Here is a 72,089-nt window from a genome sequence, read left to right on the forward strand (position 1 = left end):
TGAAAGATAATGTAAATACGGGACCTTTAGTGTACGCTGGTTGCTAGGTCAATCAGACGGAGGCAAGAATGTCAGCTCAAAGTACTAGGTTTATTGGAAGCAGTTCACACAGTCCAAAGTATGTTAATCAAAATAGCTTGCTTCAGCAAAAGGATAACACAAAGTAGCTTTCTTCAGCGAGGTACAAAATCAAATAACAAAAACAGTCCTTACTTCAGGATACAAAGCAGGTAAGTCCTCAAGGTTTGCTCACCAACACACAAGGTGATTTTTAGGGCTTTCTCCTCCAGACACACACAGGGCAATGTGTACAACAGGTTTTCTCCTACAAGAGACGACCACACCCCCTTCCCTTGGGCAGCCTCAGCTCTTTTACAGCTGATCTCTTGGGTCACCAGCAAACCAGGACTGGAGTATAGCCCTGGTTCTACAACCATGCCTAAATCCTGGAGCCATACTCCAGCCAGTCACCATGTGGAGACCAGCCACCTCAGTGGAAGGTACTTGCCATCTACCACGTTTCCATCTGCCTGTTTACAGTAAGCCTTTTATTCACTATGATTACAAAAGAAAACATAGCTATAGAGACAAACCCATAAGACAGATATCATTCTTTATTGGAATAGTCATCATAGCAAATCATTGAAGTAAGGTACTGTACTGATGAATACAAAGGAACTGTTTGATATATGAAGACTTCTAAGTGACTAACAGGACTTGACTACACTATTTATTCACTATTAAAAGAGGTTACTCCAAAACGTTACTACAAACAGCCTATCATAGTTTTAGTTGCAATTTTAGTTGCATGTCATCTGAGAATAATAACAGATAGAAGCTAAAATTAAAGAAGAAAACCACAAGATGCACTGGCAGATTGGTCACTTAAAGGGTATTCCCATCCTATCTATAAAGCTGGCTTCTGTAAATTGAAGAGTTTTCTTAAATACATTGCTTTAGCAGTGCTGCTTTGTTTTCCTGCTATGTGAAATTATATCTCCCATGTTTTCCATAGGGCCAGATCTGTGTGATAAGACAGGACAGATGACATCACTCACTGTTCAGCTATTCAATGCAATTTAGTGATAAAATCGTGTCTGTTATCTCTCTATGTAAACACACAGATAACACTGAGACCATTCTCTAGAAGCATGTGCATATTATTTCTACATTTTTAGTAATCATAATAAGTATTGTGATACTTCATAGTGTCTTGCTCAGTAAGCTGGGGGAAGGTGGCTTTCACTGTTTGATAAGGAATACAGGAAGGGAGAAAGAGACAGCAGGCAGAGCTGCTAAAACATGTAGATGGAAAAACCCCTTTAAGTAGGAGTGACCAAATATATAAAAAAAAAACAAAAAAAAGTCAATTATATTGTATTATGAAGATCTAAGGGGAGTGCTGATTCCAAATCCTATAATAAGATATAGAAAAGAGAAAATCTTAAAGTGATATCTGTATATGTGAGAAGCATAGATTATATTTTAGCATGAAGATAATGAAGAATTAGTACAGAGCATATACTCTATTTCAGGCACTGCTATTGGTGCAAAAGCTATTTTTATTGTCTTTATACTGTACTATAGAGTACTATGAACCACATGAAGCAAATAAATAAGCTGGCAGTATCTCTCCACCCCTGTGACAGATTCATCTTAAATAAAACCTCCGATGAGCATATTTTACATGCATAAAACCTTCAATTTAGAAAATTGTTATTGTTTTGAGATTTTTTTAAATGAATGTTAGAGGTTTTTTTTAGATGATAAGATTGATTTAGTTTTAATTACTGCTACTGACAAATATACAGGAAATCTCATTTTTTACTATTAAAATTTGCACATCAATATGGCCAATTTGTAAAAGGGAACACACTAAACAATGCATACTAAAGAACTACCAGATGCTCAAAATATTATAATAAAGAACATTGACACAACCATGACAAAAATATAGTAAATCCATCATCTTTATTTTATGGCTTTTGTAATTGTGGCATACTTTAAAGCGTACATCCAGTTATAAACAACGGATATTAGGCTTAAGCCCAGACACAGCAATACTGAGATCTGACGAAGAAGTGCGTTCTTCTAAACGCTGTAATCCCCAAAAGGCGTTATCCAAGAAAGTCTGAAGTAATTTTATTCATTGCCATTACAGTTGTTTGTTTCTGAGGAGCGCAATTTCTGGTTTTGTTCTTTGGAGCTATAAGTTCCACTTCTTAATATCCATTACAAGTGGCTATAGTTAGTTTGATGGTCAGAGTTCCAGTTGAATATGACCCTCATTCTTTGGGCTAATAGAGCCTCGGAATGAATATCCATAATTGGGTCTAGAAGACCTTCATCAGTTTGTCGGTAGGAGATGTGAGTAGCAGGAAGCCAAATGTAGACATGTGGGAAATCCAGAGGTGAAGGTCATTGTCAAAATAAACATTCACTTTTGGAAGCATACTCATTGAGTGCCGGAAATTTCTTTGATTATACTGATATGGCGGTGAGAGGCCATTTCCAGGCACCAGCATAACACCGAGTGACGATTCATTATCTGTAAAATATCCATAATTGGGTTCAGTGAAGGGTTCTCAGGTTCTGAGGAAAACTAGGGACCCACTGAATTATTACAAGAATATGTGGTTCCATCAAGGAACGCATATTTTCCGTCTTTTTTTCCTCTTCACATGTGATAAGATAAAGTAACTTCAGATCTTCCAAAGACCTCCTACTCCACTCTACTCTCATCCACTCCTCACGCAACATTGTCCATTTCTCTCGTGCATCAAGGGGCGGATCCAGGGCCAGCCCGTACCTAACAAAATGCAGGTCGGGTCGGTTGGCAGGGCAATTGCCGAGGGCCAGAGCACTTGCAGGGGCCCCCTGTCGGTCCTCTATCAGTAGCTGCAGCTCCCTGCGCTGGCTGCTCTCTATTAGCTGATGCTGCAGGTACACAGTGTGCTTACCACATATATTTTCCCTATTAGGAAGTATATATGTGAAGCACACTGTGTACCTGCAGCATCAGCTAACAGAGAACAGGGAGCTGCAGCTACTGATAGAGGACGCTCCATCAGCGCTCTCAGGAAGCTCCTCCTCACCCCCCTTCTCTGGCTGTCCTCTGTCAACCAATGAGAGGGTGAGGAGAGCCCGGGAGGCGGAGCTTATCGCTATTCAGAAGATGGACCCTGCCGTCCTGCATACATGAGAGGGAGAAGAAGCAGCTTCAGCAAAGTGAAAGTAAAGAAAGCACACACAGGTACAGGCTGGAGGGGGGAGGGGGGTTACTCTGCCTATTAATGTCAGGCATTTGGAGTTATTCATTTAGTTTTGGTAACTCCATGTGCCTCATATTAATAGCAACTAACCCCATCATGTCCCTCACATTAACCCCCTGTATACTTCACTGTAAGGGTTACTGATGTGTGAGATATATGGGGGTAATAATCATGAAGATACTTCATTATTACCTCCATGTCTCTCACATATCAGTAACTCTTATGTGAGGCACACAAGGGGTTAATGTGAAGGACATGATAGGGTTAATTGCTATTAATATGAGGCACATGGAGTATCTTAAGGGGCGTTCACACAGCAGTGTCCGCTGCTAATGTCATTCAAAATCTTGTACGGACATTAGCAGCGGACACTAGCTGTGTCCTTGACATTCTGCATTCATTTAAAGGGTCTCTATCAGCAAAATCATGCTGTTAGAGCCCCACATATGCGTGAATAGCCTTTAAAAAGGTTATTCAGGCACCATAAATGTTATATTAAACCCTGGTTCCATTTTTAAATAGAAGCATTAAAACATATATGCTAATCGTACCCGAACGTGCACCGGGGGCGGTGATGCACGATGCTACGTCATCTTCGGGCACGCCTGCCTCTTCTGTCTTCTTGTAGTTACGCCCTCTGGTTCCGTGTCTTCTTCTGTCTTCTTGTCTTCAAATCCCACGCCTGCGTAGTAGTGCTTCCCTCCGGAGCACTACTGCGCGCGCTCACTTACCAGTCCCCGTAGAACTACACGAGCATACTGCATGCTTGCGAACTGCCATTAAGTAAAATGGCAAGTGAGCCTGCGCAGTAGCGATCCGGAGGGAAGCGCTACTACGCAGGTGCGAGATTTGAAGACCTCAAGTCGGAAGAAGACCAATAGGAAGCCGCCAGAAGAGACAGGACCAGAGGGCGTCACTCCAAGAAGACAGAAGAGGCAGGTGTGCCCGAAGATGACGCGGCATCGTGCAATACTGCCCCCGGTGCACATTCGGTAAGATTTGCATATATGTTTTTATGCTTTTATTTAAAAACGGGACCGGGGGTTAATATAACATTTACGGTGCCTGAATAGCCTTTTTAAAGGCTATTCACGCATGTGTGGGGCTCTATTAGCATAATTTTGCTGATAGAGCCCCTTTAAATGGACATCGGGTGCATTGTTTTACACTTCCTGCCTGTCCTAAAGATGTCCGACTTTTCAAGCGGACAGAAAAAACCTACATGCCGGGTTTTTGTAAGTAGGGCCCCGCCACAGTCAATTGCTCAGGGCCCCGAAAAGCCTGGATCCGCCACTGCGTGCATCTCCCACTCTCGGGAACTCCTTACAAAGACACATAAGACTGACACAATCAGAGGCTTCAAGAAGGCCCTGAAGACTCACCTATTCAGGAAGGACTACAACCACCAATAAAGTTCATCTTGGTTCAAAAGTTCACTGCCTCCTCCTGAATCAATCCTGCTCTTACAATCAGAGCCCTTCTGAACACCACCACATTGGTCAGGGTAAGAGAGGAGCCCTCACCAACTGGCCCCAAGGGACAACTACCACCACAAACACGTACCCCGCACGTCCACCTCAACAGTGTTCAGCCTGGGAGGTGGGCTGGAGGAGTTGGTCAAGTGTCTTTGGCCTATCTGTCACATCACCACCACAACTACTACTCCCATTCTCTGGTTCTCCCAATGAGTTGCAGCAACCTGAGCTTTCTTAAGACCAGCATACAGAGCTATATTAAGCTATACAGAGCTATATTAAGACCAGCATACAATGTACATCATTACTACAGTATATTGTCCCTATTGTATTAGAAATAAGCAAACACAATAAACCTATAAGGAATGCAGTATAAAATATAACTGGCAGGATGATTGGCATTACATTGACTTACCTGCTTTAAAATTTGAAATGCTAAAGAAAACACAACACAATAACTTATAACTTATAATAATGCAACATACTGTAAGCTATTGTTTGTTTTGACAAGATACTGTAAGCCTTAGTACTATTAACACATCCAACTTGTCAAACAACTGTAAGTGATGGGAATTTCTGCCAGCCAACTGCAGAATCTACACATGGAAACTTAGGACTTAGGCAGATGTCCAGTGGTGTTATCATCCTCATGGCATCTGGGTGGATTAAAACTTTGGGCAGTCAGGGGGCAGCATGGTCGCTGAATGGTAAGCACTGCAGCCTTGGAGTCCTGGGTTCGAATCCTGCCAAGGACAACATCTGCAAGGAGTTTGTATGTTCTCCGTTTTTGCGTGGATTTCCTCCCACATACATGGTGAGCCCTATATGGGCTTCACAATCTACATAATGAAAACAACTTTGGGCAGTCATGGGCTCCTCAGGAACATTGAATTCAAGGTGGCTACCCAAAAAGGCCATATTATAATCTGCTACTGTTGCAATTACATTGTTTTCCTAACTCCAGGATTGTAGCTATTCTATCATTATATACAGCTATTATATTGAATGATCTTATATCCACAAACTTTTTCAATGTCTACAATCCACAGGAGGACTTCCCAGAAAACTTTATATGCCTGTAACAAGGAAGACAATTAACCAAGTGTAATAAACTCTACGGAATACATTGCAATGAGTTGGTGTTCGTTGTTTCTCTCTTAATAGCAAGAAATTATTTCAGCTAAACAACTAAATAAATGAAAAACAAAGGAAAAACGTAAATTAGAATTAAACTCCTCAGCTATCATTACTAGACGATAAAGACTCACTAGAAAATGTTCAGCAATCGCTCGTGATCATGGGGAAAAACGCCTGTAATAGGTTTCATTGAGTAGATGAGTTTTTGTTGCATTAGCAAAGAGAAACTGCTGAATGGATATTTTATTGCATAATGAAAATTGCAAGTAATGAAATAATTGGGTTACTTAATTTTTTTTTTCCAAACAAATGAGTTGGTGGTGAAGAGAAAACACACAAGGGATCATTGGTTCAGAAAAAAAAAAAACTGATGTCGGAAGCAGTGGTGTAAGGGTTTCTCATTAAAAGACTTTTTAATATAAACTTTAATTTCTTCAAATGTCATGCAAGGAAATGCAGAATATTTCTGGTTGCTTTACAATCTTATTTAACCACAGATCCAATCTGTTTAAACATGAATCCAATCTAAAACACATTTAACATGAAATTGAAATGACAATGCATCCTTGTTATTATTATTTTTTCCCCAAGATCAGAGATATATTTACATTTGTGAGATAGCGGATAATACCTTTCCCGTTGCAATCTCTAGTGGTCGCCATTATTCATCCCTCTCATCTCAGCTGCACAATAAAATATAACCTGCTGTTCAGGATTGGTCTTTCGGTATTTGTGTACTTTATGTCATGGTAAACCATATCAATGTAATATCCTATCTAGGGCAAATTGCAGCATTATTAGTAGGTTATATGGCACTTAGTGGCTTTTGACTTATCCATGTCAGCCTCAAATCATACTGAACCTAATAAGTCCCTGTGAACCCAGTCTTGTTGAGATTATAGATTTAACTCCTTAGTTGCATAGGGGTTTCTTCTAAAACAAGCCTTTGGCTATTTATAGTTCAATAATATAACCCTTAGATAGATCGTATATGACTACATGACATACATTTCTTTAGTCTTGAAAATAATGTATTTCCTTCCACACTCCAAATGCATACTGTTAGGGAATGTAGATTGTGAGACTCGGTTCACATCTTCGTTTGGTATTCCATTCGTGGAGTCCACATGGAGAATCCCAAGCGGAATACCGAATGCATTGACAAGCGGTGAGCTTATGAAAGAACACACCAAGCCGATAGACTATAATGGAGTCCGTGTGTTTCCCCCGCGGTATCTGAACGGAACATGCTAAGAGAAAAGTAATTCATCCATTACTTTCCTCTCCACATGACTCGTGCAGACACTGCACGGAAAACACAGGAATCCCATTATAGTCTATGGGGTCCATGTGCTTTCATAAGCTCACTGATTGTCAATGCTTTCGGTATTCCGTTCGGGGGGTCCCCATGTGGACTGCCCAAATGGAATACTGAACGCAGATGTGAATCAGGCCTGAGCCCTATATCAGACAGTGACTGACAATATCTGTAGGCCAGTGTCTCACGTAGCGTAAATGCCGCAGCAAAAATTCTGCTGCAAATACAAAATATATATGATCGCACCAGTATAGGTATAGGGTGCTCACCAATGGGAAAAGGATTTATCCTGTTCAATATAACTCCAAAAAAGCAGGTGGCACACCAAAAACTGTGAAAAAAAGTGAAGGAGTTTTATTACCTCATGCTGCGACGTTTCGGCTCAAAGAGTCTGTTTCAAGCATGAAACAAGCTCTTTGAGCCGAAACGTTGCAGCATGAGGCAATAAACCTCCTTAAAGGGATTCTACCATTAAAAAACTTTTTTTTTCTAGGTAACTCGTCGGAATAGCCTTTAGAAAGGCTATTCGTCTCATACCTTTGGAAGTGATCTCCGCTGCGCTGTTCGTTCGAAATTCCGGTTTGTACCGGTATGCTTATTAGTTCTTTTTCAGCGATGGGGGTGGCCCCCAGCGCAGAAAATGCGATGGGGGCGTCCCCATTGCTGCTCGAAAACCGACTCCAGTGCTGTCTCTATCTTCTTCTGCATCCTCCCCTTCCTTCTTCGGCTTGACGTCGGATGCCTGCGCAGTACACTCTGTTCGGCAAACTTCGCCGAACGTACTGTGCATACCCGTGGCCATAATGCCAACACCGCAATTTCGCGCATGCGCAGTACGTTTGGCGAAGTTCGCCGAATAGAGCATACTGCGCAGGCATCCGACGTCAAGCCGAAGAAGGAAGGGGAGGATGCAGAAGAAGACAGAGGCGGCGCTGGAGTCGGTTTTCGAGCAGCAATGAGGACGCCCCCATCGCTTTTGCTGCGCTGGGGGACGCCCTCATCATTGCGAGAGAACTAATTAGCATACCGGTACAAACTGGTATTTCGAACGAACGGCGCGGCAGAGATCACTTCCAAACGTACGAGACGAATAGCCTTTCTAAAGGCTATTCCGACGTGTTACCTAGAAAAAAAGTTTTTTAATGGTAGAATCCCTTTAACTTTTTTCGCAACTTTTAGTGTGCCGCCTGCTTTTTTGGAGATCTATCTATCTATCTATCTATCTATCTATCTATCTATCTATCTATCTATCTATCTATCTATCATCATCTAATTTAATTCATTGAATTATTTATGGCATAGTATGGGTGAACTACACTCCCCTATTCCTTGAGATACCACAGGTCCAGAGGGACGAGGTAGTTTGTGGTGTAGGTAAAATATGATATGGCTGAAAAACACATTTGCCCTTAATTCATGGAAGACCAAGGGCTAAGAGAGGTGAGTCAATGTAGTGTAGGGACCCACCTAACAGAGGTCACCATGTGGCAGGTGGTCTTATAATCACAGTTTGATCGAAGTGTGAAAACCAAGAACCTTCTCAGAAGCTTCTCAGGCTTGACTGCTTACACTGGGTTCACACCAGCGTTCAGCAGTCCGTTCTAAGGTTTCCATCTTCTGTATGCAGAAAAGGGAAACCTGTCATGCCAAGTCCGGCCGTGAGCGCCGGTGAGCGTTTTATGCTTTCCGCGGTGAAACCATTTTTTTTTTTTTTTAAACTGGACACAGAGTACTGCATGTCTGACTCTGTGTCCGGTTTAAAAAAAACGGTTTTGCCGCAGAGAGCATAAAAAGCTCACCGGCGCTCACGGCCGGACACTTTTCAAACCCATTCAAATGAATGGGTTTGAAAGATGCCTGCAGGTTTCCGTCTCCTGCCCTGTTTAGTGCAGGAAACGGAAACCTGCAGAACGGACTCCTGGGCGCAGGTGCGAGCCCTGAGACTCATGGAACTGCAATTTGATGCATTTGATGGATAAAGGACTAATCATTTCCATGGCATAACCTTTTTAAAACATTTTACAGTCTGCCATATTTTATGTCTTCATTGTTTGATTTGAAGGTGCAGTACTATGGAACATACTATACGACATACTATAACAAAGCTCTATAAAGCAATATTCATAATATACAAGTATGCTATGATAGTCTAATAATAGAGTCCCTTTAATAAGCATATGTAAGGAAAATTGAATGTTGTTCACATATAAAATATGAAGTAATATTTTAAATGACTATAAATATTTAAAAAATCCGCAAACTAATTATTTTTATTTTATTTCTCTGTCTGTATCTTTCCCAGTCTTACAGCAGCACACAGCAGTCAGGAATACCAGTATCCTTTTCACCTGAAAGTAAAAATATCAACTGAACAATTATTATCAAAAGAAAGTGCAGGTAACCATAAATCAGCTAAACCTATTAACCTCCATGGTTACTGGTACTTAAGTATTGCATCACCATGGCTCCCGTGTTCGGAGAGTATCATGTGGGTTTATTCAGATTACCAGGAGTCCTGAGACCATTGTCTTCGTGTCTCATTTTAGAGCGACAATCCTGATTTTTCTCCTGGTAATCTCTAATTAAGATTACTAGTATGTAAGTGTTTAGATCTGTACTCTTCAGGGAGTTGCTACTTCCAAATCTTTCTTATAGCATGTTATCTTGGAAACCGAAGGGAGTCATATTATTTTTGGTGAACTGGCAACATATTAAAATGTTACTATAAATATTTCATGTGCAGCCTGAATAATGTTATTGGAATATAGTAATATTGTTTAAAATTGTAAACAGACACTGATACATTGTTGCTATACTGCAGAGAAGAGGTAAGAGGAAGACGTTATGTTACAAGATGTATGGATAGATACTGTATTAGGACAAAGATCAAGAACGTGTGAGGACAGGGACGGACATATCATTGGACACAGTATGCAGTAGGTAAGGCATTATCACTACAACAGCAGCTTCCTACTGGCTATTAGATTGTGTGTAAAGGTCTAAAATAATGAGCTTTATGGCTACCAGTGGATTGCAAGAGAGACATACAGTGAGAGGAAAACAAGGGGCCCATGACTGTTCTTGCACAGGGGCCCTCAACTAACTGACTGCTCACCTGACAACTAAATGCTTGCGGAAATATAAGGCCAATAAACAAAAATAGCAGATAGATAGTCTGTCTGTAGTGTATCTCTGACTGTCTATTTACATGAAAACAACCTAGGTAGTAGTTAAAGAGGTTATCCGAGGGCTATTAATTTACTGACCTTTCTTGATATTTTGTAGATGGTGGACCTGAAGGCTTTAGTCACATAATGACCCTCAGGTCATGTAATCTGAAGTGGCCTTTATCTTTCAGGGTTGTTCAGCTTTCCATGCTAGTTCACCCCTCCTTCAATGATCTCACAGGTAATTATGTGAGATTGGTGAAGGAGGAGGAGGAGAATTAGACAGATTGCACAACAACCGCGGAGGCTGAAGGCCATTTCAGATCACATGACCCCGGGCTCATTATGTGACCGTAACTCCATGGTCCATCAGCTGCAATAACCTGCAACAAGTAAGTCAATTAACAGCCCATAGGCAACCCCCTTAATAAATGTTGTATTTATTATATTTAACTCTCATCCTGAAAGCAGTTTTCTGGGACTGTGAAACTGATGACATGTCTTAAATATAGGTTGGGGTCAGAGCCTTGGTTCCCCCACTGATCAGCTGTTTGTAGAGACACCTGCACTCAGACGGGCACCACTTATTGTGTAAATGGTTATCCTGCAGCTCAGTCCCATTCAAATGAATGGGACTGAGCTGCAGTAACAAGCAAAGCTGCATTCTATGTATGGGCTGTGCTTGGTAAGAAGTGGAATGGCCATAGTGCTTGCCTGTGTAAAACTTTTCTAATTGAAAAAAGGTGGCAACGGGCACTCAGTTACACCAGTATGGTGGCAATCTGTTGCTCCGTGCTGCTAACACTGATCTCTTTCATGGTCAAAGCACCCCTGTGTCTGGCCTGTTGTGTCCCAAACTCACCTAGACACTGCCCCCTTCAAGTCATCTCAGGATTCCCATTGGTGGTGAAAGGACACACAAGACACCTGGCTTCTCTGTGGTTTCCTCTATATTGCAGTAAATATCTGTAGTACAGCAGGTCTTTAAAGTGGCTATATCATTAGCAAAAGTCATTTTTAGATAAGCATATCATTGCATAGCCTTTAGAAAGGTTATTCCACACCTACCTTTAGTATGTAAATTGCCTCAGCAGATTTTGAATAAGTCAGTTTTTATTCATATGCTAATGAGCTTCGATCGTGCACTGGAAGTGTCTGGGATCACTGTCTGCTCTATGTGTATGGACAGAATGTACGAGCCATCAGCACAACACACAGACACTTCCAGGGCATGGTTTAAGCTCATTAGCATATGAGTAAAAACAGACTTATTCAAAATCTACTGAGGCAATTTACATACAACTGTAGGTGTGGAATAGCCTTTCTAAAGCCTATGCAAGGATGTGTATCTAAAAATGACATTTCCCAATGACAGAGCCCCTTTAACTGGTTTGACAAACACAGCAAAGTGGTAAAGTAACTATGTCGATCTCCAGGCTACCACAATGAAGAACACACTTCCATGGACTCCATGTCTCCTTCTATTAACTATCCACTTGGCTATTAGTGATCATCTGGAGTCTCATGTTGTTTCCCTGATAAACTGTCCTTCTGTTCCTAGAAGCTGTCTCTCTAAATTGACTTCACCACAAAGTGTGGGAGCGGGTCCTTAAAAATTCCACCTTTATGAAGTCACTCCATTATACAATCTCCAGAAATACCTGCATCTCTTAAATTGACACCATACATGTGAAGGCTAAGCGGAGCAAACAGAACATAATACATGGGATGACGTAACAGATACAGGGTACACAATTTAACAATATATAATAATGCACCAATTCACAGTCCCCAATTCCATTAGCCCTTTGCCTATGCTGCTACCATTCATGCAGCTCACACTTAAATTAACCTGTCCTAAGCAAACCACATACTCTGACAGATCATAAAGTGAATCTATACCCGAGTGGAAGTATATAAAGGAAATCACAATACCTTGTAGAGGTAGTTTCCAAATACAGTATGCGTTGGAATCCCATTTTGAATTTACCTTTCTGGTCTTTTATTCTAGATTACTGGTTAAAGCACTTTCCCTTATTTGCATATGAATAAAATGCCCATTTACATGAAAATGGGTCTGCAAAGCAGAATAACATAGATATATTTGGAAACAAGGCATTGAGACTAGGTTTATAACTAATTTACTGTTGACAGACTCTCTTTAACACATGCACTCTGTTCACACACCCCTTATTGTCAATGTTTCTGCTTTGCTCAGGAGAAGATAGTTTTTATATTATTTCACTACCAATACTATTGATCCCATTTATTTTATACAAATATTTGTACTTTGAAAACAAACAACCTAATTGGCAAAATGTATGTTTTTTTTTAACTATCAATAATGAGTAGATCAGCAATAATTTTGCAAATTAGGTAATATTCTCATTTCTCATCACCATAGTATATTTGGGTTCCACCTGAAGGAACAACAGAAATCCAACTATATGGGTTCAAGTTTGGGGTCTCCATATGGGCTTTGTTCCTGAGAACATTGGATGTTCTAGAATCATTATATTTCATGTAGGCATTAATGGTATAATTCATTGATCACATACATCATTATTAGAGATGAGCGAACAGTGTTCTATCGAACACATGTTCGATCGGATATCAGGCTGTTCGAGATGTTCGATTCCATACAGACACCACGTGGCAAACTCCCCAAAAATTTGATTCCCCTCCCACCTTCCCTGGCGCTTTTTTGGCACCAATAACAGCACAGGGGAGGTGGGACAGGAACTACGACAACGGGGGCATTGAAAAAAATCGGAAAAAGTCATTGGCTGCCGAAATCAGGTGACCCCCATTTTAGACGAATAGTGGATTTCAAATCCGGGTCATAGGAGACTGTGAACTTTGTGACTATGAGACAGGGATAGCTGTACAGGCAGGGATAGCTAGGGATAAACCTTTATTTAGGTAGGAATGTTTTTTGGGCCTCTATCGGGTGTGTAATTGTGTTTTTTGTGAGAGAAACTTTTTCCCATAGGAATGCATTGAGCAGCGTTGATTGGCCGAATGAGATACAGAAGACGTGCAGAGACTCAGCAGTGTTGAGCCAGTTCTGCTAAACTACACCGTGTACCGGTCGGCTCTGCTGTGCGAGCTCGGCACACACTCAGCTCTGCATCACCGCTGGCATTGGCCAGCGTTGATTGGCCAGTATACAGAATTAGTATACAGAATCAGCAGAGCTGAGTGTGTGCCGAGCTCGCACAGCAGAACCGACCGGCACACGGTGTAGTTGAGCAGAACTGGCTCGACACTGCTGAGTCTCTGCACAGCAGAGGTGAGTGTGTGCACTCGCTCAGCACGGCTGCATCACCGCATACCCATAGGAATGCATTGGCCAGCGTTGATTGGCCAGTCTTCAGAATTCAGCCAATCAGCGCTGGCTCTGCCGGAGGAGGCGGAGTCTAAGGTCGGACCTGAATGGAGACTGGTGTGGAGCGATCTAGCGATCTTAGACTCCGCCTCCTCCAGAGCCAGCGCTGATTGGCCGAATTCTGAAGACTGGCCAATCAACGCTGGCCAATGCATTCCTATGGGAAAAAGTTAGCTTGCAAAAATCGCAAGCTGACAGGGATTTCCATGTAATAAAGTGACTTGTATGCCCCCAGACATGCTTCCCCTGCTGTCCCAGTGTCATTCCAGGGTGTTGGTATCATTTCCTGGGGTGTCATAGTGGACTTGGTGACACTCCTGAGACGGATTTGGGTTTCCCCCTTAACGAGTATATGTTCCCCATAGACTATAATGGGGTTCAAAACCCGTTCGAACAGTCGACCAGTGAGCGGCTGTTCGAATCGGATTTCGAACTTCGAACATTTGGGTGTTCGCTCATCTCTAATCATTGTTATCATAAGCAGGTATAATGAAGTACCATATTAGAGACTAAATGACAAATGTATCATTCCCAAAATAAAGAGGTTGTGTAGATTTATAAAAGCATGACCTCATTTTTTCAAAATGAGTGTCCTGCTACTTCACATTTTATATATAGTATAAAACCTCAGTCACTTCACTCAGTTGAACTCCATAGAGTACAGGTCAGAACCTGCGGACAGGTACAATATGGTAATGTTGTTGTGGAGCAGCCATGCTTTTCTACGGCCCCTTTAAACAAAAATGACCGATCACTTTGTACCATTAATACAAAGCTTTCTGTAAGCTGCAAGCGTCCATCAGAAAGAGGTCATCTTTTTACTGTGTAAGTCAACAATAGCATGTAATTTGTAAATAAAGGGCCTCCGAAATCTGCCGATCAGTGGTAGACATAATTGAAGATTAGATTTATAGAGGGTTGGCTGTTAGTGATGAGACAATAGCATAGGATCACAGTACTGAATCCACAATTAGCAGTCATGTCTATGGCACAAATTACATATATTTAGTGAAAAGGGAAGCAGTTTCCTGTTCAGGAACCCCTTATTGTTCAGCGTTCTGTATTAAAGCCATTTATATTGCTTCTTGAATAAATGCAGTTAATAAGGAAGGATAACATTCATGGTAGTAACAGGCTACCGGCTGCAAAATATGACAATAACTTACTAACAGTAACTGTCAATGACTGTACTACTGAAATATTTCCCCAGTCAGTAAGTTAAAGAATAGCTCTAGGAAATCTGAAATGTACAGAGATCCTCTCTGTATTAGGTCAGCTCTACCACACATATCTGTAATTGAAAAAGAAAAATGATAGCCCAGGGGATACACAAGATGGTGTCTGTGCAATACTATATTTAATTAGGAAATGGTTTGTAATGCTTCTCTCCAGTTCATATGTTATTATTAGGTTCTGGGAAATACTTTAGTCCAATTACTTATCATACCGCATTATACGTGTTCCATGCAGGGAAGTCACCATTGCTTGGGCTGCTCACTCTAAAGTTAAATATGACTAAGTGTGATGAGATAAAGTTATCAATACATTTACTTAAGTATAGTTTACCTGTTAATGTAGTTTCCTTTAATATCTTTATTTATATATGTGTAGAAGAAAATTGATTGATTAGACTGATTTGTGGAAAATTATAGTTACCGTAAATACAGTGGGGCAAAAAAGTATTTAGTCAGTCACCAATAGTGCAAGTTCCACCACTTAAAAAGATGAGAGGCGTCTGTAATTTACATCATAGGTAGACCTCAACTATGAGAGACAAAATGAGAAAACAAATCCAGAAAATCACATTGTCTGATTTTGTAAGAATTTATTTGCAAATTATGGTGGAAAATAAGTATTTGGTCACCTACAAGCAATCAAGATTTCTGGCTCTCACAGACCTGTAACTTCTTCTTTAAGAGTCTCCTCTTTCCTCCACTCATTACCTGTAGTAATGGCACCTGTTTAAACTTGTTATCACTATAAAAAGACATCTGTGCACACCCTCAAACAGTCAGACTCCAAACTCCACTATGGTGAAGACCAAAGAGCTGTCAAAGGACACCAGAAACAAAATTGTAGCCCTGCACCAGGCTGGGAAGACTGAATCTGCAATAGGCAACCAGCTTAGATTGAAGAAATCAACTTTGGGAGCAATAATTAGAAAATGGAAGACATACAAGACCAGTGATAATCTCCCTCGATCTGGGGCTCCACGCAAAATCTCACCCCGTGGGGTCAAAATGATCACAAGAGCGGTGAGCACAAATCCCAGAACAACGCGGGGGGGACCTAGTGAATGAACTGCAGAGAGCTGGGACCAATGTAACAAAGCCTACCATCAGTAACACACTACGCCGCCAGGGACTCAGATCCTGCAGTGCCAGACGTGTCCCACTGCTTAAGCCAGTACATGTCCGGGCCCGTCTGAAGTTTGCTAGAGAGCATTTGGATGATCCAGAAGAGTATTGGGAGAATGTCCTATGGTCTGATGAAACCAAACTGGAACTGTTTGGTAGAAACACAACTTTTCGTGTTTGGAGGAAAAAGAATACTGAGTTGCATCCATCAAACACCATACCTACTGTAAAGCATGGGGGTGCAAACATCATGCTTTGGGGCTGTTTCTCTGCAAAGGGGCCAGGACGACTGATCCGGGTACATGAAAGAATGAATGGGGCCATGTATCGTGAGATTTTGAGTGCAAACCTCCTTCCATCAGCAAGGGCATTGAAGATGAAACGTGGCTGGGTCTTTCAACATGACAATGATCCAAAGCACACCACCAGGGCAATGAAGGAGTGGCTTTGTAAGAAGCATTTCAAAGTCCTGGAGTGGCCTAGCCAGTCTCCAGATCTCAACCCTATAGAAAACCTTTGGAGGGAGTTGAAAGTCCATGTTGCCAAGCAAAAGCCCCAAAACATCACTGCTCTAGAGGAGATCTGCATGGAGGAATGGGCCAACATACCAACAACAGTGTGTGCCAACCTTGTGAAGACTTACAGAAAGCGTTTGACCTCTGTCATTGCCAACAAAGGATATATAACAAATTATTGAGATATAATTTTGTTACTGACCAAATACTTATTTTCCACCATAATTTGCAAATCAATTCTTACAAAATCAGACAATGTGATTTTCTGGATTTGTTTTCTCATTTTGTCTCTCATAGTTGAGGTCTACCTATGATGTAAATTACAGACGCCTCATCTTTTTAAGTGGTGGAACTTGCACTATTGGTGACTGACTAAATACTTTTTTGCCCCACTGTAAATATATATATTGTAACGGGATTAGCTCAGGGATCGCTGTCTTGAGCACTTTTTGGCACAAAATGAAAGTCCAATCCGGCCAAGTATGGTGCAACTGGCCGCAACCAGTTTTATTAGGAGTTTTCCAGGCAAAACAAAACAAACAATACAAAATAAAATCCTAGTCATCTGTCTTCTACCTTCAACAACAGGTTTCCTAACTAAGAGAGCTGGGCCTTCTGCACAGCTCCCTAAATACAAAATACAGCAGTATTACTCACAAGTGGTTTCCCAGGAACAGAGAGCCCTGTCCCTGTGGGCTGACTGCCCTTTTATACACATACTTCACTATTTAACCCCACATATCCCAAAACCTGGAGTGGCTGAATGGAGTAGAGACACCAATACTGCACCTGCTCCAGCAGCCAGACCTTTACCAGGGTTTTGGTAGGACCCACCAGCCAGGAGCACAGCTTTTCTCAGCTGCACTTAGATTGTGTATGACAGGAACCTGGGAGAAATGTATACTCCTTCTACCACTTTACCCCTGGTCCTGTCACATATCCCCCCCCCCTGTTTTGACTTAATGGGCGGAACACTCCGTGTACTTAAACAGTATGCCCAAGACAGGGCATCTGCATTTCCATGCTGACATCCTGGTCAGGGCTCAACTGTAAAGTTAAAAGTCCTGCAAGGACATAAACCCTCTGGTCATACGTCTCTTTTTCTCTCTGTTTTGAGACATCCACTTAAATGGTGCATGGTCTGTAACCAGTGTGAATGTTCTCCCTATCAGGTAGTACCTGAGGGCTTCTAATGCCCACTTGATAGCCAGACATTCTTTCTCCACAATAGCATACCTTTTCTCATGCTCATTCAGTTTTTTGCTGAGGTAAACTACCAAATGCTCTTCCCCACCCCTGACCTGTGACAACACTGCCCCTATGCCAACATCAGAGGCATCAGTTTACACAATAAATCGTTTTTGAAATTCTGGTGTTATTAACACTGGCTCGGAACACAGATCTTGCTTCAGTCTTTGGAAGGCCAGCTCAGCTTCATCAGCCCATTTGACCATGACTGAATCCTTACCTTTTGTAAGGTCAGATAAGGGAGCAGCAATACTGCAAAGTTTTCAGTTCACTGGCTTAGGCCAGTTCTGAATGGCCTCAATCTTGTTAATTTGAGGCTTAATCACGCCTTGTCCAATTATGTACCCCAAGTACTTTGCCTCTTCTTGCCCAATGGTAAATTTTTTGGGATTTGCTGTCAAACCCGCTTCCCTAATAGAATTCAAGACAGCTTGAACTCTGGATAGCCATTGGAACTTGGCTGGAGCCACATGAAGACCAAAGGGAAGACCATCAGGGGTGCTAAACGCAGTTTTCTCTTTGGCTTCCTCTGTCAAGGGCACCTGCGAGTAACATTGTCAAATCCAATGTAGTGAAATATCAGCCATTACCCAATCTATCAATGAGCTCATCCACTCTAGGCATTGGATAAGCATCAAATTGTGACACTGTATTCAACTTTCTGAAATCATTACAAAATCATATAGTGCCATCTAGTTTGGGTATTAGCACTATAGGACTAGACCATTCACTATGGGACTCCTCAATAACCCAGATATTAAACATCATTTTCACTTCTTCTGAAATAGCTTTGCGCCTCGCCTCAGATACTCTGTATGGCTTTTGATTTACTTTGACACCCGGTTCTGTTATGATGTCATGTTTGATCAAGTGGGTTCGGCCTGGTGTTACGGTTCTGTGTGTACGTATAAAAATAATAATGAACACAACCAGAACCACTAAGCTGCAGAGCACTGCAGCGAGATCCACAAGCTCAGATGGGCAGCCGTATGTCTGATTATGCACCACCAGTTGAACTGCACTAGCAGTGATGTAGTGCAACATAAATGTGAACAGGCGGCAACAGACTCTCTCCAGTTAACTTCACTGGGAGAGCGTGCCTATTTATAGCAGTTGAGCCAATGAAGCTTTGCCAGAAGCCCCTGCTATTTACAGCAGGAGAACCAGGCCTTAGCATGTGCTTCACTCTACTGCAAACACAAGACTGCCAGGGGTTAACTTCACTCTTGGTCAGTCACACAACAAGCTCCTAAACCTGCAAGGAGATACAAAGCAGTTGGACTAGGAGTAGGTTGACTGATTCCAAAGGGCAGAGCCAAGGAATACTAGCTGGATCCCTACTCAGCTCCTACAATTGACTGGAACCTGGCCCTAACCTCCTGTCTCAACGTATTATTAGGCAAAGTGTGAGCACCGGGCGGGCGTTGGCTCACACTATTTAAAGGCTAGTCCCCGCCCAACAGGGGCGGTGGCATGACATCACCGACCATGCTCAGTATGGCCAAAATGGGACTTAGCCTCAGAGTGGACCCAAAGTGTCTGAGCATGCTCAGTAGGGAGAGAATGGCACTTAGCCTCTGAGCGGCTCCAAAATATCTGAGCATGCTCAGTGGGCTGAAAGCTGGACTTAGACTCCAGACATCTTACTGCACAACGCCAAGGGTGATGTTTGGATTGGCTTGGTGGCGCTATGCGCTGGACGGGAAGCCTGTGGGACCCAATCCTAACACCTGGTAGTTCAGAGAATACATCTCAGTTGTACTGCGCAAACTCTTTTACCTCCTGAGTTTATGAACCAGACAAAGCTTCTGGAATGTTAGCCTTGGGTATCTGAGACATCCTCTCCTTTACATGTATTGTTGACCACTAACAACACCTCACGGTCCTTCCAAGGTTTGATTAAATTGACATGATAAATTTGGTAGGGCTTCCATTTACCTGGCTGATGTACCCTATAATTTACCTAAGCAACCTTCTCCACAATTTCATACGGCCCCTGCCATTTAGCTACGAATTTGCTCTCCACTGTCGGAACAAGAACCAAGAACCAAGACTCTGTCACCAGGGTTGAATTTTCTTGCTCTAGCAGACCTGTTGTTAACCCGGGACTGATTCTCCTGAGCTTGCTGTAAGTGCTCCCTTACAATAGGCATCACTTTTTTCAATTCTATCTTGCATCTGGGCAATATGGTCAATCACACTTCTGTAAGGGGTAGCCTCATTCTCCCAGGTCCCTTTTGCAATATCTAGAAGACCATGGGGATGTCGCCTGTATACTAGCTCGAATGGAGAAAACCCTGTAGAGGCCTGAGTTACTTCCCTTACAGAAAAAATCAGATAAGGTAAGAGGTAATCCCAGTCTTTCCAATCCTGTGCCACCACTTTTTTAAGCTTCTCCTTTAAGGTCTTGTTGAACCTTTCGACCAACCCGTCAGTCTGAGGATGATAAACTGGTGTACGCAAATGTGTTATTTTCAGCAGTTTACACAACTCTTTGGTTACCTTGGACTTGAAGGGCATCCCTGATCAGTAAGTATTTCTTTAGGCAACCCAATTCTGGTAAACATGAGGGACAATTCTTTTGCAATGGCTTTTGCAGAAACTTTCCTTAGAGGAATTGATTCCGGGTATCGGGTAGCATAATCCTAATATCGGACCAGAATGGAGACTGCTGTGGACCGATCTTAGACTCCGCCTCCTCCGGAAGAACGAGCGTTGATTGGCTTAATGCTGTACTCTGTATGGCATTCGGACAATCAACGCTGGTTAATGCATTCCTATGCCGAGATGTAGCGGAGCTGGCCGTGCGCTATCTACATCCCATTGACCTATGTCAATTAATGGTTGTAAGATGTTGCACATTAATAGGGGATATTTTCAGGCCACTGAGCATGTTGGTGGGTATGGCTTCCCTCTCTGCGTGTCGTGATTCTCAGAAGCATCACTTATAGATCTCATTGAGAAAGGTCACACAGCCATAAGATATTTATGTAATATCCAGAGGAGATATCAGAAATGGCTTATAGGGACCTATATTTATCTCCAGAATAAATTATACTGTGTACTGCACTTTTTATTCATTTCTATGGCAGGTGTATGTTTTCAGAGCTCTCATAGCACAGCCTACATAACTACCTTTCCATACACAGCAACCTTTGGACACCATCACCCTGTTTTTAAGATAAGTGCAAGTCCCAGAAGAGGCACCCTTATCTAGAAGACGTTTATGTCATATAAAGTGACCCTACACCAACCTTCCAATACACATGCATGCTTGGTTTGTCCAAGTACACGTGTTTTCTCAATGGTAGAGGGTGGTAAACTACTGAGAAACACCTCTGCAAGTGGCTTATCTAGTTTATTAGTATTATTTCTTTATATAGCAACATTAACTCCATGGTGCTTTACATTTGAGGGTTTACATACGGTACACAAAATATACAAAACATAATTATATAATACTAACAGTGACCAACTGGCACAGTGTGATAGAGGGCCCTGACTGCAACGGCTTACAATCTATGAGGGAAGAGGGATAGAAACAGAAGGTGAAGGAAGAGACTATTCAGATGGTGGTGTGGTGGCAGTAGTGTTATTGGAGGTTGTAGGCCTTCCTGAATAAGTGAGTTTTTAGGGCCTTCTTGAAATCTGTCATTATGGGCGTCAGTCTTATGTGTCTTGGTAAGGAGTTCCAGAGTATGGGGATGCATGGGAGAAATCTTGGAGATGATTGTGTGATGAGCTTATAAGAGCAGAGGAGGTCTTTGGAGGATAGCAGGTTACATGTGAACAGGTAGCGGGAGATTAGGAGGTCTTTGGAGGATCAGAGGTTACATGTGGGCAGGTAGCGGGAGATTAGAAGGTCTTTGGAGGATCGGAGATTACATGTGGGCAGGTAGCGGGAGATTAGGAGGTCTTTGGAGGATCAGAGGTTACATGTGGGCAGGTAACGGGAGATTTGGTCACAGATATATGGAGGGGACAGATTGTGGATGGCTTTGTATGTTAGTGTTAGTAATTTGAATTCTATTTGCTGGGCAATGGGTAACCAGTGAAGGGATTGGTAGAAGGGAGCGGACGATAAAGAACTGGGAGAGAGGTGTATTAAGCGAGCAGCACAGTTTAAGGTGGTCTGGACGGGGGCGAGAGTATTCGCTGGGAGGTCATTGAGAAGGATGTTACGGTAATATAATCGGGAGATTATGAGGACATGGACTAGCAGCTTTGTAGTTTCAGGGGTGAGGAAGGAGTGAATTCGATGGATGTTCTTGAGTTGGAGGCAGCAGGAGGTGTTGAGGGTTTGGATGTTTGAGAACAGAAGGTTGGATGCAATGAAATTAGTCTAGTTTAATATTTTATTCATCTAACATCTGCTAAATGAACATTGGCTGAACGTGTAATATACATTAGATGGTTATTAAGTCACACTGAAATAGTGGATTTAAGTCATTAGCATCATGTGTATGGACACCTTAAGCAAACACTAGTTTAGCCATGTTATAACACAACTAGGCTCAGTCCAGGAATCATGATGTGGACATGTCCATTCAGCAGAAAAAAGTAGTAAAAAATACATATGTAAACGTAATTTGAATTTCAGAACATTTGGAAAGTACTTTCAGCATCAGCCCACAATGATGCTATATTTACTCACCTTACAGACCCCTATGCTCTGCAATGCAATACGTTCTAGTTTTCACTCTCCTCCTGCTACACATGCATCTAGCCTGGAATTCCAAAATGTAATGTTTTGTTTTAATGTCCTTCCATACATCATACATTGACTTGTTTAATCCTTGTTAGGAGTGTTTGCTGGCACCAAGCCGAGACAAAAGTGACCTTAAACAATTAAAGAAAAAGTTTCCCAGCTTTCCAAAAGATGCAAATACTTTTTGTGACAGGTAAAAGCATTTTGTGCATTAACGCTTCTCAGATTTTATACTTATATTGTATTCTCTGCTTAAAAGCCTTTATATTTCATTCCAAATTTAAGCTAGATGTGCTCAAATTACCATATCCAATTAAAATAAAATGGATTAATAGACAGTCTCATTTATGCTCTGCATTTGTTAATTCACACAATATAAAACTCCCACTGTATGCAAATTGATAAAAGTTAGGTCTCTGGGGATTCAGGTGACATTAATGAAAAAGCACGCTTCAAAACAATTACTGCATTTAATACCGGAGAATTTAGCAATGGAGGCGGCACATCGGCTAACCTCTTGCTAAGCTGGTATCTTTGAAATTGCTGCTCTTGCAGGACAATTCTGGGGAAAACAACAAGCTTGAATAAAGCAATTTCAAAAACTGGCTGCTGTGATCATTCTACAAAGTCTAGCAGTCAGGCCAGTGTGAAAATGTTGCAGTATTTATAGATACTGTGGCTGTAATGAATTAACTGTGCTCACACAAGGAGCTGGAAAATCAAACAGCGCTCCGGTGATTGTTCCTCGCTTTGGAAATATGAGCTTTAATGTTTCATTTGTACCAGGTTCTTTATGCAGATAAGATGTTGTAAGACATTTTCTTAATTGTGCTTGCTTAATAATAAAGGTTAGGCGTTACTATCTGCATAGCATGGCAAGTTTGACCACACCGTTTTTGATGTATGTTCCGATCTTGATTAATTTTTACAATTTTTTGCAAAAAAAATCCCCAAAATTATATTAGTCTTTTTTTTATCTTAAGAATTTTTGCAGATTTAATAAGCTGTCAGAAGATGGCAGTGCAACACTTGCAAACTCATCCTTATCCATCATTAATAAAGTGATATTAGATCCCAAAAATGATTTTCATGTTAAAAGCATGTATTATTCCTGGTAAAGATGCACATAATCTCAAGTAAATGTGAGGTTTACCAGAAAGTTGTCATATGGAAATCAATCTTCCAAGGAGTAGCTTGAGTCTCCGTTTTTATGCTAAACCTCGGAAATAGAAAGATTGAAGTGTGAATTATTGTTATCTGCATTCATCTTCTGGGGAAAAATGCAGCACTAAATTCTACAAAAGTCATACATAAGTCATCAGAGCTTTATCTCAAAATAAAATGTATTTTTGGAGAAAAAAATAGAAGTGCATTTTAAGTTATGTAAATTTTTCATTGGGTTAACAATGAGATCTTTGATTGAAACGCGTTAAAACATTGATAGCCAAGATGCATTTTCTTCTCTGTTTTTGCTGGTACAATAATAATACGCCAATATATTATATTATAAAAAAAAAATTTTTTAAAGTTATCCCATCATGTTATATTGGCAAACTAATCGGAAGCTGATTTTCTTGGGTATCCCATGGCCAAACAGACTTTTTATTTGCAGCGGCCACCGCAGTTCTAGACAAATGGTTCTCTGGTGGGTTGTAAAGTTGGGATGTCATGAAGAAATGAATGGTGCACAAGTTGGTGTCTACTAAGGCTGAGTTCACATGTTGTAAAGTGGAGCGTGATCTGGCACGTATACGGCGTGTCAGAGTTTGCGTGCTTAAAAAGATCCCATTGATTTCAATGGGAGTTACGAGTGTATACGCCGTGTAATTTTGCGTATACACTCATAACTCTCATTGAAATCAATGGGATCTTTTTAAGCGCGCAAACACTGACACGCCATATACGTGCCAGATCACGCCCCACTTTACTACGTGTGAACTCAGCCTAAGACAAATCTGCTACATCCACTTTATGAGACTATTAATCGGCATCATAGTGCATTTTGTTCTAGGTTATTGTAATTGAATTGTCAAAAAGAGATTTAGGCTAAGGACCCAAGAAGCGGACCACAGCAAAAAAAAACAAACAAAAAAAAAACACTGTGGCAAAAACCGTGGCAGCAACACATAGTATTTTTTTCCGCAGTGCTTTTCGCAGAAAAAAAACCTCTACGGAATTTCAGCTTCTATTATTCCTATCCGCCGGCATTTCCATAAGTATAATTGGCATGCTACGATTTCCAAAACTGCAATGGTTTTGGAAATTACATCATGCCCGCTGTGCATATTTTTCCACAATGTGTGGATGGGTTTTCGGTAGAATCCACTTTGTGGGGATTGTAAAACGCCATGTCTTTTTCCATGGAATTTCTGTTGCGTCCAAAGCCTGGAGTTTACTCTACGTGGAGCCCGGGCCTTATAAGGACATTTACTCCTTCACATATTGCACTTTTTAACAAATCTGTAAATAGTTCTATGGTTGTTGATTTATTGGCCAAAGGTAATAGTATATTTTTCTCTGATTATAGAGTGCTAAATATATGTTCCATGTATTTTGAATGTAATTAGTGGTTATTTATTTAACCACTTCCCAACCACCCATTGAGTATGTAAAAGATCATGCAGCTGCAGGAGTGTGTAGCCGACTAGCAATGACAGCTGGACTTCCCAGAGAGAAGGCATCAATGGCTTATTACTGTCTCCGTTTCTCTAATCACTGTATATACAGCTATGGGAGCTCTTATGATGTTTCTTCCTCCGGCCAATCGGTCATGTAATCTGCTAGGTGTTGGGAACTGCAAGAGTTGTTGGGCCCTAGAATACTTAGATCAGCTTTGCATTGTATACTAAGAAGTGGTAATTCATCTTGTAACTAGAGCTAACATATCAGCCCCAGTAATAGTGGAAATCAGCAAAATAATAAAATATATTGTGCAAACAAAATTAAGAACAAAAGTAAAAATTGTGTAAAAATTAAGTTAAATCACCACAGCCATGTCATAGGTTCTATCCCCACCCCATGATGCAAAGCTATGTGTTACCTAAATGATAAAAAGTGTAATTTTAGTAGCAGTTTGTGCTATTAAAAAATTGTGAAATTGTGAAAAACAGACAATGCATATACCCAAAAACCTGAAATTTGCCTGGTCATGAGGTGGTTAATCAAATTATCATATGTTTCTTTGAGTTGTTATTTGTGATATTATGTAGCATTTGTGATGTTAGGGTATGTTCACATTGAGTTTTTTTGGAGGCGGATTTTGACTCGGAATCTGCCTCTCCGCCTACAAAAACGCCTCCCATTCATTTCGATGGGAGTCACTTGCAGATTTTTTTCGCTAGCGATTTTTTTCAGTTAGCAAAAAAAAATGCAACATGCTCTATCTTCACCCGGATTGCGCAGCTGAGTCAGCTGCGGTGTTCACGGCACAAGACATCCCCCTGCTTAGGCCCATTCATCCGGGCGTAATCAGGAGCGGGATGCCACGATGGAATGCTGTTGAACTGCATTGGCATCCTGTTGCTGATAGCTGCACGAAAAAGCGCCGTGTGAACTTACTCTTATATGTTTGTGGAAATGTGTTTTATTTATTCGGAGCTGTGGTACCTCTGTAATTTCCCTCTGGGAATAATAATGTACTCTATTCTATTCCATTCTATAAATGGTAGTCCATGTAATACATGTCTGACAGTACAAGAGCTGCTTTCACACTGAAGGGCCCTCTCTGCGATAACCCATTGCTATAAAACCACCGGAAACATAGTCTTGTTGACAGGCAATGACGGTTACTGACAACTGTATCGCTTCCCAGGCAACAGCCAGATGGCGGAGGTGTCATTGATATTTTTGTGCATGAAAATATAATGACATTGATTTGTAGAGTTATGTGTGACATAGATAACACAAAAAAGTGAACATATTTCCGCTTCTTTCCCATACAGTCAGTGCATACTAATGACAAGTATATAACTAATATAGGAAATACGCACCTAGCAATATGTTTATTTGTCAAGTGCAATTATGTGAAAACTGGAAAATTATTAATTAACATAAAACATCATTTGGGAGAAGCCACTTAGGTCTTTTTCTACATTTGTTTGTTTTTCCGTTGTTGCTCTGTGTGAGATTGTCTGTGAAATATATTCTATCACATATACCATATTTATCTACTAAAACATGAATTACTGTTTGAATGCAGATCTTCTATTTTCTCTTCATGGCTATAGGGGCAGCCATATTGCCTTAGCTGCCATTCTTCAAGATACTCTAGGCCTTACAGCCAGAATTTTATCTATTTCATTTATTTTGCTCACTTACATATCTCTATGATATTCCATAGGACATTATACAGATATTGTCAACTCTGTCTCCATTAGGATGCACAATCTAAATTCAATGTGGGAGGAAACCGAAGTACCCGGAGGAAACCCACGCACACAAGGGGAAAACATGCAAACTCCTTGCAGTAAGTCATTCCTTGCGGCCTGGGCAAAGGTCACTGTAGAGGAAGGAGGAAGATTAAGGCTGTGGTTATCAGATATTATCATCAGTGGATAATAAACTATATTATCTGCCTTCGCCTGTTTAATAGATGTGTTACTTTATCTTTCATTATAAGTCTGCTGTGATAATGAGAAAACTGATCCCAACAGAATAAGAAGTTCCAGCTATTTAAGGGGTTCAGTGATCACAGGAAAAAAATGTTAAAGTTCAGGATTTTTTTAATAGAGAAATTGACATGGAAAAATGCAAAAACAGCCCTAAATTCTTACAAAATATACCCTAAAACTCGAATTCAACAATAGGTTCTTTTTCTGATAATGTCTTCCTGTAATGGAAAAAAATGGACTGTGTGATAATAATGTCAGGCAGTAGTAGATTAAATCAAATTCCCTTCTGCTTCCCAGCAGGAGCCTTCAGCAAGATGTAAGTGCCATTTATGTTGCCTGTAAGCATAGAAGATATTACAATGCACTGAAAGATTTCACAGTACTGGACAGAACACAATACATACTGACTTACAGTGTTATACCCAAAACTAAGAAGACAGCTTCACTCACTCTAAGATGAGAAAAGAGCTTTTCATTTCAAGCATGGTTTCTAAATTTGGCATTTAGGAGGTCTGCTATACTACCTTGATACCCCTCATTATACCAACAGGGATATAGCCAAGGGAACCTACCAGAATAGAAAAGAGATAAGAGATATTTAAAAAGTAAAGAACTTCTTTATTGGCACATTATACAGGTGTTATACATTATTCAATCAAAAAATGCTTATAGAAGAATTGTTAATGTGCTGAATGTGCAACACTATGCCTATGTTATACTATAGATAGAAATATAACTGTGTAGTAGACAAATTGTTCCTCTGTCCTTATGGAAAAGGTGATTCCTTTTGCTGACTACAACACAATTCTTCTCTTTTTTTTTCTTTTAATGTAGATTGTGAACCCCACATAGAGCTCATAATGTACATTTTTCCCTATCAGTACGTCTTTTTGGAATATGGGATGGAAATCCACACAAACACAGGGAGAACATACAAACTCCTTGCAGATGGTTTTTTGCCCTTGGAGGGGTTCGAACCGAGGACAGCAGCACTGCAAGGCTGTGTTGCTAACCACTAAGTCACCGTGTGGCCCCCACAATTCTTCTCTTACTCATAGAGTATATACCACGCATATAACATGCATGGGATAAAATGCTAATTTCTGTCTATTTCTCCACAATACACAATCTCCAAAATCCCAACAAGATGAATAATCCAATTAATCACATATGTATTGTATTGTACTTACCATTCCGTTCAGCTAAGAAACCAGCACGGACCTTCCATTCAGGTCCCTGGTCTTCTTGATCTTTGAAGCTTTAGTGCTTATCCAACAACAAAGACTTTTCATTGGTTCCCTTGGTTCACCAGAATGGAAATGTATGCCATGAACTTGCACAGATTTCCTATATAACCCATGACAGTTTTCCGTTGGACCAAGGTGTCCTTGGCCTACCCCTCTCTCTGTCCCACCAACATTCACAAATAGTAGCAAGTGAGGCGCAGAACAGGGGATGTGGTGTTAACTGGTATGGGTAGATAAATATCCCCCAATGACTTAATGGGCACTCAAAGAATTGATTTTATTAAAGTGAAAGAAGTTCATTCATGTGTAATCCAGGGGTAATGGGTTGATAACATGTTTCATTCCAGGGTCTACTTGTCAAGCCCCTGGCAGACATTTAAATATAATGGAACTACTGTATGCACTAAAGACTTCAGCTGCTTATCCTAGGATCCCCTTGGTTCTCTCAGAAGCAACATTCTAAGATACACTTAGAGTAGCTCTGAAGTGACTTCCCATGTGAATTCTTTGTACAATAATCTACATTATCACCATTTCCTTAGGACATGGAATGCATTGCGGTGGATTGTTTTTATCTTTAATGGGCTTCTGCCCTACATATTATTGTGTCTCTAAGGTGATGTATAGCATAGACCTAGACAAATGAAGTGTTCTGCTCACAATAATGTGCAGTGTGCTGGCGTTAGAAATATAGAGGGGGAATGTTTTTTATATGACTTATTTTATCATGCTAAGTGCTTATGGCGTCATACCTTATTGTTGAATAGAAAATGCCTGTAACCACTTTAAAGCATCGAAATGCAGAATGTTAATGGAAATCTTTTGTCGTACAGTACTTTACAGTAGATTGTTCCTATGAATAGCTCTTCTTCCCTTGGCTCATTCCGTCATATTTTCTTTAACATGACTTGCCATATTTGTAAGGTCATATTATAAACAGAACCAGTATATTAACCACTCAAAATAACTAAAGTACACTAATAAATGAAATAAGAGTAAAAGTGTCCAGCGATGGTATACTGTATTGGCCGTTATATAGGAACATCTATGCAAAAAATTCTACAGCACTAAGACCAGACGTCTCCGCGTGTCCGCCCTCACACTCCTTTCCATGTGCTTCCATAGAATCCTGCTGATGAAGGTCTATTGAACTAGACATTTGAGTACATGCTTTTCTGTGTTATTTTGGAGCCAATAGTCCTGTAGGTCAGACAGGCCTGCCTCTTCCTTGGCTTTGGGCTGGGCCAAAGTTGACCTGGTTATTCTAAGGGTTCCCCACCCCAAAGAAAATCACCATAACGCGCACTACACCTACTGAAGATGCAATAATAGGGATGTTGAGAGTCTGAAATGAGTAAAGAAAGTCCACCTTGAGGACACTGATCATCCTGAATCAGGACAGCTGTAATTTCTGGTATGAGGACATGTCATAGAGAGTCTGGTCGAGCAGGTTGTATGGGAAAGTTAGCTCGGTAGAAGCAGTGGTGTGGACCGAAACAGTCAAGGCAGGGACACAAAACATGCAGCAATCTGGTTTATTTTGAAAAAAAAACAAAACAGGAAAATAAATAAACCTTGACTTCAGGCACAAAAAAATAAAACAAAATACAGCCTTAACTTCAGGCAAAAAAACAAAACAAAAACCTGCTTTTCTGAGCGACTAACTAAACAATAGGTTAACCTAACTATATGTGTAGATTACTTCTAGCCACACAAACAAAACAGGAGCAATATTGCCTTACCAGACTCAGGATTACAGGACAGAACCATACACCTTCTTTCACCTCTTGGAACTCCCATGAACTGCAGGCTCTGCACCCTTTTATGGGTCAGTAATGAGCCAAGAATCTACACCTGGGCTGAGGCCTACTCCAGAACGTACGTATGTCCGTACGTCAGAAACCTGGGGCTAATATATCTGGACTCCAGCACTTTGCCTGTTACCTTCTCACAGATGATACATTTTAGTTAGACTTTTGGTCAACAGGGATATAAACCCTCTAACTATTTGATTGTAACTTTGTAATTGCTCATTAGCCTGACTGAGCAACTTGATGTTGCATAATTATCCAAACCATTCAAACTCTTAATGAAGACCAAAAAAGTGATTATAGGTTAGGAAAACATAGAGGAGGAGATCACCGGCAAATAGTGAAGCCATGTACCCTAGACCAACCTGAATTAAGGAGACCTCCATGAAGTCTACCCTGTTGAAAACTATTACAGCATTGATAGACAGGAAGGAGATGGATTCCCATGACAATGCATATGAGAGGCCAAGATCTTCCTGTCCAAAGTCAGACTTTACTTGCTCCTGATGGACAACCTGTGGGGAGACAGGTTGTAGCAATTCACAATGATCTTCACTTAATTTTTGGCATTGGAATTGTTAAAAGAAAAGGGATGGTAGTTAATACAGAGGGAGGAATCCTCTGCAACTACTGTAGGATTTTAACTTCCCTCCCATCTCCTCTTCCCTCGGCTTCTTGGTTTTCAGCTTATTTTACATGGAGCTCGTGCTTATTATAAACAAAACAGTTGTCTCTAGACTAATATACACAGATAACAGAAGAACTCCTTAAGAAATCTATCAGGTCTGAAAAACCGAAAGCTATATGCAGAAAGAGGGAGAGAAGAGAATATAGACAGCAATGTATTGAATAAAATACTTCAGTTAACTTAAGCTACAAGTCTGAATATTATCCTTAAAATGAGAATACATCTTTAATGGCCACAGACACCTCCTCTTCATTTGGGCATGCAAGCCTTTGTAGAGAGACACAGGAGTGCCATCTTTGTGACATATGTGTTAACCCTGAAATGAGGAAAAGAATAAGACAGAGTACAAAATGAGAGTACTTCAGCCTAATGAGGGAGCCAGGAGAAGCCTGAGTGGAAAGATCAATGGCTTAGTGGCTAAGAAAAAAGAAGTCAATGAAACTATACATGTTGTGTTCTGAAGCAAACTGTGAAATCCCTGTCCTGAGAATGGAGGGCCCTCCCAAAGTCAACAAGTCTAACATGGTGGGAAAAGGAAGAGAAACAGGCTTGGATTCCTTGGCTCATTCACCATATTCGATTGTGAAAACATCTACAGGATCCAGAGCAATGTATAATGTACCTTTCTTAAAAATGTAGCAAATGTTGACTTGATTCAGCCAACATTGACTAATCATTTAAAGTATATAATACACTAAATGATAAGTTACCATTTGCAACATTAACTTTTGATACATCCATGCCTTTCCTCTTGGCTGAATATAACCAGATTTATGTCATAAGATGAGCAACTTTTCAAAACAAAATTGTTCTCTAATATTGTACCATGCAATGCTACAGAATATTTCTTTATGTATAGCCAATCAGCGGTTAGATTGTGAACTGGAGCCTTTAATCTGTCTTTTTAGTATGCCGCAATATTTTGCTGAAATTATTAATTTTGTGAGAAATGAGTGTTTTTAATCAAATTAGACCTCATAACGGAAACATTTTTTACTATGCAAGATACAGAGGTAGTAGTCAGTCTTGGGTACTAGATGTGTTTGATGAAACACAAAATCCCCTGTCCTATAATAAGACCCAATTATTATGAGTAGAACATGGTTTTATTGTCTTGTATACTGAGAGTTTACTAGCTGTATATTTCTGCACTTGGATTTAATGTGGTATTGCCATTTCTACAATTATATTAACCCCTTTCCGACATCTGCTGTAATAGTACAGCGCCTGAAAACCGCCTCCCGCAAACCGCCATAGTACTACGGCAGCTGCATGGTGCGCACACAGAACCTGTGTGCGTACGTTATGGCTGACAATGCCCTGACAATGCCCCGATCACGGGTGTTAACCCTTGAGATGCCGGAGTTTTTTTAATACAAGGGTCTTTCAAAACCCCCTTCCTAACTGGATTAGTCCCTTAAAAAATGGGTTTTGGAAATTTCTTGAAAATTTTGAATGCTGTTGTAAACCTTATAATGTCCGTAAAAAATAAAAGGGTGACTAAAGTTTGATGCCGACATAAAGCAGAGATCTGGGACATGAGATTTATGATATAATTTTGGCGGTCTGACTATCTGTATGCAATGCACATCATTTCAAACTTTATAAAATGCATATTTTTCAAAATTTCCACCAAATTTCCTATTTTTTCATAATTAAACACAAAACAAATCAACCAAAATTTACCACTAACATGAAGTACAATGTGTTACAAAAAACAGTCTCAAAATCACTTTGGTAAGTTAAAGCATTCCAAAGTTATTAACACATAAAGTGACACATGTCAGTTTTGAAAAATCGAGCTTGGTCAGGAAGTCAAAAAGTGCCATCAGCGGGAAGGGGTTAAAAGTTGTAGCTTAATCAACTTTATCTATCTTGCTCCATACAGCTGACTATATCTCCTCAGTGTTCACAGCTCATTGTCTAGGCTCCAGAACATCTCTGCTATCTATTAGTAGTGAGTAGGCTAGTGAAGTGAGTTCCCGACCGCTTCTATTCCATTCACTGTGATTGATGGAAGCCTTCTGACCATATAGCAGAGTGCAGTTAGATGCTTTTAATGACTAGAACAGTGCTTAATCAGTATATCTGTTATTTCTGTAGTTGAAACCACAGATAACTGTCTATCACACAAGCTGACCCGGCCCACCAACTTGTACCTGATACCACTAGTACAGGTAGAAGAGCAGAGGGAGGATAGCAGGTGAAAGACAGACTGAGGCCCCAAGTCAACTTGAATCTGATAACCTGGTGTATCAAAATATTTCAAAATAAAAGCCAGAGAGAACCACTGATGTGAAAATGGAGCACTAAAAAACACTACAGAACTACAGAACCTGCAAAATGTATGGGATTCTGGCTAATCTCATCCACACATTGCAGGAAAAATGCAAACAAATGGTGGTGGCTAGAGAAAAAAATCCAACTGTACCAGAATTAATGGAATAGTGCCTATTGAAGGACGTAAAGGGTGGAGTTGGTGGCGGCCCTGTTTAACTAATAAAATGGTTGAAGCAATCTTCAAGTTGACCTTATGGGTAAGTATTCAGGTAACAAGCCGCAGACAAAAAACACTGCGGAAAAGATTGTGGTGGAAATGCATTGCATTTTTTCCCCGGCGTTTTTCTAGGCCGAGTTCACACAGGGTTTTTTGGGCTGGATTTTGACACTGTATCCACATCAGAATCCTGCTCAAAAAGACGCCTCCCATTGAAATCAATGAGAGCCAGTTATGTCCTTTCTTCAGGCAGATTCCACGGCTGATTCAGCTGTGGACGTCCGCCTCGCGACACTTCCTCCCGACTAGGCCGATTCATTTGGGCCTAATCTGGAGCGTAATGCCACAACTGGATGCCGGTGTTCTGTATGCACTGCTCCGGCATCCAATCGCGGCTAGCCCTTTATTGGACCGAATTCTGAGGCGGCCCCCACGTCAAAATCGAGTCCAAAAAACTCCCGTGTGAACCCAGCCTTATACCTATACCGAAAACACCAACTTTTGTGTAGGTATCATTGACAGGCCGCAATTTACAAAAATGCAGACATTTGCCAGGATCCCATCCACTTTGCACATAATGTATATACAGCCTCTTTTTCCACTACGTTTTCACAACATGGGGTTGTTTTGTTTGTGTTTTGAGCTGAACTGATTTATCAGATTTAAGTTAAATAAGGCTACATCTGTCTATGTTATTGTATCTTACCTCAATGAGTTAAGATATTGTAAGCTTAGCTATTGTATTTGGGTGAAGTGGCTTTGCATGTACTTTCTATCCATTATCTACAGCACACCAAGGAAGAAAGGGCAATCGTAGTAATGGGTTTGTTTCCCCAATGTTTATTGCACGTTTACAATTGCTAAGATATCCACTTCTCGTTCTCTTACAGTTTTTCTGTGCTATTACTATAGATAAGTAATTATGTTCTTTACATTATAAAGCATGGGATCATGGCTAACAAACAACCGCTTTTTGTACTCCTGCAAGATGCAGTGACCCTGACAAGCTTTAGCTTTGCTAAAATATATAAGGATTTTAAGTTGTCAAAAGAAGTAGCTATAAAGAAAAACAATAAACACAAAAGAAATAAGGAATAGAAGGCATGAAGCAAATGTTATCTTCTGACTGCTGGTTTGCATTATCATATTTTGTGTGGTAATATCTCACATGGACATAGAAGGCACTAGGGGTATATACAACCTGCACAATGGGAAAGGGCAAATCACTTGTCACTACCAGCGTCACTGGTCCTAATGTCAAGGCATCTGGAGCTTGTTCTCCCTTCATCCTACACTTGGTACATGAACATTAGCTATACTGGATCCAACTACATTTCCAAGCTTATCAATTGCACGGTAGTGATATTTAGGCAAATATTTGTGTTATTTTGCCACTTTGCAGTAATATTATTTGTCATCTTCATTTATTTTATTAATAAATTAATATGTTTTTGAAACGTATCCTACCTTATATTGCAGCTCTCCATATCTGATTAAAGGCCTTGCCATTTCGTACGGATGCATCATTTGTTTTCCCTTTGTAATAATCTATTTATCTCCTGACAGTGCTCTCCCGTCAGTGGAAATGAGATGTGATAATCCTCTCATCATTCAATAGTTTAGAGGCATGGGTTACAGTATGCCATCAGTGATAGAAACACATGACACTATTGATGTAGAGATAGATCCAGAAAATTCCTCAAAGAGCACATTGAGTAGGCACAGATAGCAAATACCGTGCATATTAAATGCATTTTTTTCTAATATTCCATAGCTCTAAAGTGTATGTTTCCTACCTCCTTAGAGATTTTACTTCTTACAGTTAGGCTCTCTGGATGCAAGAACACAAGAAAAAGACTATTTTTAATATTTGAATAAAATCAAATCTATGCACAGTCATTTATAAGAATGATGAAACACTAAATAATTGGATCTATGTCATTGCTTTTCTTATTTTTGCAGCAGACACTTCCTGAGTTTCTAAACAATGTATCCGTGAAAAAGGGCTTATCCACAGAAAGTAGTAGCAATGGACGAACCAATTCTTTTAGAACCAATTAGTTCAGAACTGGATTAGACCTGATTTTCCAAAAGTTTCAGGTTTGCCTGAACATCAAACTTTTGGGGTTCATCACCCGCGAAACACTATTCCTCATATCCAGTAGAATAATAAGTGGAGGCCCAGAGGAAATGAGGAAAAATAATAGTTATACTTACTTGACCTATCCTGCACATCCAGCGATCCCTCAGCGTCCTCTACAGGCCACATCTGGCCTCCATTTGAAGTGACACATGATGTCATGACACTCCACGGACCCTATGTTACCCCTGGAGCCCTTAATGTCACATGAAGGCCGGAAGAAGCCTTAACAGGATGCTGGGGACCGGTGGACACTGCAAAGATATCCAGAAAAGGTGAGGCAAAGTGTTTTGTCTAGTACAAACAGATAGGACGTAGACCATTTGGTGAGATAAAACAGGACAACGTAGTTTACCGACATACACTCACCGGCCACTTTATTAGGTACACCATGCTAGTAACGGGTTGGACCCCCTTTTGCCTTCAGAACTGCCTCAATTCTTCGTGGCATAGATTCAACAAGGTGCTGGAAGCATTCCTCAGAGATTTTGGTCCATATTGACATGATGGCATCACACAGTTGCCGCAGATTTGTCGGCTGCACATCCATGATGCGAATCTCCCGTTCCACCACATCCCAAAGATGCTCTATTGGATTGAGATCTGGTGACTGTGGAGGCCATTGGAGTACAGTGAACTCATTGTCATGTTCAAGAAACCAGTCTGAGATGATTCCAGCTTTATGACATGGCGCATTATCCTGCTGAAAGTAGCCATCAGATGTTGGGTACATTGTGGTCATAAAGGGATGGACATGGTCAGCAACAATACTCAGGTAGGCTTTGGCGTTGCAACGATGCTCAATTGGTACCAAGGGGACAAAGAGTGCCAAGAAAATATTCCCCACACCATGACACCACCACCACCAGCCTGAACCGTTGATACAGGGCAGGATGGATCCATGCTTTCATGTTGTTGACGCCAAATTCTGACCCTGTTCTTAGCTGAAAGGAGTGGCACCCGGTGTGGTCTTCTGCTGCTGTAGCCCATCTGCCTCAAAGTTCGACGTACTGTGCGTTCAGAGATGCTCTTCTGGCTACCTTGGTTGTAATGGGTGGCTATTTGAGTCACTGTTGCCTTTCTATCAGCTCGAACCAGTCTGGCCATTCTCCTCTGACCTCTGGCATCAACAACGCATTTCCGCCCACAGAACTGCCGCTCACTGGATGGTTTTTCTTTTTCGGACCATTCTCTGTAAACCCTAGAGATGGTTGTGCGTGAAAATCCCAGTAGATCAGCAGTTTCTGAAATACTCAGACCAGCCCTTCTGGCACCAACAACCATGCCACGTTCAAAGGCACTCAAATCACCTTTCTTCCCCATACTGATGCTCGGTTTGAACTGCAGGAGATTGTCTTGACCATGTCTACATGCCTAAATGCACTGAGTTGCCGCCATGTGATTGGCTGATTAGAAATTAAGTGTTAACGAGCAGTTGGACAGGTGTACCTAATAAAGTGGCCGGTCAGGTATAGGTATAGAATAGCTGGTATTTAGAGATGAGCGAACAGTGTTCTATCGAACACATGTTCGATCGGATATCAGGGTGTTCGCCATGTTCGAATCGAATCGAACACCGCGTGGTAAAGTGCGCCAAAATTCGATTCCCCTCCCACCTTCCCTGGCGCCTTTTTTGCACCAATAACAGCGCAGGGGAGGTGGGACAGGAACTACGACACCGGGGGCATTGAAAAAAATTGGAAAAAGTCATTGGCTGCCGAAATCAGGTGACCTCCATTTTAGACGAATAGTGGATTTCAAATCCGGGTCATATGAGAATGTGAACTTTGTGACTATGAGACAGGGATAGCTGTACAGGCAGGGATAGCTAGGGATAACCTTTATTTAGGGGGGAATGTTATTAAAAATAACTTTTTGGGGCTCTATCGGGTGTGTAATTGTGATTTTTGTGAGATAAACTTTTTCCCATAGGGATGCATTGGCCAGCGCTGATTGGCCGAATTCCGTACTCTGGCCAATCAGTGCTGGCCAATGCATTCTATTAGCTTGATGAAGCAGAGTGTGCACAAGGGTTCAAGCGCACCCTCGGCTCTGATGTAGCAGAGCCGAGGCTGCACAAGGGTTCAAGCGCACCCTCGGCTCTGATGTAGGAGAGCCGAGGGTGCACTTGAACCCTTGTGCACACTCTGCTTCATCGGGCTAATAGAATGCATTGGCCAGCGCTGATTGGCCAGAGTACGGAATTCGGCCAATCAGCGCTGGCTCTGCTGGAGGAGGCGGAGTCTAAGATCGCTCCACACCAGTCTCCATTCAGGTCCGACCTTAGACTCCGCCTCCTCCAGCAGAGCCAGCGCTGATTGGCCGAATTCCGTACTCTGGCCAATCAGCACTGGCTAATGCATTGTATTGGCGTGATGAAGCAGTGCTGAATGTGTGTGCTTAGCACACACATTCAGCTCTACTTCATCGGGCTAATAGAAAGCATTGGCCAATCAGCACTGGCCAATGCATTCTATTAGCGTGAACTGAGTTTGCACAGGGGTTCTAGTGCACCCTCGGCTCTGCTACATCAGATTGCTACATCTGATGTAGCAGTGCCGAGTGTGCATCAGATGTGTAGTTGAGCAAAACTGACTCAGCACTGCTAAGTCTCTGCATTCGCATAGGAATGCATTGGCCAGCCTTCGGCCAATCAGCGCTGGCTCTGCCGGAGGAGGTGGAGTCTAAGGTCGGACCTGAATGGAGACTGGTGTGGAGCGATCTTAGACTCCGCCTCCTCCAGCAGAGCCAGCGCTGATTGGTCGAGTTCCGTACTCTGGCCAATCAGCACTGGCCAATGCATTTCTTTGGGGAAAAGTTAGCTTGCGAAAATCGCAAACTGACAGGGATTTCCATGAAATAAAGTGACTTTTATGCCCCCAGACATGCTTCCCCTGCTGTCCCAGTGTCATTCCAGGGTGTTGGTATCATTTCCTGGGGTGTCATAGTGGACTTGGTGACCCTCCAGACACGAATTTGGGTTTCCCCCTTAACGAGTTTATGTTCCCCATAGACTATAATGGGGTTCGAAACCCATTCGAACACTCGAACAGTGAGCGGCTGTTCGAATCGAATTTCGAACCTCGAACATTTTAGTGTTCGCTCATCTCTACTGGTATTGCCTGCTGAGAAATGTAATGTATATTACAGAGCCTACAGAGTACTGCTTCCTGTAGTTACCTTATTGTCAATTATACCGATATCTCATAGGAGATTTTTGACTATTGTATGAATTGTTATGTGTACATATTCTCTGACTATACCTTATACCAGCACTGCGTATAAGTGCGGTTGTCTTCCCTAGACTCAAGGAGCCAGAACCTAAAAATCAAACCTCTGTATTGAAGAACGGTTAACAGGCGAGTAAGCAAGCTTCTTATTAGCAATTTCAGGAGATCTAACTTTGCTCATCCAGAATAAATTTATCGTGCAACAAATTTGCCTGTGCCTAATAGAAAGTGATCTTTACGCCATTGACATTTGACTGTGGCAGTGTAAGACTATGTTACCATGGCAACATCAAAGATGTCTTACAATTTCAAACAGAGCATCAGCTTGTCAAAGACCGCAATGTTATCAGAGCTTCAGAAAGTGGAAACTGCATGTCTGTCCTCAATTTGAACTAACATAAAACATTTTACTAAGAACTTAGAAAAAAAAAAAAAAAAAAAAAATCAGAAAAAGACATGTAGGAATACTAGAATTGCCTGCCTGATTTAAAATATATATAGGTTGTAACCACGGGACAGCGGCGGTAAAGCAGCTTCTTGTGACAAACCTTCCTGCTCATAAAAGTGACACTATATTTACGTATATACTGCATTAACACTGGACTGCTGTGCCATGAGCTCACATTCATTGTTAACCCTATAAGGGTGAGGCCCTAGGTAGCGTAAACGTCGTGGAAAAAAACAGGGCATTTAACAGTCCCTGCAACGTGGATGGGATTCTAGGGAGATACTGGAAATTGCAGCATGTCAATTATACCTATGGAAATACCAGTGGTTTCCCAATAGTTATAATGGAACCCAAACATTTGCAGGAGAAACCTGTGCAGGCGTTCTGTGAAAGTACTGTAGGAAAAACCGCGATGCTTTGCCACTATGTTTTTTTCCCACAGTACTCTTTTACTTCAACCTGTTATGTGGAGCCTTAGCCTAAGGTTAGTTTGGGCATTCTTGTGTTTGGGCATTTTTAGTTCCAACTCTGCCTTCTAAAAATCTAAAAAAAAAATTATTTTTTGTCGACAAAGCCATATGAGGACATTATTGTAATGAGTTGTATTTTTAGTTGTTACCATTTGGTTACCATAATGTTTTGGTTAGGTTTTATTAACCTCATTGGGGAAGCGATGTAAAAAAAAAACCCATAGAAACACGTTGTTTTTATGGTGTTCACTCTTCATTAAAAATAACATGCCAACTTCTACTGGCTGGTCACCATGATTATGGAAATACCATATTTATATTGTTTTTCTTACGTTTTACCACTTTTACTGAATAAACACCATTTATCATAAACAAACAATTTACCTGAGACACTTCATTCTGAACTTTTTTTTCCTGATGGAGCTACATTATGTCAGGGCTCTTTTTATACTGGCCAATTAATAATTTTTTATTGATACTATTTTTTGGTATGCACAAGTTTTTGACCATTTTTTATTGCTTTTTTTGGGGAGGGAGGGAAAGTGACCAAAACACTTTCCGTATTGCAGTATATCATACTTTACTGCCTTTGTGTAGTAGGCCAAGGCAGCTAGGAAACTTCTGGGGATGGACTGTGATAATTAAGATAATGCACATTAAAACATATTACTGTATTACTATGTACTTTTTTATTTTACTTTTTGGAAAGAGGCACGTGGTTCTGTAATAGAGCATGTCTCTGGTCAAGTGACTAGGAAAATTTTCAGATTGTAAACAGGTAACAAGATCATGAAACGTTAACATATCGGTAATTTCTCTACGCAACATATGTTGTTCTGGGTCAAATTCCGTACTCTAGCACTGTAAGACAGGGGGAAGGTGCTGTTAATATTTGTGTAGGTGCCTGAGATTTTCATATTGCACCCTAAGGCTAGGTTCACATCTGTGTTGAAGTCTATGTAGGAGACTCCCCTGCAGATTCTGTATATAATCGATGGAAAGAAAAGTCCTGTACAAAGGACTTTTCTCTCCACCAGTTTCAGTATAAAACTGTGGGACATGGTAAAACTATCAGGACTGCGGGTAACCATTTTTTTTAGAAGACAAGCTCTCCGTCTTTCAGGTTCCCGTGTAGACCAAAACAATGAAGAGCCAAATACTACTGTGAATCTAGTGTGAAGCATGTTCAGACAGGCTGAAGCAACAAAATAATACATTACAGGGCAAGGTGGGAGCAGGGTTAAGAAGGTGGAACCACAAAGAGAAGGGAGATCATTTCAAGAAATTGAATGGAGGCACCAATGGTGAAACATAAAAAGGAGTCTCCTTTCTTGCCCACCTGAGAGTATCATTGGAACATTCCAAGCATCTAATACATATAATCTTAGAAGGGCTTTCTTGTTGAATATTCTTGTAATATATTGAACATTCTTGGCGCAATGACATATAGTGCACTACATGTGACAATGGCAGCCAAGTGCTGGTTACAAAGGTGACATTAGATAAATAACACATGCCACAGTTCTATGACTAAGAGCTTTGGTTAGAAAAATATAATAATGTACAACAGATCTTGGGTTTTAAAGTGAATATGTCACCAGAAAATGACCTATTTTTGAAACTAAGTTTTATGTTTAATATATATTTTAAGAATTTTTGATTTTTCTTTTTTATATTTTTCTTGTCTCTATCTATACTGTTAAAATTTACTACATCCCACAATTTACAATCACAAATCGTAATAATAGACTAACACGCAATTCTCTCAGAATTCTCTTTACCTTATTTACTTCACAGACAAGACAGGCTGTATTACAAAAGCTATCACTTTATGGATAAGATCACATAACAACTAGAGATGAGCGAACAGTAAAATATTCGATATTCGTTTCGAATAGCCCCTCAATATTCGACTATTCGAACGAATATCGAACCCCATTATAGTCTATTGGGAAAAAATGCTTGTTTCAGGGAATCCGACTCTTTGACACAGGAGAGTCACCAAGTCCACAATGACACCCCAGAAAATAATGCCAACACCCTGGAATGCAACTGGGACAGCAGGGGAAGCATGCCTGGGGGCATCTAACATACCCAAGTCACTGTATTATGTCGGGAGTGAGCTGACTTTTTCCCATAGGAATGCATTGACCAGCGTTGATTGGCCGAATGCCATACAGAGTACAGCATTCAGCCAATCAATGCTGGATCTGCCGGAGGCTCATCTGTGAGGAAGCAGAGTCTAAGATCAGACCAGAATGGAGACTGCTGTGGACTGATCTTGGACTCCGCCTCCTCAGGCAGAACCAGCGTTGATTGGCCGAATGCTGTACTCTGTATGGCATTCGGCCAATCAACGCTGGTCAATGCATTCCTATGCCGAGATGTAGCAGTGCTGGCTGTGCGCTCAGCTCGGCTACTCCGGAGATGCAGCCAAGCTGAGCGCATGGTCAGCACTGCTACACCAGAGAACCGCTGCTACACCGGAGAACCGCTGCAGGCGGAGTCTAAGATCAGTCCACAGCAGTCTCCATTCTGGTCCAATCTTAGACTCTGCCTGTTCACAGATGAGCCTCCAGCAGAACCAGCGTTGATTGGCTGAATGCTGTACTCTGTATGGCATTCGGCAAATCAACGCTGGTCAATGCATTCCTATGGGAAAAAGTCAGCTTGCGCATATCACAAGCTGACAGGGATTCCAACCAGATACAGCCCCAAAGAGCTGGGTGAGTAACATTCCCCCTAAATATAGGTAATCCCTAGCTAACCCTGCCTGTACATCTATCCCTGTCTCACAGTCACATAGTTCACAGTCTCAAATTAACCGAATGTTAAATCCACCATTCGTCTAAATTGGAGGTCACCTGATTTATCCAGCCAATTTTTTTTCCGATTTTTATTCGATGCCTCCGTTGTCGTAGTTCCTGTCTCACCTCCCCTGTGCAGTTATTGGTGCAAAAAAAGCGCCAGGGAAGGTGGGAGGGGATACGAATTTTTAGTGCATTTGCCTCGTGGTGTTCGATTAGAATCGAATACCTTGAACGGCCTGATATTCGATCGAATATCTATTCGATTGAACAGTGTTCGCTCATCTCTAATAACAACCATTGTCTTTATTATCTACTCCCCCTATTAAGAAGTATTTATATAAAATAAAGTTTTTTAATTCATCAAATATTTTTGGAATGATGGATTTCCTGTTTATTTATAGATTTACCTGTTCTTGTCGGTCCAGCAAGTATTCAAGGCATCATATTTGGTTTCAGATGTGCACCATGGAGGATCATACTGCTGTATGGGCGAGCTCAACATTTCTCATCTTATTTGTTTTAACAGCACATCAACTCTATGAGAAATGATCGATTGCTTCAGTTGAATGTTGAGGATGCAAACAACAGCAAAACAAGGAGAGGTTTGAGCACAATCACATGTATTAGTACTATGGGGGAAACTGCAGAATGTAAACCAAGAATATATTATTGCTACTTTTACTTTATTGTAGCTTTTTTCAGCTTTAATCTGATACATTTATACATCGTGATATTTCAAAACAAAAGCAATACACAACTACAGAAGAAATCAAGTTGAAGATGACTATAACTGCTTATTTATCCCTCAACTTTAAAAATAAACTTTGTCAGGAACTGTGATGTATGCAGGGGCGTAACTTGAGGGGGTGCAGAGGGTACAGTTGCACCAGGGCCCAGGAGCCTTAGGGGGCCTATAAGTACTGGCATCAGTATTGAGATTGCAGCTTCCATCTGGTCCATAAGCCAAGGAGACCAACAGATTACTCTAACCACACTAAGGTGGATTAATCTCCTTAGCACCCGTAAACATCACTATCAAGATTTTGCTGTAAGGATGAAGTAGGGGGCTCCAGACAAAAGATTGCATCGGGCCCACAAGACTTTAGTTACGCCACTGGTTGTATGTCAGGAATCTCTATAAAAATACACTGCTCAAAAAAATAAAGGGAACACTCAAATAGCACATTCTAGATCTGAATGAATGAAAAATTCTCATTGAATACTCTGTTCTGTACAAATTTGAATGTGATGACAACAAAATCACACAAAAATCATCAATGGAAATCAAATGTATTAACCAATGGAGGCCTGGATTTGGAGTCCCCCCCAAAATTAAAGTGGACAAACACACTACAGGCTGATCCAACTTTCATGTCTTGTCCTTAAAACATGTCAAAATGAGGCTCAGTAGTGTGTGTGGCCTCCACGTGCCTGTATGACCTCCCTACAATGCCTGGGCCTTCACTAATTAAAGACGAGTTGGACGCTGTGTACGGGGACTCTGCACCATCATGTATCACCATCAAATTTTGGGCAGCTGAATTTAAACATGGCCGTACCAGCTTGGCTGACGATGAACGCTCGGGACGGCCAAAAACTGCAACCATGAACAAAAACATTGCTCAAGTTCACCATATGGTGCTAGAGAGCCTCTGCTATCTCTCTAACCTTCATTCAACGGTTTAAATTCAGCTGCCCAAAATTTGATGGTGGTACATGATGGTGCAGAGTCCCCGAACACAGCGTCCAACTTGTCTTTAATTTGCGAAGGCATATTGCCTTTCATAAACAAATATCTAATGACAGCTCGATATTTGATTTTATCCATTTCCACAAAATCATCGACTCACTACAACGACTATCAAAGAAAAAATGCTGGTGCAAAATGGCTGAAATTTTTGAGTACATTCCAAGGCATGCGCCAACACATTCTCCAACTTTGGTTGACAAGTGTTGCCATCTACATGTAGAGGTCAGAAACTTTTCAGACTACCCTTGTAGATGCATAACTCATAACAATGAGTTATGCATAACAATGCCATATACAAAGGTCACAGAATAATGTACACATCCTATTTACATATCCTCTCTTCTCACCCTTCTACAGCACTTGTCTTTTCATTTTTTATGGGCAGACACATGCTCATTCCACATGACGTACTATGTGCAGCGCCGCACCTCCCATGAGGCGACCTGAAGCGACCGCTTCAGGTGGCGCTATGCCAGGGCCTCAGGGAGGGCGGCATTTTTGGTTACCTAAGCCAGTCCAGGACAAGCTGTCCTGGACTGGCTTAGCACCGAGCGGTGGTTTGGGGAGGCCACTGGAGCAGCGCCCCCTCCGCTCCCCGCCACGCCCCCTTTCTGTAGTTCGCCTCGGGCGGCGAAAGGGGCAGGTTCGCCCTTGACTATGTGATCAGGTAATTGCATTTGGAATGCATTGTACTCTGACTGTTGCTAACTCCACACAGATGTGTGAGCTCTCTACATTGCTCTAGCACATGTTCAGTAGGAGAGAGCAGAGAAACATGGATATGAAAGTGAAACCAGGCAGCACTTAGTAAGCATCCACAAAATAAGCCAGCGGAGGAGTGGACAAGTGTGTCTAGTAGGTTTGAACGATCGGGATCGGAAAAGATTGCAGTTGCGCTTGTGTTCCGTCCATAGGGGTCCTCATGCAGACTCTTACGGACGGAACACATTAGCGTATGCGAACCTGGCATAACACTTACCTGCACAGAAGTGCTGCCTCTGGTCTGGTCCCCCTGTTCTCGCTCCTCTTCTCGCTGCCCCCGCCTCCCAGGTTAGTGTTACAGACCTAGGAAGAAAGTGGAGTTTCTCGCTTAGGAGAGTGTGGGCGGGTACTAGGAAGGGAGCACTCACATCTCCCCGCCCTGTACCCACCCACACTCTCCTAAGCCAAAAGCCCCACCTTCTTCCTAGGTCTGTAATACTAACCTAGGAGGCGGGGGGCAGTGAGGCGAGAACAGGAGCGAGAACAGGAGAAAGAACTGCGGCAGTGCTTCTGTGCAGGTAAGTGGACACAAGGGATGACTAAGTAGCCAGAGGATTTTTTTTTTAAATCTGATCTTCGATTATTAAAAAAATCCCACTGACTTGCATTGGGATCGGAATTGGGATAGGGATCGGGTTCGAATGGAAAATGATTAGAAATCGGATTTTAAAAAAACATTCTGAAATCTCAAAATGGCTCAACCCGATCCAGCATCTCTCTGCTGCTGGTGGTGATTACTGTGACAACCAGATAGTAGTGCTTTATATCATGGGAAAATAAGCAAACATAGATTTTGATTTCTGCATTATTTTTTATAATGAAGATTTTGTGCATGTTAAAAACTTTTAAGCTAAGTCCCCATGTAGCGAGCCGCAGCCAAGAGCACTGTGGGAAAACCGCAACGGAAAAGTGGCCCCTGCAACCTCTATTATGCTCTACAGTTTCCCACCCAACCTATTATGCACCATAGTAGCCACCCTTAAACTATTATTATACTCTGGGGGCTTTTCAGACCACTGAGTATCATAACCAGAGACTCAGGGGAAGTGAAGAAACACAATAAACAGTGTTACTCACCTCTCCTGATCTGCTGTTACTCCTAGCACAGGCTTCGGGCCATTATGGTAATGTCCCAGATGTCACGTGGTCCACGTGATGTCTGGGACATTACAATATAGCATCGGATCCATGAGAGGTAACACTGTTTTTTATGTTTCTTCACCTCCCCTGGAGCTCCAATTATTATTATATAATGGAAGTTGTCATGGTTCACCGCCCCCTGCGTCCTATAGCAGAAGGGGAAGCAGAGGGCGGCGATGAACAGGCCCGGGGAGCTAGGTAAATAAGCTGCTAACTGCTGGGGTTATTCCAGCAGGTGACAGCCTATTAAACCAAGACAAAAAAGTATCTTTACTTACCTACTTTGCGATCCCTTGATGGAGCCCCGCACTACCGCTGCTGCCGCCTCCTTTTCATTCACCTACACAGACATCTGTGTCTCTGGGTCTCAGCGCAGCAGGCGTGGTGACGTCTTATCATTCCCACCTGTGCTGAGACACAAGGGTCTAAGCTAGCCCAGGATAGGGCCGCTCAGATCTGTTTTCAGAGAGGCCTGTCTTGGGCTAGCTTAGAAAAAAAAAGTAAAAAATAAAATAAAATGGTAAAATAGCAGCTTTCTCCAAAAGTGCCATCTGAGATGGCTACCTCACCTCGCCTCATTAGAGGTGCGGCCCTTCCAGTAGATGCTGGAAAATTCTACCAGGCTGCAAGATTTGCCTGTTTTTCCAGGAGTCTAGGAGATCACTCATTTTTACAGAGAGTCCCGGAAGTTTCAGGAGAATTGGCAAGTATGTTTTTGAGACATGTTTATTTTAATTGGAATATCCCATTAACTCGTTAAGAGCCATGGTAAACCTGGCTACATTTGTACAATATTCCACATAAATACACAAGCAATGTCTGAAGATCTGTTTATGAAGCAACTAGAAAAGCGACAGTATTTAAAAATGTAAACAGAGAATTTTCATGAATCTATGATGGGTTCTTTATTCCGGCATAAGGTCACATAAATGCTACCTTGAAAAGAAATGGTTGGCAGGTATTGGATGAGCAGCTTGACCTGTTTAGTTTGTACATTTTGTCATGCATTTTGATATCCCATATATTATTAGGTTTGTTTTTTCGGTGTGTTTTGAAACAGTCTTTTGTGTACTAAAATCAGCTTTATATTTCCCTATAGTAGTAACCTCTGCAACCTCAGCTCAGAAGACTTTTAATGAATCAACCACAATTTTTCTAGAAGACGCACATCATGACTTTAACCCAACGTTTTCTACTTTCTTGCATGACCTCTTGTTCCTACATCAATCTCTGCATGAAATACACACCTATTCGGTTGATACTCTGAGGTATAGATACACTTCTATCATTTTCACTACCTTTCCTCTTCAAAGCTATTCGTGCTTTAATAATTTATTATGTATTGTAGGCTTTGCATGATTTTACTAGCATTAAATTTCACTGCCTTTATATCTACTGATCTAGCTTTGGAAATATTTCTTAAAAAAATCATTTCATGTCTTTACAAATAAGTTTTCTAATAAATAGCCGTGTTCCAGAGGTAATTAGAGCGATAATGTGCTAAGATTTAGTTTCACTGACACTTGCTAGAAAGAAATAAAGCATGAAGCCAAATTCTTCCTCCTTGTGTTCTGCAGGTAAATATTATCAAAAATAATAGAATGATAATGTAAGTAGAGATGAGCGAGTAGTTAAATACTCGATATTTGATATTCATTTCGAGTAGCCCCTCAATATTCGACTACTCAAATCGAATATTGAATCCTATTATACTCTATGGGGGAAAAATGCTCGTTTCAGGGGTAGGCAACATTCGATCAAATTGAACTTACCAAGTCCACGAGTGAGGGTCAGGCTGGATTCTCCGAGAAGTCTTCTCCTTGCAGCGTTCCCGCGGCGTCTTCCGGATCTGAATTCACTCTGCCAGGCATCGGACCTGGGCAGAGCCGACTGCGCATGCCCGCACTACAAGAAAATGGCCGCTTACAGTCAAAGCGGCCATTTTCTTGTAGCGTGGGCATGCGCAGTCGGCTCTGCCCAGGCCCGATGCCTGGCAGAGTGAATTCAAAGGCAGAAGATGCCACGGGGATGCTGCGTGGAGAAGACTTCTAAAGGTAGGAGAAGAACCAGCGTTGATTGGCTGACTGTATAGCATTCGGCCAATCAACGCTGGCTCTGCATCGAATTTTTCCATTCGAATAGCGAGTGGTACTCGATCGAGTACGAGTATTTAGAATACCGTAGTATTCCATCGAATACCTACTCGATCGAATACTACTCGCTCATCTCTAAAGATAAGTAGAAATATGGTAGATCTTCGTTTGGCAGCTACGTACATGTTTTCATCAAGGGACTTGCCTAGAAAATAGGGGGTCTCATGACAATAACTAAATATAATACTAGAGAGTGTTATATGAAAAACAGAACCCGTGTCCTTTGTCAGGTTTGCACAGGATACTGGATAAAAGAAAAATGACTTACTGTACTTACTTGTTACAGAAGATACTGAAAGTGGTTTCCACCAGTGGCTGTGTCAAGCTGTGCCCTTGTTACCATATTGAGGAACACCTTCTGTTTGATATTTTAATCATTGCTGTTTCAGTTGGCAATGTCTGGGCATTATTTTATTAAATCCTACCCATCATGGAACTCTACATATGAAAGTTACACACTACATTAGGTGTGATTCACAACTATTTGCTCACTATACATTCTTCAATTCTGCATGAACTCTACACAAGGGTAAAAAACGATTACTCAGGCTTGTGATATCATATCTGTGCATAGAATTGCTCAAAGATCTCCATGATCATAGCTGTGTTCACATTTTCACTATAGTGTTGCACCAACTGTCCGTTTTTAGATAATGAATGTTTAGAGGTGTAAGGGTGGGTTCACATTTGCGCCTTGTGTCCACTTTAGCCAATCCGGCGGGTTTCCGTTTTCTGCCCCGAGAAACTGGACAGAGGACGGAAACCCGGAGGTCAGTTTACAAACCCATTCACTTGAATGGGTTTGCAAAGTGACCACCCGTGTGCGTTTTCTGCCTGTCCATGGCGAAACATTTTTTTTTTTAACCAGACACAAAGTCCTGCATGTCCGACTTTTTAAATCTGTTTTAAATAATCTTGATTGAGTATGTATTATGTTAGGGGGCATTCAAACGGAGTAACGCTGGGCGTGTATCACAGCCGTACACGCCGGCGTTACGGCAGACTGCCGAACACTTCCCATTCACTTCAATGGGAGCGCTCGTAACAGCGGCGTTTAAGAGTGCTCCCATTGAAGTGAATGGGAAGTGTTCGGCAGTCTGCCGTAACGCCGGCGTGTACGGCTGTGATACACACCCGGCATAACTCCGTGTGAATGTCCCCATAATATTAATATTTCAATTAAAGTTTAAATGCCTGTCACAAAAAAACCCTGCCTGATGGAAAATATCTGAAAACATATTTGAAATTAGTGCAGGGTCGGTTCCAGGTTTGTGTGGACCCTTGGTGGGTAGATTTTCAGTGGGCCCATTTGTTGTGCAATTTTTGCAGTGGTAGAATTTTGTCCAAAAATGTTGAAGCAAAAAAACACTCGAAATTGGGCGATTTTTTTGGCTGATGCAGACCTGCTAGAATGGACGAAATAGAACTGTATAGGTGTAATACAGAGGCAGTGTACAAGGGGTGCTCAATCAGTTATCTACCTCAACATGTTCTGTCAATGCTATGCTTCGTACACACTTGTGCCCCTGTCCAGTGTTTGCCATTCCACTGGGTTTCATCCTCAGCTCTGGCGAAACTGGACAGGGGATGGATACCCGGCAGTCAGCTTTAAAACCCACTCACTTGAATGGGTTTTTAAAGGTGACATATAACAGAGGTGACCTGGATTAGAAAAACATGTTTAGGTTCTTCAAGAAACAACACCACACCTGTCAATGTGTTGAGTTTGGCATAGCATCTCAATTCCATTGAAGTGAATGGGACCAATCTGCAATGCCAAAAAACAACATATAGGCTGGGCAGCACTCTTTTTTGAAGAATTCTGGTATGTTTTTTAATCCTGCACATCCCCTTTAAGCAAGTCAGTGCTTACTCTTAAAGACATCAGCCCACTCAGAGGTAACAAGAATTCAGTTGGGTAAAAACTCACCATTTATGACAGCAGTATTTATACACCTCATAGAGACTTCTTCTTTTTATGGTATAAATTTGTGCAATAGAACTACTCTATTTAATTAGACAGACTGAAAGATTAATGAATATAAATCTGGGAATCTGGGCCCATGATCCAGCAGCAGAAGGGAAGGGTTATTCCAATAAATTAGTGTAGCTCAGTGTGCTATTCTGGTTCTGTAGCTACCCTTCACCTCAAAGATGTAACGTCCACTTCTGGTTTGGAGTCTTACATTACAACCACTTAGAGTAATTGCAAGGCTGATAACGTAGTCAGGAGGAAGACAATGGTCGATACACAGGATGAGTATCAGTAATAGAGCAAAAGGCAAATACCATAGTCAGGAGGAAGCCAATGGTCGATACACAGGATGAACGTCAGTATTAGCAGCAAAGCAGGAGACACTAGCTAGAGCAGGCTGAGAGCAGGAAGTGCAAGGCTTGGGTTTACATAGGATTTCAATCAGGGAACAGAGTGAAGCTAACCAGAGAGACGGGAACTGAAACTTGAGGCAGCAGGAACTAGGTTTGAGATCAGCACAAGAGCTGTCCAAGAAGTGGAACAGCTCACTTGGAGAAGCTGCAACCTAGTACACTGAAATTCCTGTTTTCAAGTCCTGACAAAGTGCGCTTTATATTTCCTGTTTCAATTTTAAAGCAGTGGTCTATATATCTTCTCTCCTGTCCTCTTCAGTCCTAGTCTGGCCCATGCCAATGTTGAAAAGTGTAGGAAATTGCAAAGTGAATTGGTGCATTTCAAATACGTTTTGTCCATCACATCTCGTACGTCCTGTTACCCATGTTTTAACACAGTGGGCAGAGTAAGCTAAGGATGCCTCAGCCTATCAGATTTACTTTAACTGACATGAGAAATCACAAGACTTATTTCACAAACCTACCCCAGTCACTGATTTCAAATCTGGTGCATGGACCAGAGCCTCTTAATAAATCTGGTGTATGGGCCAGAGCCTCTTAATAAATCTGGTGTATGAACCAGAGCCTCTTAATAAATCTGGTGTATGGGCCAGAGCCTCTTAATAAATCTGGTGTATGGGCCAGAGCCTCTTAATAAATCTGGTGTATGAACCAGAGCCTCTTAATAAATCTGGTGTATGGGCCAGAGCCTCTTAATAAATCTGGTGTATGAACCAGAGCCTCTTAATAAATCTGGTGTATGAACCAGAGCCTCTTAATAAATCTGGTGTATGGGCCAGAGCCTCTTAATAAATCTGGTGTATGAACCAGAGCCTCTTAATAAATCTGGTGTATGGGCCAGAGCTCCTTAATAAATCTGGTGTATGGTTCAGAGCCCCTTAATAAATCTGGTGTATGGTTCAGAGCCCCTTAATAAATCTGGTGTATGGTTCAGAGCCCCTTAATAAATCTGGTGTATGGTTCAGAACCCCTTAATAAATCTGGTGTATGGTTCAGAACCCTTAATAAATCTGGTGTATGGTTCAGAGCCCCTTAATAAATATGGTGTATTGTTCAGAGCCCCTTAATAAATCTGGTGTATGGTTCAGAGCCCCTTAATAAATCTGGTGTATGGTTCAGAGCCCCTTAATAAATCTGGTGTATGGTTCAGAACCCCTTAATAAATCTGGTGTATGGTTCAGAGCCCCTTAATAAATCTGGTGTATGGTTCAGAACCCCTTAATAAATCTGATGTATGGTTCAGAGTCACTTAATAGATCTGGTGTTTGAGCCAGAGCCCCTTAATAAATATGGTGTAATCTGGCATACAAAATGCCAGTCTTAATTAATTCCCTCCATTGTATATAGTGATATATATGCATATATAACATTATACAGTATATCGTATCTTCTGAAAAGTTCTTAGATTTTGTACAAAGTGTAGAAAATACAAATCCCGCAAACAATTCTGTTTTTGATAAAAACAGGCTCTTTTCATAAAAGGTTTTGTGAAAATAAACACATTTATTTTTTCCCTCAAAGTTCTTAAATGATTGCTTTAGGGAATCCTGTGGCATAGTGCATTCACATCAGCATTCGCTGAAGATTACCATTTATGCCTACAGACAGGAAAGTATATCTGGGGTGATTGTCTCTTAGAACTGTTTTTGGAAGGATTTGTTTAAAAGCCGGTTTGATGGTTTACTGATAAACTGTTAATATAGCCTGCTTTTGCTAATTTTCTCTGGGGACAAATAGGACAAGACAAGAACAACCTGCTTTTTAAGCTGAGCAGGCACTGTACCCTTAGGCAAGAGAGGCAGTGAAGAAAACAAAGAATCTGGAAAATATGAAAGTTCTCTACAGAATGAAGGGAAATAGTTTTGTTTTTGTTGAGAAAACATACTGAACTGTATAAACCATCTGGAAATGGCTTAGCAATTTGTGTCACATGGTTAAATGTCTACTACCTATTTACAGCATTGGATGGTTATTATTGTAGGCATTATTTTCACTTTCTTTTGTAAAAAATAACCTATTTTTGTAGCATTTTTTATATCTATATATAGCTTAGATTTAAAGCTGCTTATTATACAAGCATTCCTGACCTCTACCATTTGGAAATTTTCTATCACAAGGCTAAGGGCCCACGTAATGGATATGTGGAAAATATAGTGGCCAAAAACTCTGCAGAATTTCTCCCCCTATTATACCTTTAGAGAAATTGTCAGAGTTTCTGTAGGTATAATTGACATGCACCAATTTTTCATTTTTCAATTTCAATTTTTTTTTTACAATTTTTACGCATTGCCATAGTGTTTTCATATAAGGGATTGTTTTGCCTGGCAAGTTGTACTTTTTGTTGGCATTCAAATATGTTGGATGTTTAAGACGTGAATAAACTGGGATTCAAGCATTTTAATATTTTCCCTGTTACAGCATTTACTATATAACATAAATATTTGCACATTTTTATTTTTACAAAGAACAGACATGATTAAAAAAAAAACCCTCCAAAAATGGGCCATATAAAATTGTTGCCACTTTTTCATAATTGTGGGTAAATAACTTTGTTTCAAGCATGTGATACTTGTTCAAACTCACCAGTGGCAAATAACAGGTGTGGGCAATATAAAAATCACACCTGAAACTAGATAAAAAGGAGACTCAGTGCCACACTAATCATGGAGAACAGAAAGAGGAGAATACAACTGTCTGAGAGCCGAAATTGTAATTGTAAATATATAAACAATCACTAGGTTACAAGCCCACCTCCAGAGATCTTGATGTTCCTTTGTCCACGGTGCGCAGTATAATCAAGAAGTTTACAATCCATGCCACTGTAGCTAATCTGCTTGGATATGGATGGAAGAGAAAAATTGATGAAAGGTTGTAAAGAAGGATAGTCTAGATGGTGGATACAAAGCCGCAATGATGTTCTAAAGAAATTCAAGCTGTCCTGCATCAGTGTTAGCGCAAACTATATGTCGACAGAGGAGACAGAGACATAAAAAGCTAGACTGCAGTTTGACAAAATCCTTCTTGGAAAACATCTTGTGGACAGATGAAACCAAGATAGAGCTTCTTGGTAAAGCACATCATTCTACTATTTACTGATAATGGAATGAGACCTACAAAGAATAAAACACAGTGCTAACAGTTACATATGGTGGATGCTCAAAGAAGTTTCAGGGTTGTTTTGCTGCATCTGGCACTGAGTGCCTTGCAACGGATCACAAAGATTAGCAAAGGTTCTTGAATTGAAATGTATGGCCCAGTGTCGGAAAGCTGGGTTTGTGTCCTAGGTCATGGACCTTCCAGCAGAACAATGACCCCAAACAGACTTCAAAAAGCACCCAGAGATGGATGGAAATAAAGCTCTGGAGAGTTTTGAAGTGGCCAGCAATGAGTCCAGAACTAAATTCCATTGAACACCTGTGGAGAGATCTTAAAACTTCTGTTAGGAGAAAGCACACTTCAAATATACTGTATGAGAGACCTGGAACAGTTTTCAGTAGAAGTGTGGTCCAGAATTCTAGTTGAGAGGTGTAAGAAGCTTGTTGATAGTTATAGTTATTTTTTATTTATTTTTTTTACAAAGGGTGTGCAACCAAATATTTTATGGTGCCAGTAATTTTGTCCAGCCCAATATTGGAGTTTAGTATGATATTATGTAAATTTTTGACTTTTTTTCTCTGTTTTTTGTGTTCTTCCGATCATAAAGAAAATAAACATGTGAATAACAAAACATGTGTAAATACAATAATTTTCTGGGAGAAATACTCCATTTTCTGGAAAGATTTTGGGGGTGCTAACACTTATGGCCATGACTATATGCCATTGGCAAGTTCAACATCAATTCTGCTATAAGTAGGTATAATCTTTTACAGCAATCTATAGTGCACATGCCGTTGGTTCCCATAATTTCATCATGAAAGAATCCCTAACAAAATAATTTTGCATCCCCTTCCTCCCACTGAAAAGATACATTAAAAACAACAGAATCACCTATTAAATGTATGACATAGGTACCAAAGTATATATTACATTTATGCACTGAATATTTTGTTTGCACCAAGCCAAGCAACACTGAACAAGGTGACGATAAACCCATGAGTCTTACCATTTAATGTAATATGGGGATAACGTCCATCCTTAGGGAGAGACCACCTTTTCAGGTGTGTGGAGACTTATACAGTCATAGTTGCTCCACTGCAAGGGAACATGGGAAGAATATGCAAATCTCCCAAGATGTAAACAGGGAGACAGTGCCTCTGTTATGCCTCTCTCTATGGGAAGCACCCTGAACATCATGCCCAATTTTCCCAGAAGTCTTTACTGTATAATGCAGGGTTATAACCAAATCAGTTTCACAGCTACGGACGGCACCATTTCTGTCTGGTTGGACTTCATCAGCGCAGCCTAGAGAGAACTGATTTGGAAGACGTGAGAGGCTGAGAGACCAGATTATGGGGATAACGTTCATCCTTAGGGAGAGACCACCTTCTCAGGTGTGTGGAGACTTATACAGCCATAGTTGCTCCACTGCAAGGGAACATGGGAAGAATATGCAAATCTGTCTCCCAAGATGTAAACAGGGAGACAGTGCCTCTGTTATGCCGCACCCTATGGGAAGCACCCTGAACATCATGCCCAATTTTCCCAGAAGTCTTTACTGCATAATGCGGGGTTATGCCAAAATCAATTTCTCAGCTACGGACAGCACCATTTCTGTCTGGTTGGACTTCATAAGCACAGCCTAGAGAGAATTGACTTGAAAATTCTGCCAGTGACCTTCCTTTTTTAGGACACCTCAATTAGGAAACACTGATGTGCACAAAATCTATAGATTGTTGTAAACTAGGTCTAAATTTTATAAATGGGACATAAGAATTCCCATCTCCTGCATTTATATAACTTTATATCTCGCTCAAACGTTATCAGTATGCATGGCTTCAATAATAACACCATCCATTGTGGAAATGATACCTCCACACTATGGCAATATTATTACACATAACATTGAGTGGAAACAGAACTCCATACAATTCACAAATAAAATTGGATATATCCAGTGCCCAAATTCTGACAAGATGTCTATATAATTCTACCGTGCATTGCCTGAGTATTATAGTCCTCAGCACAAGAAACAAATACAATTTGCTCAATGTATAGCAACAGCAGGTAGATCACAAATTCATTTATAAACCTGTGAACCAGGCAGATTGATTTGCTCTTCTCTGCTACCTAATGACTATAATACTAAACAACAAATATAAAGCTAGAGGTAATTACTGGTTGAATTTTCCAGCAGTTCCCCATATGCTTGTTGGAGTAGGAAATTCAGTTTGGAGATAAAAGTAGATCAAACAATTCTGTTTAGAAGGGTTAACACCTTTGTTTTTGTGCTTATGTGTTTCTTTTATATGCAATTAGTGAGCAATAAACCAATGGCTCATTTTAGGCAAAGTGTAGCCCTAGGCATAATTATAAGTAGGGCACCAAATACTGGAACTGTACTAAAAATAAAGATAAAGTAGATTAAAATGGTCACTTATTTTTCAGATAACTTAGTCTTATCTAATAGATCATGTGATTCTGAACCAAAATGGAAAGTTCTTTATTAAAAATCTTGTTTTCTGCATGAAAAACCTCTCTAAAATGAATGCCACGAGGTTCCTCCCTTCTTGATAATTTGTTGTTCACTCCCTGTTAGTAGGGAAGTTCCATCTTTAGCAACCATCAGTCTGAAAATGGGAACACAATGAGTGGAGGGGTGGTACACATTTCTTTTCGTAGTTTTCCACACAGTTTTCCCTGTCTGTCCACTACACAGTGAGCATTGTGGAGCTTCTTATACAGTAGCTCAGAGTCACTGTAAGTAGAGTCTACCTACCTCTACTTACTTCCAACTAACTACTTGATAATGATATAATAGTCATAGACACCAAGTAGCTTTCCTTAATGTGCTCAGAAAAACTGTTAGGAAACCGCATGATGGCTTACATAGCCACAAAACTAAGCACCCAGTAAATCCCTGCAGATATGTCACCTTTTGATTAAAACTTAGGTACCCTTTAAGTCAATTATAGGACAACAGCAATGGACATTAACCATGGTAGAGTAAAGGAAACATACAAAGCTCAAGGACCCTTGCAAGGACATGTGCTAATACACTGCAACAGCCAAGGATGGATGATTCCTTCCATGCCATTTAACCCTCTACATGTTGAATTCAGCAGTGATTGTGGCATGTAAATTGGTTATACACAGTCGATAACAGGGTGTCAGGGAGTTGCCATGGCTGCCAGAGGCTTGACCATAGTCTCTGCCTTTGTCATGTATGGAGGCCTATTAGGACTTGGCAGGGGTTGGATCTGATGGACTAAATATCAATTTAGTGCTGCCATGTATAATTCCCTGCAATACAGAAGAGTAATAAAAATGTTTAAAAAGAGGATAAAAATCACAACATATACTCTCAAATTTTCCATAACACATAGTTTTAGTATATTAAAAATAGAATAATAAGTAAACCAGCAATAAATTGGTATCACTTATTAAACTTGGATAGGTTATGGGGATAACGTCCTTCCTTAGGGAGAGACCACCTTTTCAGGTGTGTGGAGACTTATACAGCCATAGTTGCTCCACTGCAAGGGAACATGGGAAGAATATGCAAATCTGTCTCCTAAGATGTAAACAGGGAGACAGTGTCTCTGTTATGCTGCCCTCTATTGGGAAGCACCCTTAACATCATGCCCGACTTTCCCAGAAGTCTTTACTGCATAATGCGGGGTTATAACCAAAAAGGTGGTCTCTCCCTAAGGAGTGACATTATTCCCATAATCTGGTCTCTCAGCCGCTTACTTCTACCAAATCAATTGTCTCTAGGCTGTGCTGATGAAGTCCAAAGAGACAGAAACGGTGCCGTCCGTAGCTGAGAAATTGATTTGGTTATAACCCTACATTATGCAGTAAAGACTTCTGGGAAAGTCGGGCATGATGTTAAGGGTGCTTCCCAATAGAGGGCAGCATAACAGAGGCAAAACCTTTTTTTTTTTTTTAACCCGGACACAAAGTCGGACATGCAGGAATTTGTGTATGGTTTAAAAAAATGGTTTAGCATAAAACGCTCACCGGCGCTCACGGCCGGACACGGTCTGTCAGGTTTCCATCTTCTGTCTGCAGAAGACAGAAACCTGAGAACGGAGACTGGGACGCAGGTGTGAACCCAGCGTCAGGACCCCCACAAGGACCTGTAATAATATACAAGTGAGTATATGGAACCGTAGAAAATAATGGCTACTATTAGAATTACTGTTATAAACCCACAGAATATACAAATACCTGGCTAAGACAATAGATAAATGTAATTTTTACCTTACTGTACCACAATTTCTTGACTTCTTTTTTTCAGATAAAGGCATGCGGTGTTTATTATATCATGGAATAAGAAATACCTGCAGTATATCCATTGCCTACAAACTATTACTGTGGAGAAACCAAGATACTGAGGAGAAATATGTCACGCTGCAACCATAACTGTAAAGCCATTTGTAAAAAGTAAAAAAAAATGCTGCGTATTATTACCTGCTGAGCTCTAGTAGTGTGGAAACTTTTTATTGATTTCATAAAGTGAGGTTTGCTATGCCAGATGCTACATTGCCCTGTATATAGGCAAACACAGTGAGAAGTAAATATCTTCAAAGTGAAGGCAAGTAAATATATAACGTTTAACACCTTGGGATTGAATCCTTAGCAAAATTGGAGTATCTAAGTACAAGTGCAGATGCTGAGTCACTCCATCTGACAGTATTTGGCACTGATATCAAATATGAAGTTATTTATGAAGTATCTGAGAACTTAAATAGCAGAGATTGTTTAATAACTGTTCTTCTGATATTGATGGTATTAAGCTTCATACCAGATTTATATTTACACTTTAGCATATAAAGCAACCTGGACTCATTTTGTTATATTCCTAATCTTCCTATTTGTTAGAACACTGTGCAATATTGCACTCTTAGGGTGCATGCACACTACGTAACGCCGGGCGTGTATGAGAGCCGTACACGCCGGCGTTACAGCAGGGCTGCCGAACACTTCCCATTCACTTCAATGGGAGCGCTCGTAACAGCGGCGTTTACGAGCGCTCCCATTGAAGTGAATGGGAAGTGTTCGGCAGTCTGCTGTAATGCCGGCGTGTACGGCTCTCATACACGCCCGGCGTTACGTAGTGTGCATGCACCCTTAGATTGTCATATTTAGGGCCCCATAGAGACGGATAGAACTAAGGTAGGATTCACACTACAGTTGATGTCCGTTCAGAAGGTGTCCATTTAAAAAAAAAACAAAAAAGAAAAAAAAAACGGACAGGTATCATAACAATCATAAATGCACAGTAACTGATGGCTATCAGTTACTGTCCGTTATATTCCATTGCCCATAGACCTCAATGTTAAAAAAACAGACACTTATTGTCCATTTTTTTTCAAACGGACAGAAAAATCCTGCATGTAGGATATTTTGTTGTCCGAAGTAGAGATGAGCAAACACTATTCAAAACATCCATTTCGAATAGCACTCTCCCATAGAAATGAATGGAAGCGGTCGCTTAACCCCCCACATGCCGGCTACGTCCATTCATTTCTATGGGAACGTGCTATTCGAAACGGCTGTTTTGAATAGTGTCGCTCATCTCTAGTACTAAGAGAACAGTGTATATGTTTCTAGAATACACTGTATACTTTAGCACTTTTCTACTTTGGAAATGCTGTAGGGGCCCCCAGTTATATTTTTAGCACTCCATACTATCTAAGTGCTTACACATTTTTCATCTCTTCTCATCTTAGCTATATGCTATTTTTAATGGTATATTAATACAAGTTATATTTTAGTGTACTATTCTATTATTATTTTTGATTTGACATTCAAAGTGTTTTAGGTGAGACCTCCATGAATTCATAGAGCCCACTGTACACATACACCCAAAGGTTTTGTGTTATGTCCCAGAGATTTCACAATCTACCTTCTGCAAAACTCTAGGAATACTGATCCAAGTGGTGACCACCTCATCCCTTCCGCCACTTGTGAAACCTCTATAACTCATGGAGGCCTTTCCTGCCTATTCCATGCTGTGTTTATCACTTTAGTTTACTGATAATTAGAGATGAGCGAGTAGTATTCGATCGAGTAGGTATTCGATCGAATACTACGATGTTCGAAATACTCGTACTCGATCGAATACTACTCGCTATTCGAATGGAAAAATTTGATGCAGAACCAGCGTTGATTGGCCAAATGCTATACAGTCGGCCAAACAACGCTGGTTCTTCTCCTACCTTTTGAAGTCTTCTCCGCTCAGCGCCCCCGCGGCATCTTCCAGCTCTGAATTCACTCTGCCAGGCATCAGGCCTGGGCAGAGCCGACTGTGCATGCCTGCGCTACAAAAAAATGGCCTCCTTTGACTGTAAGCAGCAATTTTCTTGTAGTGCGGGCATGCGCAGTCGGCTCTGCCCAGGCCTGATGCCTGGCAGAGTGAATTCAGAGCCGGAAGATGCCGCGGGGACGCTTCATGGAGAAGACTTCTTCACTCGTGGACTTGGTAAGTTCAATTTGATCGAATGTTGCCTACCCCTGAAACGAGCATTTTTCCCCCATAGAGTATAATAGGATTCGATATTCGATTCGAGTAGTCGAATATTGCGGGGCTACTCGAAACAAATATCGAATATCGAACATTTTACTGTTCGCTCATCTCTACTGATAATCTATTTTTTTACAAGTTTCCTTAATATTGAGAGCATTTTACCCAGCCTTTCCCTCCACCAGTGGAAAAAATGTGAATGTCAACTTCGTCATCCACATTTAGTAAACTGTTACTTTGTTCTCTTGCTCTTGGGATTTCTGTCTCTGCTGATATTGATTGATGTATTGTTCCTTATTGCATTCTTCTTCTTTTTATCTTCTTTTTATGTCTAGTCTTAACTTTGATTTCTGTCTACCCTTACTGATTGTGTCTTTGATCACCATGACCATTTGCATATCTTGAGACAACTGCATGGAAGGTAGCTTGATCAAATGCCTGTCCTAAAGTGCTAAAGCATCTGAGTGAGTTTACTGACCTTCCCCACTATGCCATACTCCCATTTCCCAGTACTTCTCTGTTGTGTATCATTGAACATCGGTGACTCTCAGCTCCAACTTAAAGAGGACCTTTCACCACTTTTGGGCACATGCAGCGTTATATACTGCTGGAAAGCTGACAGTGCACTGAATTCAGCGCACTGTCGGCTTTCCCGATCTGTGCCCGGTGTACAGAGCTTACGGTGCCGGTACCGTAGTGCTCTATGGTCAGAAGGGCGTTTCTGACCATTAGCCAGGAACGTCCTTCTGCCTCGCGCCACCAATCGCGCTGTGCTGTGGAGCGGGGAGGAACTCCCCCCTCCCGCTCCTGATAATGCTCGTCTATGGACGAGCGCTGTGAGCAGAGGGAGGGGGAGGGGGCTGTGAGCTCTGTACACTGGGCACAGATCGGGAAAGCCGACAGTGCGCTGAATTCAGCGCACTGTCAGCTTTTCAGCAGTATATAACACTGCATGTGCCCAAAAGTGGTGAAAGGTCCTCTTTAAAGAGATATCTGACGCTCAGTAGAATTAAATTATGGGAAAATTATGCTCCTCAAGGAGACCTTCTTTGACTACTCAGAAGCATTAATTTTTGCTAGGAACCACTCCCAAGTAGTTTACTCAACTGCCCATACAAGAAAAATGCAGGAATACCAATGAATAACCATTAGAGATGAGAGAACAGTGTTCTATCGAACTCATGTTCGATCGGATATTAGGCTGTTCGGCATGTTCGAATCGAATCGAACACCGCGTGGTATAGTGCGCCATTACTCGATTCCCCTCCCACCTTCCCTGGCGCCTTTTTTGCTCCAATAACAGCGCAGGGTAGGTGGGACAGGAACTACGACACCGGTGAGGTTGAAAAAAGTAGGCAAAACCCATTGGCTGCCGAAAACATGTGACCTCTAATTTAAAAGAACAGCGACGCCCAGCTTCGCGTCATTCTGAGCTTGCAATTCACCGGGGACGGAGGTTTCCGTCCAGTTAGCTAGGGGTTAGATTCTGGGTAGGCAGGGACAGGCTAGGATAGGAAGGAGAAGACAACCAACAGCTCTTATAAGAGCTAAATTCCAGGGAGAAGCTTGTCAGTGTAACGTGGCACTGACGGGCTCAATCGCTGCAACCCAGCTTTCCCAGGATCCTGAATGGAATACACTGTCAGTGTATTCCCGTATACCCAATATATACCCCTGATACCCGTTCCAATGGTGTGCCCCCCCACCTTCACCCCAGAAATACCCTGCAAGTCCCCTAGCAATAGAATTGGGGCTATATACACCCACTATTTTTGCTACTGCCATATAGTGCCATTGTCTCACTGGGAATTCAAAGAATATATTGGGCTTACATATAACTTCAATTCCAGGGAGAAGCTTGTCAGTGTAACGTGGCACTGACGGGCTCAATCGCCGCAACCCAGCTTTCCCAGGATCCTGAATGGAATACACTGACAGTGTATTCCCGTATACCCGATATACACCCCCGATACCCGTTCCAACGGTGTGCCCCCCCCCCTTCACCCCAGAAATACACTGCAAGTCCCCTAGCAATAGAATTGGGGCTATATACACCCACTATTTTTGCTACTGCCATATAGTGCCATTGTCTGACTGGGAATTCAAAGAATATATTGGGGTTACGTGCACCCACAATTTTTGCTACTGGTATATAGTGCCATTGTCTGACTGGGAATTCAAAGAATATATTGGGGTTATAAATACCCTCATTTCTTGCTACTGGTATATAGTGCCATTGTCTGACTGGGAATTCAAAGAATATATTGGGGTTACAAATACCCTCATTTCTTGCTACTGCCATATAGTGCCAGTTTCTGACTGGTAATTCAAAGAATATATTGGGGTTATAAATACCCTCATTTCTTGCTACTGGTATATAGTGCCATTGTCTGACTGGGAATTCAAAGAATATATTGGGGTTACAAATACCCTCATTTCTTGCTACTGCCATATAGTGCCAGTTTCTGATTGGTAATTCAAAGAATATATTGGGGTTACGTGCACCCACAATTTTTGCTACTGGTATATAGTGCCATTGTCTGACTGGGAATTCAAAGAATATATTGGGGTTACAAATACCCTCATTTCTTGCTACTGCCATATAGTGCCAGTTTCTGACTGGTAATTCAAAGAATATATTGGGGTTATAAATACCCTCATTTCTTGCTACTGGTATATAGTGCCATTGTCTGACTGGGAATTCAAAGAATATATTGGGGTTACAAATACCCTCATTTCTTGCTACTGCCATATAGTGCCAGTTTCTGACTGGTAATTCAAAGAATATATTGGGGTTATAAATTCCCTCATTTCTTGCTACTGGTATATAGTGCCATTGTCTGACTGGGAATTCAAAGAATTTATTGGGGTTATAAATACCCTCATTTCTTGCTACTGGTATATAGTGCCATTGTCTGACTGGGAATTCAAAGAATATATTGGGGTTACAAATACCCTCATTTCTTGCTACTGCCATATAGTGCCAGTTTCTGACTGGTAATTCAAAGAATATATTGGGGTTACGTGCACCCACAATTTTTGCTACTGGTATATAGTGCCATTGTCTGACTGGGAATTCAAAGAATATATTGGGGTTATAAATACCCTCATTTCTTGCTACTGGTATATAGTGCCATTGTCTGACTGGGAATTCAAAGAATATATTGGGGTTATAAATACCCTCATTTCTTGCTACTGGTATATAGTGCCATTGTCTGACTGGGAATTCAAAGAATATATTGGGGTTACGTGCACCAACAATTTTTGCTACTGGTATATAGTGCCAATTTTTAACTGGGAATTCAAAATGCGCAAGGCTCCCGGAAAGGGACGTGGACGAGGCCGTGGGCGAGGTCGGGGGAATGGTTCTGGGGAGCAAGGTAGCAGTGAAGCCACAGGGCATCCCGTGCCTACTCCTGTGGGGCAGCAAGCATTGTGCCACTCCACAGTGCCAGGGTTGCTTGCCACATTAACTAAACTGCAGGGTACAAACCTTAGTAGGCCCGAGAACCAGGAACAGGTCTTGCAATGGCTGTCAGAGAACGCTTACAGCACATTGTCCAGCAGCCAGTCAGACTCTGCCTCCTCTCCTCCTATTACCCAACAGTCTTGTCCTCCTTCCTCCCAAAATTCCCAAGCTTCACAGAACAATAACCCCAACTGTCCCTGCTCCCCAGAGCTGTTCTCCGCTCCTTTCATTGTCCCTCAACCTGCCTCTCCACGTCACGATTCCACGAACCTAACAGAGGAGCATCTGTGTCCAGATGCTCAAACACTAGAGTCTCCTCCATCTCCGTTCGATTTGGTGGTGGATGACCAGCAACCCACCCTCATCGACGATGATGTGACGCAGTTGCCGTCAGGGCATCCAGTTGACCGGCGCATTGTGCGGGAGGAGGAGATGAGACAGGAGTTGGAAGAGGAAGTGGTGGATGATGAGGACACTGACCCGACCTGGACAGGGGGGATGTCAAGCGGGGAAAGTAGTGTGGATGTTGAGGCAGGTGCAGCACCAAAAAGGGTAGCTAGAGGCAGAGGCAGAGGTCAGAAGCTTAGGCGAAGCCAGGCCACACCCGGAATCTCCCAAGATGTTCCAGTTCGTACCCAGCCCCGAAAAACTCCCACCTCGAGGGCACGTTTCTCGAAGGTGTGGAGTTTTTTCAAGGAATGCGCAGAGGACAGATATAGTGTTGTCTGCACAATTTGCCTCTCGAAATTGATTAGGGGCTCTGAGAAGAGCAACCTGTCCACCACTTCAATGCGCCGTCATTTGGAATCCAAGCACTGGAATCAGTGGCAGGCAGCAACGGCAGGACAAAGGCCGCCTGCCGTTCACGCCACTGCCACTGCCTCTGCCACTGCCTCTGCCTCTGTCACTGCCACTGCTGACTGTGCTGGCGATGCACTCCAGAGGACGAGCCAGGACACCACTTCATCTGCCTCCGCCACTTTGTTGACTTCTCCCTCATCCTCCCCTGTTCCTGTCTTATCTCCTTCTCCTGCACCATCAAAGGCACCATCAGGCGCTTCTTTACAACAACCCACCATCTCTCAGACATTGGAGCGGCGGCAGAAATACACTGCTAACCACCCACACGCACAAGCCTTGAACGCCAACATCGCTAAACTGCTGGCCCAGGAGATGTTGGCGTTCCGGCTTGTTGAAACTCCCGCCTTCCTGGACCTGATGGCAACTGCGGCACCTCGCTATGCCGTCCCTAGCTGTCACTACTTCTCCCGGTGTGCCGTCCCCGCCTTGCACCAGCACGTGTCACTCAACATCAGGCGGGCCCTTAGTTCCGCGCTTTGCACAAAGGTCCACTTGACCAACGACGCGTGGACAAGTGCATGCGGACAGGGACGCTACATTTCACTGACGGCACACTGGGTGAATGTAGTTGAGGCTGGGACTGCTTCCCAAACTGGCCCGGTGTACCTCGTCTCCCCGCCTAACATTCCTGGCAGGGACACGAGAAGAACACCCCCCCTCCTCCTCCTCCTCTACCGCCTCCTCATCCGCCACCGCCTCCTCCTCCGCCACCGCCTCCTCCTCCGCTGTTAGATTGACCCCAGCTACGAGTTGGAAACGTTGCAGCACTGGCGTTGGTAGACGTCAGCAGGCTGTGCTGAAGCTGATCAGCTTGGGGGACAGACAGCACACTGCCTCCGAGGTGAGGGATGCCCTCCTCGATGAGACGGCAATATGATTTGAGCCGCTGCACCTGGGCCCAGGCATGGTCGTTTGTGATAACGGCCGGAACCTGGTAGCAGCTCTGGAGCTTGCCGGACTCCAACATGTTCCATGCCTGGCCCACGTCTTCAACCTAGTGGTGCAACGTTTCCTAAAGAGCTACCCCAATGTTCCAGAGCTACTGGTGAAAGTGCGGCGCATGTGCGCCCACTTTCGCAAGTCGACAGTAGCCGCTGCTAGCTTAAAATCTCTCCAGCAACGCCTGCATGTGCCACAACACCGGCTTTTGTGCGACGTCCCCACACGCTGGAACTCAACGTTTCAGATATTGAATAGAGTGGTTGAGCAGCAGAGACCTTTGATGGAATACCAGCTACAAAACCCTAGGGTGCCACAAAGTCAGCTGCCTCAGTTTCACATCCATGAGTGGCCATGGATGAGAGACCTTTGTGACATCCTACGGGTCTTTGAGGAGTCCACAAGGAGGGTGAGCTCTGAGGATGCGATGGTGAGCCTTACAATCCCGCTCTTGTGTGTTCTGAGAGAATCCCTGATTGACATCAGGGATAACTCAGATCACACAGAGGAGTTAGGGATAGCATCCGATCCGTCACAGCTGGAGAGTAGGTCCACACATCTGTCCGCTTCACTGCGTTTAATGGAGGAGGAGGAGGAGGAGGAGGAGGAGGAAGAAGAGTTGTCCGATGATGTGATGGTGATACAGGAGGCTTCCGGGCAACTTCGAATCGTCCCATTGTTGCAGCGCGGATGGGTAGACATGGAGGATGAGGAGGAAATGGAGATTGAACTTTCCGGTGGGGCCAGAGGAGTCATGCCAACTAACACTGTGGCAGACATGGCTGAGTTCATGTTGGGGTGCTTTACAACCGACAAGCGTATTGTCAAAATCATGGAGGACAACCAGTACTGGATCTTTGCTATCCTTGACCCCCGGTATAAAAACAACATCTCGTCTTTTATTCCGGTAGAGGGGAGGGCCAATCGCATCAATGCTTGCCACAGGCCATTGGTGCAGAATATGATGGAGATGTTTCCAGCATGTGACGTTGGCGGCAGGGAGGGCAGTTCCTCCAGTAGGCAACCAAGTTCTCACCGATCCACACAAACGAGGGGCACACTGTCTAAGGTCTGGGACACCTTGATGGCACCCCCTCGCCAAAGTGCCGCCACGGAGGGTCCTAGTGTCACCAGGCGTGAGAAGTATAGGCGCATGTTGCGGGAATACCTTTCCGACCACAGCCCTGTCCTCTCCGACCCCTCTGCGCCCTACACGTATTGGGTGTCGAAGTTGGACCTGTGGCTTGAACTTGCCCTATATGCCTTGGAGGTGCTGTCCTGTCCTGCCGCCAGCGTCCTATCTGAGAGGGTGTTCAGTGCAGCCGGTGGCATCATCACTGACAAGCGCACCCGTCTGTCAGCTGAGAGTGCCGACCGGCTCACTTTGATAAAAATGAACCACCACTGGATAGAGCCTTCATTTTTGTGCCCACCTGTGTAAAGCACCCCAACATGAAACTCCATGTCTGTACTCAACCTCTCCAATTCCTCCGCATCCTCATACTCACCCACCATAAGCGTTGCACAATTCTGCTAATACTAGGCTCCCTCCACCCTGATTTCCCCCAACTCTGCTGGTTAGAGGCTCCCTCCACCCTGATTTCCACCAACTCTGCTGGTTAGAGGCTCCCTCCACCCTGCTTTCCCACAACTCTGCTGGTTAGAGGCTCCCTCCACCCTGCTTTCCCACAACTCTGCTGGTTAGAGGCTCCCTCCACCCTGCTTTCCCACAACTCTGCTGGTTAGAGGCTCCCTCCACCCTGATTTCCACCAACTCTGCTGGTTAGAGGCTCACTCCACCATGAATTGGTCCAAACTGGGCTGTTTAGAGGCTCCCTCCACCATGAATTGGTCCAAACTGGGGTTTTTAGAGGCTCCCTCCACCATGAATTGGTCCAAACTGGGCTGTTTAGAGGCTCCCTCCACCATGAATTGGTCCAAACTGGGGTTTTTAGAGGCTCCCTTCACCATGAATTGGTCCAAACTAGGGTTTTTAGTGGCTCCCTCCACCATGAATTGGTCCAAACTGGGGTTTTTAGAGGCTCCCTCCACCATGAATTTGCCCAAACTGGGCTGTTTAGAGGCTCCCTCCACCATGAATTTGCCCAAACTGGGCTGTTTAGAGGCTCCCTCCACCATGAATTGGTCCAAACTGGGGTTTTTAGAGGCTCCCTCCACCATGAATTGGTCCAAACTGGGCTGGTTAGAGGCTCCCTCCACCATGAATTTGCCCAAACTGGGCTGTTTAGAGGCTCCCTCCATCATGAATTGGTCCAAACTGGGGTTTTTAGAGGCTCCCTCCACCATGAATTGGTCCAAACTGGGGTTTTTAGAGGCTCCCTCCACCATGAATTGGTCCAAACTGGGGTTTTTAGAGGCTCCCTCCACCATGAATTTGCCCAAACTGGGCTGTTTAGAGGCTCCCTCCACCATGAATTTGCCCAAACTGGGCTGTTTAGAGGCTCCCTCCACCATGAATTGGTCCAAACTGGGGTTTTTAGAGGCTCCCTCCACCATGAATTGGTCCAAACTGGGGGTTTTTAGAGGCTCTCTCCACCATGAATTTGCCCAAACTGGGCTGTTTAGAGGCTCCCTCCATCATGAATTGGTCCAAACTGGGGTTTTTAGAGGCTCCCTCCACCATGAATTGGTCCAAACTGGGGTTTTTAGAGGCTCCCTCCACCATGAATTTGCCCAAACTCTGCTGGTTAGAGGCTCAATCCACCCTGATTTTCAAAACAAATGTTGGTGCCAACCTCAACTTACTACAAGGGCCAAATTCACTGCTGGTGACAAGCTCTCCTCACTGCAAGTGCCAAATACACATGTTTCAAGGTGTTTTCCTACTGTCAGAGAGGTGGTATTGAGTGTGTAAAGTGTGTAGTTGTTAGGCTGTGATGTTGGGGTAATAGAGGGTCTTTGGTGTGTTAGATGCCCCCAGACATGCTTCCCCTGCTGTCCCAGTGTCATTCCAGAGGTGTTGGCATCATTTCCTGGGGTGTCATAGTGGACTTGGTGACCCTCCAGACACGGATTTGGGTTTCCCCCTTAACGAGTATCTGTTCCCCATAGACTATAATGGGGTTCGAAACCCGTTCGAACACACGAACATTGAGCGGCTGTTCGAATCGAATTTCGAACCTCGAACATTTTAGTGTTCGCTCATCTCTAATAACCATTCTATTTTTAGGAATTGACCCCCTAGGATGATTTTAGAATTACTATTAACCCCTTAGCGACCCTTGACGTAACTGTACGTCATGGGTCGCATGGGGATGTATGGAGCGAGCTCACACGCTGAGCTCGCTCCATACACGGCAGATGCCGGCTGTATAATACAGCCAGGACCTGCCACTAACAGCAGCGGTCGGTGCCCGAGCCGATCGCTGCTGTTAACCCTTTACACACTGCGGTCAAACGTGACCGCAGTGTGTAAACGGCGCCGGCGGCATGGGCGCCGCCATGTTTCGCCGATCGCCGCCCTCCTGAACGTCACAAGAGGGCGGTGATCGGTTGCTATGACAGCCGGAAGCCTATTGAAGGCTTCCAGGCTTGTCTCTGCACTAGATCTATTAGACGATGCCAGAGGCATCGTCTAATAGAAGTGCTGGGATTCTGCTATTCACTGCAGTACTGTAGTATTGCAGTGAATAGTATGAGCGATCAGACTCCCTAGGTTTCAAGGTACCTAAGGGGTCTGATCATAAATGTAACAGAAGAAAAAAAAAAGTTTTTAAAAGTATTAAAAAAATAAAAAAAATATAAAAGTTCAAATCACCCCCCTTTCCCTAGATCAGCTATAAAAGTAATTAAAGAACATTAAACATAAACATATTAGGTATCCCTGCGCTCCAAAATGTCCGAACTATTAGAATATTAAAACATTTATCCCGTACTGCGAACGGCGTAGCGGCAAAAAAAATAAAAACAGCCAAAAAGCGTTTTTTTCAACACTTTGCCTCTTATAAAAAATTGAATAAAAAGTGATCAAACCATCGGATCTTTCCCCAAATGGTATCAATAGAAACGTCATCTTGTCCCGCATAAAAAGACACCACAACCAGCTCCATACATGGAAATATGAAAAAGTTACAGGTGTTAGAACATGATGACACAAAATTTTTTTTCTATTTTGCAAAGTTTATCATTTTTTTAAAAGTATCAAAAAATTTCAAATACTATATAAATTTGGTATCACCGCGTTTGTACTGACACGTAGAACACAGGTAACATGTCATTTGTACCAAACAGTGAATGCTGTAAAAATTAAACCCATAAGAAAATGGCGCAAATGCATTTTTTCTCCAATTGCGCCTCATTCTGAATTTTTTTCCAGCTTCCCAGTACATTGCACAGCATATTGAATGGTGCCATTACAAAGTACAATTTGTCCCGCAAACAATAAGCTATCATGTGACTCTGTGAACTGAAAAATGAAAAAGTTATGGCTCTTGAAATGTGAGGAGGGAAAAACGAAAATGCGAAACCAAAAAATGGCCTGGTCCTTAAGGGGTTAAAGGATTATCTAGAGATTTCATCTATCCAAATTGACTAGAGTGACAGAAAATTCGCAGAGGTTTCCTCCGCGGACTTTCTGTTTCAGTTACACCTATAAGGAAACCACCGGTGTTTCCATAGGTATAATTGACATGCGGTGATACCTAAAACTGTTTTGGAAATCGTGGCATGTCCGCAAAGTGGGCATAGGATTCAGTAATTCAATAGAATCCCATCCTCTTTGCCCTGACTGTAAAACGCCGCAATTTAGTTAAATAAAAAAGTGCTATTTCAAGGAAGTCCATGCTCAGAATCCACAGTTTCCATACACAGATCAAATTTATATGGAAATTCAAATATATATATTTTTTTTATCTATGCTTGGAAAAAACAAAAATTGAAGAAGATGTGTCCTGGTCTGGGAAGCAAAATAAGTTTTTATAAAATTAGATATATTTCACATACAGGGCAACACAGTGACTCAGTGGTTAGCATTGCAGCACTGCTAAGGACAACATCTGCAAGGAATTTGTATGTTCTCCCTGTGTTTGCCTGGATTTCCTCCCATACTCTAAAGACATACTGATAGAGAAAAAAATGTAGATTGTGAGCCCTATATGGGACCCAATCTCCAAAAAAATAATGATTAGAGATGAGCGAACACTAAAATGTTCGAGGTTCGAAATCCGATTCGAACAGCCGCACACTGTTCGACTGTTCGAACCGGTTTCGGACCCCATTATATTCTATGGGGGGAAATGCTTGTTTCAGGGATAGGCAACATTCGATCAAATTCTACTTACCAAGTCCATGAGTGAGGGTTGGGCTGGATTCTTCTCCCTGCGCAGCGTCCCCGGGTCCTCTTCCGGCTCTGCATTCACTCTGCTTAGGCATCGGGCCTGGTCAGAGCCGACTGCGCATGCCCGCACGGGCCCGATGCCTAAGCAGAGTGAATGCAGAGCCGGAAGACGCCACGGGGAAGCTGCACAGGGAGAAGACTTCTAAAGGTAAGAGAAGAACCAGCGTTGATTGGCAATGTATAGCATTCTGCTAATCAACGCTGGTTCTGCATCGAATCTTAACTTCGAACAACTAGTAGTGTTCGATAGAGTACGAGTATTTCGAATACCGTAGTATTCAATCGAACACCTACTTGATCGAGTACTACTCGCTCATCTCTAATTATGCTATATTTCACATACAATGGTTGACTAGCAAGAAGAAGCTGAAGGCTTTTATATGATGTCATCGCTGCCTGTTTTACATTGCTATAAATTAATCCATAAATGAATTTGCTAAATAATTCAGATCAGCCTTCAGTCATGTAGAAGTGTTCATTCAAGGACTATTAATGTTTCCTTTCACTTTCATATGTCATAGCATTTTATATCTTTAAGATGTACATTATGTAGACCTTCCTGAAGACAGGTTGGAATTATATTCTTATCAATAGTAGTATTCTGGAGGAATAAACCAAACAGAATTGAGTCAACAGGGAGAATATTTCACTTTCATGGCATGTAAAAATCTTTATTCCCTCTTGATGGCTGCAATTTATCTTCCTTTGTCCAGATTTTTATAAGTGACCACAGTTACCCTGCACTTACTAAAGTTATAAACATTGCAAATGTAATTCACTGAGCAGACTTTAATTAATGACCTTTTCACAATCTCTCTACGGTGCGAGCGTTTTATTTACTATTGTCTTTCAACATAATAATAGCAAATGAATCTTCTCATACAATGTACAAGTGATGCTTCCACATTACAATTAGGAAATATAACCGTCGAGAAAAAAATAATAAAAAGGACTTTATTGCACACTATATAGAAATAACCTTTTTGTGCCAGGTAGACTTGGCTGTCCGCCTGTTCAACAGTAAAATCTCCGTAATAAGGAAGTTTTATAGAAAATACATGCTCAGTTTGTTTTCTATTACATATAATGAATAATTACAGTATGTTC

This window comes from Leptodactylus fuscus, chromosome 1 (assembly GCF_031893055.1).
Source record: "Leptodactylus fuscus isolate aLepFus1 chromosome 1, aLepFus1.hap2, whole genome shotgun sequence".
NCBI lineage: Eukaryota > Metazoa > Chordata > Amphibia > Anura > Leptodactylidae > Leptodactylus > Leptodactylus fuscus.